Here is a 72,089-nt window from a genome sequence, read left to right as displayed (position 1 = left end):
CTTGGTATTAACTGTTAAAGTCTCCATATTTTTACTCAAGTCTAATAATCCACGAAACTGGTGGAATCAATATAATCACAGAAGTGGTTTTATAGTGACTGTTTTATCTTGATGACAGTTCATGTTTTTAATGACCTTTATATCAACTTGTTAAGATGAACAGAAAAATTTTATACCATCACAGTACATTTGAGTTTGTGAATCCTCAAAGATTATCTTTTAGAATGCCCTCATTTTACAGAAACGAGAAAACATGGCTGCAAGTGGTTTAGTAACTTAAAAGGTATGACAACTAATGCCATGGGTCACCACCCCTGTTGTTGGTGCTCAGGGGTCACCACCAACAATAATCATATGTGATGACTGTTCTTAATCTGATGACATCTAACAATCTTAGGGGCTTCCCTGGTAGCTTACCTGATACAGAATGTGCCTGCAATATAGGAGGCCCCAGTTTGATTACTGGGTCAGGAAGTTCCCCTGGAGAAGGGATAGGCTACCCACTTCAGTATACTTGGGCTTCCCTGATGGCTCAGTTGGTAAAGAATTTGCCTGTGATGCAGGAGACCTGGTTTTGATACCTGGGCTGAGAAGATTCCCTGGAGGAGGGCATGGCAGCCCACTCCAATATTCTTGCCTGGAGAATCCCCATGAACAGAGGAGCTTAGCAGGCTACAGTCCATGGGGTCACAAAGAGTCGGACATGACTGAGCTACTAAGCACAGAACTAATACCATGTTAACACTAGTGCCAAAGAGATCCTGATTTTCAGCCATTCAACTATTCCACTATCATTATTCAACTAATATTATTGGCTTCCCAGGTGGCTCAGTGGTAAAGAATCCACCTGCCAATGCAGGAGACTCAGAAGATGTGGGTTCAATCCCTGCATCAGGAAGATGCCCTGGAGAAGGAAAGGGCTGCCTGGAAAATTCTGTGGACAGAGAGCTTGGTGGGCTGCAGTCCATGGGGTCACATAGAGTCAGACATGACTGAACACTACTAACAACTATTATTTATTATTATTTCTGAGTTATGTTAAAAACAAAAAAATCTTAGAATTAGTTAATAATGTAGTAAAAATGTAGCAAATATGAAAAATTTTTTTCACTTCAAATACTGATACTTTTACCTTTGTCTTTCCAAGATTGATTATCTGAATTGTCACTAAGCTCCACTGGATCATAGACAAAGCAAGGGAATTTCAGAAAAAAAAATCTACTTCTGCTTCATTAACTATGCTAAAGCTTTTGACTGTGTGAAAAGAAAGCTGAAAGTGAAAGTCACTCAGTTGTGTCCAATTCTTTGCGACCCCATGGACTATACAGTCCGTGGAATTCTCCAGGCTAGAATACTAGAGTGGGTAGCTGTTCCCTTCTCCAGGGGATCCTTCCAAGCCAGGGATCCAATCCAGGTTTCCCGTATTGCAGGTGGATTCTTTACCAGCCGAGCCACCAAGGAAGACCATGTGGATCAAAACAAACTGAAAAAGTCTTAGAGATGGGACTATCAGACCATCTTGCCTGCCTCCTGAGAAACTGTATGAAGGTCAGGAAGCAACCGTTAGAATTGGACATGCAACAATGGACAGGTTCAAACTGATAATGGAGTACAACAAGGCTGCATATTGTCACCCTGCTTATATTACTTATATCAGAGTACATCATGTGAAATGCGGGGCTGGATGAAGCACCAACTGGAATCAAGATTGTGGGGAGAAATATCAATAATCTCAGATTTGCAGGTGACACCACCCTAATGACAGAAAGGGAAGATGAACTAAAGAGCCTCTTAATGGAGGTGAGAGAGGGGGTGAAAAAGCTGGCTTAACTCAACTTTCAAAAAAATGAATATCATGGCATCTAATCCCATCACTTCATGGCACATTGATGGGGGAAAAAAATGGAAACAGTGACAGCCTTTATTTTCTTGGGCTTCAAAATCACTGCAGATGGTGACTGCAGCTATGAAATTAAAAGACTCTTGCTCCTTGGAAGAAAAGCTATGACAAACCTGGACAATGAATCAAAAAGCAGAGACATTACTTTGTCAACAAAGTTCTGTCTCGTCAAATTATGGTTTTTCCGATAGTCATGTAAGGATGTGAGAGTTGGACCATAAACAAGTCTGAGCACCAAAGAATTGTTGCTTTTGAACTGTGGTGTTGGAGAATACTCTTGAGAATCCCTTGCACTGCAAGGAGATCAAACCTGTCACCCCTAAAGGAAATCAACCCTGAATATTCATTAGAAGGGCTGATGCTGAAGCTGAAGCTCCAAGACTTTGGCCACCTGATGGGAAGAGCCAACTCATTTGAAAAGACCCTTATGCTGGGAAAGACTGAAGGCAGGAGAAGGGGAGGACAGAGGATGAGATGGTTGGATGGCATCACCGACTCAATGGACATGAGTTTGAGCAAACTCTGGGAGATACTGCAGGACAGGGAAGCTTGGTATGCTGCAGTCTGTGGGGTCACAAAGAGTCGGATAGGACTGAGGGGACTGAACAACAATTGAGCTCCTGCAAGTTCAAACTGGTTTCCTCTTATACCTCTACTGTGTAAGCATTTATAATTGGTAAACATAAATCACCACAGCTGATATTCATGTTTTTCATATAGATTTTCTTAATATAGTAAAATACATATAGAATAAAATTTTACACTTTATCTATTTTAAATGAGCAATTCAATGGCAAAATTACAATCACAATATTATGCAATCATCACTGCTATTTATGTCAAAAATCTTCATTGCACTAAGCAGAAGCTCTATATCCAATAAGCAATAACTCAACATTCCCTCTTTCTAGTCCCTCATAAACTTTAATCTACACCCTGTCTGTATTGCTCTATAGATATTTGCTATTGCTATATAGATATTGCTGTATAGATACTTCACATAAGTGTAACTGTATTACATTTATTCTTTTATGTTTGGTTTATTTAATATAACATTTTGAAGTTTATCTATATTGTGGCAGGCATTAGAACTTCATTTCTTTTATGTCTGAAAAATACACATATAGTATATTTTATTTATCCATTCATTAGTTGATGAAGACTTAATGTTTTTTAACCTCTCAGCTACTGTAAACAGTGCTGCAATAAACATTTTAACATAAGTATCTGTTTAAATCTCAATTTTCAGATTTAGCAATACATAATTTGGAGCCAAACTGCTGGATCATATGGTAATTCTATGCTTCATGTTTTGTGGAACCATCAAATTGTTGCAATAGCAGCTACACCATCTTATATTCCCACCAGCAATGCACAAACATTCTAATTTTTTTCACATTTCCATCAACATGTCTTATTTTCCATCTTTTTCAGTTATTAATATTAGAAACATCAAAGCAAATATGAGTGATTTTAATTGCCCTAATGACTAATTTTGTTGAGCATCTTTTCATGTGTTTATTGGTCCTTGTGTGTATTCTTAGAAGAAATAACTATTCATATTTTTGTCTATTTTTCAATTGACTTGTACTTTTGTCACTGAGCTGTTCTTTATATATTCTACTTATTGAATCCTTATCAGGTATAAGATTTGTAAGTATTTTCTCCAACACTATAAGTTGTGCATTTTGACTGTAATTTTAATGCTGCTTTTTTTCCTATAAATTAATCCATGTGAGATTTTCTATTTAAAAATGACATGTTGTAAAGAACTACCAAAATAACAGTAAAATTTTATTGAATAAACAAGCTAATGTAAGTTTTTGAATTATTGATCAGAGTACAGATTGTATTTGAACATTCTTCTTGGATCTCATTCTGTTAGAAAGAAACTACCCCTATTTGCCTGAGGAATACTGATATTGAGCCATTCCATTAAATATTATGGGTCATATTCATCAGCTATTATTCATGGAAATGTGGCTTAAAAGGGAGATGCTCAAAAAGTATACAAAGCATGGGAAATTCTGGCAAAAGAAGTAAATTGTAAATAAAAACTAACTTCCTTATATGATTACTAGTATATTAGAAGATTATCACAATAATATCATGGTAATTAAACATTATAATAAACAAACATTATGTAAAACATTAAAAGAATTACCTCTAAAGTAGGAGTAAGATAATGTGGCTGTCAATCACTTGATCTAGTCAACATTTAATAGAACATACTAATTAGAACAATAAGGGAAAATATAGAATAGAATAGAATAGATTGATTATATTCTTTGCAGCCAAAGATCGAGAAGCTCTATAGTCAGCAAAAACAAGACCAGGAGCTGACTGTGGCTCATATCATGAACTCCTTATTGCCAAATTCAGACTTAGATTGAAGAAAGTAGGAAAAACCACTAGACCATTCAGGTATGACCTAAATCAAATCCCTTATGATTATACAGTGGAAGTGAGAAGTAGATTTAAGGGACTAGATCTGATAGACAGAGTGCCTGATGAACTATGGACGGAGGTTTGTGACATTGTACAAGAGACAGGGATCAAGACCATACCCAAGAAAAAGAAATGCAAAAAATCAAAATGGCTGTCTGAGGAGGCCTTACAAATAGCTGTGAAAAGAAGAGAAGCACAAAGCAATGGAGAAAGGAAAGATATACTTATTTGAATGCAGAGTTCCAAACAATAGCAAGGAGAGATAAGAAAGCCTTCTTCAGTGATCAATGCAAAGAAATAGAGGAAAACAATAGAATAGGAAAGGTTAGAGATCTCTTCAAGAAAATTAGAGATACCAAGGGAACATTTCATGCAACAATGGGCTCGATAAAGGACAGAAATGGTACAGACCTAACAGAAGTAGAAGCTATTAAGAAGAGGTGGCAAGAATATACAGAAGAACTGTACAAAAAAGATCTTCATCACCCAGATAATCATGATGGCGTGATCACCCACCTAGGGCCAGGCATCCTGGAGTGTGAACTCAAGTGGGCCTTAGGAAGTATCACTACAAACAAAGCTAGTGGAGGTGATGGAATTCCAGTTGAGCTATTTCAAATTCTCAAAGATGATGCTGTAAAAGTGCTCTACTCAATATGTCAGCAAATTTGGAAAACTCAGCAGTGGCCACAGGACTGGGAAAGGTCAGTTTTCATTCCAATCTGAAAGAAAAGCAATGCAAAAAAATGCTCAAACTACCGCACAATTGCACTCATCTCACACACTAGTAAAGTAATGCTCAAAATTCTCCAAGCCAGGCTTCAACAATGCATGAACCGTGAACCTCCAGATGTTCAAGCTGGTTTTAGAAAAGGCAGAGGAACCAGAGATCAAATTGCCAACATTTTCTGGATCATCAAAAAAGCAAGAGAGTTTCAGAAAACCATCTATTTCTGCTTTATTGACTATGCCAAAGTCTTTGACTGTGTGGATCACAATAAACTGTGGAAAATTCTGAAAGAGATGGGAATACCAGACCACATGACCTGCCTCTTGAGAAACCTGTATGCAGGTCAGGAAGCAACAGTTAGAACTGGACATGGAACAACAGACTGGTTCCAAAGAGGAAAAGGAGTACGTCAAGGCTGTATATTGTCACCCTGCTTTTTTAACTTATATGCAGAGTACATCATGAGAAACGCTGGGCTGGAGGAAGCACAAGCTGGAATCAAGATTGCCGAGAGAAATATCAATAACTTCAGATATGTAGATGACACCACCGTTATGGCAGAAAGTGAAGAGGAACTAAAAAGCCTCTTGATGAAAGTGAAAGAGGAGAGTGAAAAAGTTGGCTTAAAGCTCAACATTCAGAACACTAAGATCATGGCATCCGGTCCCATCACTTCATGGCAGATAGATGGGGAAACAGTGGAAACAGTGACTGACTTTAGTTTTTGGGCTCCAAAATCACTTCGGATGGTGATTGCAGCCACAAAGTTAAAAGACGCTTACTCCTTGGAAGGAAAGTTATGACCAACCTAGACAGCATATTAAAAAGTAGAGACATTACTTTGTCAACAAAGGTCTGTCTAGTCAAGGCTATGGTTTTTTCCAGTAGTCATGTATGTATGTGATAGTTGTACTATAAAGAAAGCTGAGCACCAAACAACTGATGCTACTGAACTGTGGTGTTAGAGAAGACTCTTGAGAGTCCCTTGGGCTGCAAGGAGATCCAACCAGTCCATTCTAAAGGAAATCAGTCCTGAGTGTTCATTGGAAGGACTGATGTTGAAGCTGAAACTCCAATATTTCGACCACCTGATGTGAAGAACTGACTCATTTGAAAAGACCCTGACATTGGGAAAGATTGAAGGCAGGAGGAGAAGGGGACAACAGAGGATGAGATGGTTGGATGGCACCACTGACTCAATGGACATGAGTTTGGGTAAGCTCCAGGAGTTGGTGATGGACAGGGAGGCCTGGCGTGCTGCGGTTCATGAGGTCCCAAAGAGTCGGACACAACTGAGCAACTGAAATGAACTGAACTGAAACATTATAATAAACAAACATTATTTAAAACATTAAAAGAATTACCACTAAAGCAGGAGTAATATAATGTGGCCATCAATCACTTGATCTAGTCAACATTTAGTAGAACATACTAATTAGAACAATAAGGAAAAATATAGAATAGGATAGGATAGAACATATTATTGCCAATTATAGTAAATATATATATACATATACGTGCTTGCTCTTCAGTGGTGTCTGACTCTTTGCAACCCTATGGACTGTACCCACCAGGCTCCTTTGTCCCTGGGATTCTCCAGGCAAGAATACTGGAGTGGCTTTCTGATTCCTCCTCCAGGAGATCTTCTGATCTATTCATCTGTCTATACACACACACACACACACACACACACACACACACACACACACACACATATATATGTATATCTCCAGGTAAATAATATTATGAATAAGGAGTCCTAAATGTAAACTTTGCATAGAAAATATCTTACCTTCAAATGTTCTGATTGTCACTTACCCATTAGAATCATTGTTCTGACACAAACAAAACAATATAACACATGTCCTAATATTTCCTCAGTCTGAGTTAGGTAGTTTTTCTCTGTTTAAGTGATTAAAGAAGTTCTCAAGGTTAGAAAATGTTCTTATTTTAGTTTTAACAGTTCATTGATTTAATCTTTCCAAGAATAAAACATAATTAAATATTTGCATAATAATAAGTATTCTTTTCTTAGAATTCTGGTTATTTAAATATTTTTGCATTGACCTAAATGCTGCTTTGTAATTACACAGAGTTAATGTATTCTATCCAAAGGTGCACTCTGTGCCATGAATATGTTTGCTAATCTAGAAAAATAGAAAATATTTTCAGTAGAAATATATTTCACAATGGCTTGATTTCATGGGAACAAAGGAACTTTGAAACAATGTTTGTAGAATTTACCCAACAGCACAATGAGGAAATTAGTACCATATCTGTTTTTCAGGAGACTAAGCTGTAGTTTAGAAAGGTTAAGTAATTTGTTTAGGTAGAAATGGTACTCCCTGCTGTAGTGTTTTCTTGCCTATTGAATTCCACGGGCAGAGTAGCCTGGTGGGTTACAGTTGATGGGGTCACAAAGAGTTGGACATGACTGAGCACACACACACCAAATGGTATACAGCAGAAAAAATTCAAATGAAAACCAGTCCTAACTTTGCACAGTCAGTGCTTCTATCAATTTCACTGTTTTGCAACAGCTGAGGGTATAACACAGGTTTAGAGATATAATAATAAGATCTCATTGAAGATTTCCAGTGCCAGACTACAAATGGACAGAGATAGATAACATAGACAGAGAGATAATGTTGTACACAGGTGTTAAGCCAGTTACTGAAATTGTTATCTTAAATAGAATATTACCAGGTATTCTGGTATTTTTGAAATTGAACTTGAGTAACATATTTATGAGAGAAAGTCAAATGTGCTTAGAATTGATACATTTTACTTATACTAATCTTGTGGTATTGTTAACTTTTTCTTGATTTAATCTTACTATGTGTATTTTTCTTTGTTGCATGTATTGTCTTATTTTTTAAGCACAAGTGGCATGCATGTAAGGTATGATTAAAAAGCTCATACACATGCCTGCCAAATAATTTGCTTGTAGACATTTTTCCTCTGAACATATTTTTCCTCTGAATATATTTTCTGAATATCAAATAGAGTACAACACAGGTTCTGTTTGAAAGTACCCACATAAATTATATTCGAAACTTTTTTATTTTAATTGTAAATCCCAATTGTTTTCACATGAAGCAGAGTCTCAGGTAAAAATCAGGGTGCTGACATTGTTTGGAAAATACACATTCCAGGCTGTGAGAATTAAAATAATGATAATAGTCATAACGATAATAAAAGTAAGGGAGGAAAGATACAAAACAATTGTATTTGGTACCTCACTACAGTGACTACTACTTAATAAAGTCACTTGGTCCTTAGGACTTCTGGAAATGTAACAAAGAAAGGAAAAGGATTCACCTGCGCAGTTTCCTCTTGTTTCCTGTCAATGCTGTGAATTGATTTCCTAAATTACTTGACAGTAAAAAGAACTATCATCCAATATATGACTTCAGTTTATATACCTTTTTGCATCTAATATTATTTGAATTTTCTGATTCTGCTAATCTAAGTCAATGATAGCTTCCCTGGTAGCTCAGACAGTAAAGAATTCGCCTGCAATGCAGGAAACCTAGGTTTGATCTCTGGGTTGGGAAGATCCCCTGGAGGAGGGCATGGCAACCCACTCCAGTATTCTTGCCTGGAGAATCCCCATGGACAGAGGAGCTTGGCAGGCTACGGTCCATGTGGTTGCAAAGAGTCAGACACGACTGAGGAACTAGGCACAGCACAGCACAACTCAATGATATATCTATCTAAAGCCCTATGCTGTTATTTGAATTTAAAATTATAGCAATTTGATTTCCTCCTTTTTAATTGTTTGCAAACAACATATTGTTCCTTCAAGAAAATTTTCCTCAGTTATTGATCTGTCAAAAATTTTTAAATAATCATTTCAATGCAGGCATCAACTGAGTAATGTTGACTCAACTTCATCATACTACTTTTTTTCTATGAAAATGACTTATCCCTTCTGTAATAGCAGAATATTGTGAAGTCATATATTAGAAGGTAGGACTAACCACTTTCCTTAAAAATCCTCCTCAGACCAGCCACCAATGAATAATGGCTGTTGTTTTCAATTAAATATAATGTCTTTCTGTATGAAACATATTACTTTAGCATACAACATGATAAATTTCATCTGGAGAGTAATATTCATGGAAAAAGATGAAAAAATTTATATGAGGTGCTTTTTCTTTTTTTTTTTTTGAATTGGGGATTCAGAGAGAGGTTCTCTCAACACTTCTGTTTTTTTAATTTATCTTTTAATGGGAGGAAAATTGCTTTACAATTTTGTGTTGGTTTCTTTCATACAACAATACAAATCAGCCATGTGCTCAGTTGCTAAGTCATGTCCAACTCTTTGTGACCCCATGGACTATAGCCCACCAGGGTGATTTTGTCCATGGAATTTCCTAGGCAAGAATACTGGAGTGTGTTGCCATTTCTTTCTCCAACAAATCAGCCGTAATTACACATATATCACCTCCCAGTTGAGCCTCCCTCCCTTTCCCCATCTCATCCTTCCAGGTCATCACAGAGTGCCACATTTTTAATATAAATGTACAATAGTTTAGGCCTGAGAGTAAAGATATTCATGCAGCTATATATATACTCACTGTATAAATATTTTAAAGAAATTATTCTTAAAGATTAAAGATTATGTTTTTATATTTAAAATGATTTTCTTACTTTAAAGATGTATTTATGTATTTATCATTGACCTAAAGTGTGTTTATAAAACCATGTAATATGTCATATAAGATAATACTACAGTTGGGTACCTTTAATTTGCATGATTGAAATATTTTAATGGTAAAATTTCCAAGATAAAGCAAAAATTATGCTAGCTACATTTTATATACCTGTGAATATTCAAAATTTATTGCATCTATGAAAATTGTTATTTATTGGGGATATTATCTCACTATTTTATAAACTCTTCAGAAACTTTTTATTGGATGTAATAAACACACATGTACACTAATATGCTGTTATACATGTACCCATGAAAAGCACATTTGAAAAGTATATTTGTATGTTTGAAAAGTAAAGACTTTAAAAAATTTTGTTTTCCTATTGCAATTGTTTTCAACAGGGGAAGGAGGGTTCCCTCGGGGGATATTTGACAGTATCAGCAGATATTTTTGGTTGTCATATGATGGTCGGGGTTGCCATTGGCTCCTAGAAGGTAGAAGGGTAGGATATGCTGCTACACACATTGCAATGCCCAACAGAGGTGCCTACCAAAAAAAAATCATTGAGCCTAAAATTTCAACAAAACTAAGTTGAGAAAATCTGTTGTTGAGAAAAAAAAAGACAGGATAAAAAATATAGCTGGCAGAGTGTGTCAAATGGCACTTAACATTTTTAGAAACACGTCCAATACTCAGTTTTAAGTTTTATGTAACAAGCACTCTCTTGGCTCAATGGGTAACTCAGGAAAAATTAATTGTAGATGTAATGAATAGATGGCAACTGGTTTTATACTGAGGCAACCATCATTAGGACAATAGTCTCTAAACCCACTGGCAGAGGTGATTGTGAGATAAAACTCCAGCAATGTCAAGAAGTCTTGGAAGAGCATTAAGCTTTCCAGAGCCAATGAAACAGACATTTAATTCACACAATAATACAAAGGTCAGTGTGTTCTAAGAGAATTTACATCGATGCACCTGAAAAATGAGAGGAATCTAAGTAATGAACCACAGATCAACTGAAATAAGATGACTTCCATTGTGTCTTATTAAAATTTTGGTCAGTCTTTAGCTTCTCACATATTTTAAATATATCAAAATATGAAATATAAAAATGAAATGTATATTTGAATAGGGTAGATTTGACAATGAAGAAGCATTTACATTTTAAAGTATTAATATGGAAATTATATTTGAAAGTATATAAATAGTTTTATTGGTTTATAAATGTCTCAAAGAATGTCAGTTGTTTGTATGATTTAGATAACTTTCAATGATTTATAGCTATACTAATGCAGATCCAGAAAAATTAACTTATTTTTGAAAATAGTCGCATTTTTTTAGTAAAAGTGAACTATCACAGAGTTTTAAATTCTACAATGTTCTTATTTTTAAAATGTTCCGTTCCTATGGTGCCAAAAAAGAGTAATGAGATGGAAAAAAGATAATACAGTATAATATATATTCATACCAATAATGCAATGAACTCAGAAGTGTAGTAAAAAAAATCAATTAATTTTTATGGGCGTTTTAAGATTTCAATCTTAAATGGTTATTTCAGAGCTATGTGTAAATGTTATGATAACACACAGTAAAAGGCAGATGGTCTCTTTTAAAGCATATGATATGCATATAGACTCAGTGTAATTTTGATAATATTCACATAACAAAGCCCTTTTAACTATGAAAATCTAAATATAGTCTAACTAGAGACACATAAAATCACCTATGCCTCAATTAATTCTACAATTACATTTTTTAAAATCTAATTGCTTCATGCAACACATCACAGATACATAGTTCAACTATCACATTCATGATTCAAAATAGAATACAGGTTATTTTATTTTTTCTTCAAAATAGTAACTATCTGCAGGCACTCATTAGTAAAGGACATAAGAGAATGAAAAAATTCAATAGATCCATCCAAAAACTAAAGAAGGCATTCCATTTCTGTGAGTACAGGAAACTCATTTTTACATCCATTTAGTCAATACTGAATAAAAAATAAGATAAAATGGAACCACCATAGTGTGCTTACATTGTACCATTCTGAACACATTTCCCATGTATCTGAGAGAGCTTTCCAGGTATATTATCTAATCATCTTTTAATATTGAAATTGATAATTTTAACTATGTACAAAAGAACTCATCAAGATTACACGGATTTTCATTCACCTTTTGAGGCAATTTTCTCTTCAGTCATGAAGATTCCTTATAAAATGCAATAGCAGAATAATCTCTACTGAGACTGATATGCTTCTGATATAGACAATTCTCTGGAAGAACATGTACAGAAACATAACACATACTCAATCTTGATTCTTTTTCCCACACAGTTTTTGAGTCCGTTGTTGTATTTAACGTCTATGTGATATACGCAGTAGTGTTTGGTTAAAAAGATGGCAAATTAATATTCCGCTCTACTCTCTGCGAAGAATTGATGCTTTTGAACTGGTGCTGGAGAAAACTCTTAAGAGTCCCTTGGACTGTTAAGAGATCCAACCAGTCTATCCTAAAGAAAATCAGTCCTGAATATTCATTGGAAGGACTGATGCTGAAGCTGAAACTGCAATACTTGAGCCACCTGATGCAAAGAACTGACTGGCAAAGATCCTGATGCTGGGAAAGATTGAAGGCAAGAGGAGAAGGGGATGAGATGGTTGGATGGCATCACTGACTCGATGGATATGAGTTTGAGTAAGCTCTGGGTGTTGGTGATGGACAGGGAAGCCTGGCTTGCTGCAGTCCAGGGAGTTGCTAAGAGTTGGACATGACTGAACAACTGAACCAAACTACTCTCTGCATGATCTTGTAAAAAGCTTCTGAGCTTTAAGGCAGTCTTCTCAAACTTTAATATACACACACACCACCCAAGGACTTTAAGTGCAGATTCTGATTCAGTAGATTGGGAGTCTGGGCTGAGATTCTGTATTTTCCTGATTGATGATGACTAACCTGGTCCTTGATGCAATACTACTTTTTATGAGGAAAATTTGTGAAATTACTGTAAAGTACTTGCAGCATGTCTATGAAGGAAAAATAACAGCTACTAGCTAGCTATAATGTTTTCAAAAGAACATAAGAATATGGATACCACTTTAATTAGTTATTAAAGAATAACTACTAAATTTCTTTTCATTTTGTGTCTCTTCCCTTTTTCTCTTCTCTACTTTATCTTTTGTTATCCATTGTTACTATTTTAAATTTCAATGGAACCATTTTCTTCTTTTTCATATGTATTACTTAATCAGAAAGCCAACGTAATTTAAGGGAGAATTTATTTATTTTTCCATTCTTATAGCAGATATATTTTCCAGTGTCATAATTCTATTTCTGTATCTATTATTCAGATATATAGATTGGTCCTTTAATACCATCTCTCACATCTTCTTTCATTCCTACAGGTACCTGGATTTTTTTGTTTTCAGTATTTGTCCCCATGAAAATCAGCAGGAGCAGGAGCTGGTTAATGGGTTAAATAAGGTTAAATAAGCTTTGACATTCTCTCCATCTAATTAGGTGTCGTGAATTTTTCTTTTTATTAATAGTAAATTTTATTTTTAAGGAAGTTTTAAGTTCACTGCAAAACTGAGAGGAAAACATAGAGAAATCCCATATCTTCCCTGCCCTGACATGTGCATAACAACTCCACTATCAATGTTGAACATCATAGTGATACTTTTGCTACAATCCATGAACCTACACTGACACATCATTATCACTCAAAAGTCCATCATTCACCTTAGGTTCACTCCCAAGGTTGTTCATTTTAAAGCTGTGGACAAATGTATAATGACAAATATCAACCACTGTAGTATTATATGGAATAGTTTCACTGCCTTAAAAAGTCTCTTCTCTGTCACAATTCCAAATTCTTTAATAAGAATTCTAATAAATGCTGACAAATTTGGACTAGATATCATCTTGTGTTACTTCTGTTGCTTGTGACTTGTTATTCTTGTGTTACTTGTTACTCTCCAATTTTTTTAAGTATTTATACTTTTCCAAGCTGTATTTGAAAGCTCAATTTTCATACATATATATGTATATATATATATATATATTTCTTATATAATTTTTACAATTTGAAACACTGATGTCGGTGGTTTTCCAAACATACACATAAATGCAAAATGATATGAAAAGCACCTAATTTAGTGCCAAGTTTAAAGAATATTACCTTCCTTTCCTGTCTCCTTTGTTAGTTAAAGTGTGTAAGAACCAAGCTCCTAAAGTTGTCCTTATTAACATATTAGAATAAAATATCTCATTAAAAAATTTAATGTTACTGAAATATTTGATAACAAATTTTCTTCTAAAATACTGAACAACCAGGGAAATTTTAATCAAAGTAAACTGCACTGTGAGTGTATGAAACTCTTCCCTTTAACTGCAGAAGTATATGTGTATGTGGATACAGAGGGTTATTGAAGAAACATGTTTTTTCCCCATTCCTCCACCTCCCCTCACCAATTCTTTCGACTGAACTGAACCCCAGTACTGTCTCTGACTTTCTGTGTCATCCACTATTAGCATCTAGAAAGACTCCTGACATTCATGATTATATTATTATGGCATTCCCTCCATGTCCTGAGGCAGGATTAGGAGACGGGAAAACAGGACTCACCTTGAACTACTTGTATTTTTAAATTATCTATTCACTAATAAATATGTACAAATATCATAAAGTAAAAATAAATTAAACTCTAAAGTAATCTTCAAATAGGCACATATAATATTAATATATATAAGGTGTCCATATATTCAGGCCCTTTACCATATATCCAATACAATATGCTACAAATAAATTATGAGCTCTATCATAGTGCACATAGTGGAAAATGGTCTAATTATTATATCTGCTTGAGAATCATTCATTAGGGGGAAATTTAAAGAAACAGTTCCTAAGTCCATCACAGAAAACTAGCTCGCTGGATGTACACAGGATAGGGTTCACAGCGTCTTAACTGCAGGATTTAAAGTTGCAGGAATCATTGACCTTTTATCCAGTATAATTATAGACCTACATAAAATAATAATAATACACAGAGCCATAAGGGAACCCAACTAAAATCAGCTGAGCAAAGCCCACATCAGTAGAATCACTCCACAGAGACTAATAGAGCAACCATAAAATTATGAAAGAAATGATTGCATGTTATTTTGTGCTGATACTTTGGGAATGCCATATTACATTCCAATGTCAACCCAAAACACATGGGCATGATGTGTACCAAAAAAAATATAAAACATTATTGAGAGAAATTAAAGGAGATCTAATTACATCTCTTTAATACATAACTACGGTCAGGTATTAAAAGAGTTGTAAAGATGTGAGTGCTCCACCATTTGGTCTATAAATTCAGTACATTTTGAAACACAAACCTATCAGGATTTTGAATACCAAGTGAAAAGCTGGTTTTATCCATGGTAACACAGATTGCTAAGATGATGTCAACAAGACATTCTTAAAGGCAAACAAACAAGCGAAAAACAGAATTAGTGGACTTACTCAAATTTGATTAGTTATCAACATTTATGATAAAGTAATTAGCACACACACAGTAATTAGAACAGTGTGGTACTGGCATGAAGAAAGACAAATAGAACAGTACAGGGGAATAAATAGACTAAAATTACACCTACATGTAAACATACACTTGATTTATAGCAATGTTTACATTTGGCAAGAATCATTTTTCAATAAAAGATGGTATCAAGTGAATATTGACATGGAAGAAAGTTATTCAAGACCCAAGCACTATATGCAAAAATTATTACCCACTCCAAATACAAAAAGTTCATCAGTAAAAATTATAGATGTAAATATAAGTTAATCAGTATGGTATATTCTGTTCATTTAAGAACATAACTATTAATGTAAAATCAAAGACAAGATAAATCATTTGCAGTATATACAACTTGCAAAGCTATCATATCCAAAATATTGGAATATTACTCAGCCATAAAAAGAATAAATAATGCCATTTGCAGCAACATGAAGGAACCTAGAGATTATCATACTAAATGAAGTCAGTCACACAGAGGAAGACAAGTATCATATGACACCACATATATGGAATCCAAAAAAATGATACAAGTGCAGTTATTTATGAGACAGAAACAGACTCACAGACATAGAAAGTTATAGCCTCAGGTGGCTCAGACTGTAAAAAATTTGCCTGCAATGCAGGAGACCCAAGTTTGATCCCTGGGTTGGAAAGATCACCTGGAGAAGGGAATAGCAATACACTCTAGTATTCTTGCCTGGACCATCCCATGGGCAGAGAAGCCTGGTGGGCTACAGTCCATGGGGTCGCAAAGAGTCGGATAGGAATGAGCAACTAACACACACATACACCAAAGGGGAACGGCAGGGGATAAGTTAGGATTGGGGGATTAACAGATATTATATAAAGCAGATAAACAAAGTCCTATTTTATAGCATAGCAAAGGATATTCAATATCTTGTGATAACTTATAATGGAAAACAATCTGAAAAAATACATATATATATATGTATATATATATACATGCACATATATAACTTAATCACTTTGCTGTACACCAGAAACTAATACAACATTATAAATCAACTATACTTCAATTTTTATTTTGATTTTTTTTCTCACACAACACATAAGAATATGTGAGAATTGAGAACCATCTGAATGATAGGTAAGTTATACTCTACTTGGAGCTGCATCTGATAACTGAAGTAACTCAAGCAACATTATAAAAAGCTTCTGTTTTTTTTTTCTATTGCCTCAAATTTTACAATATAAATATCATTATGACCATAAAATATAGCAAATGGTGCTACAACCATAAAATAAGATAGGATAAAATTGCCAGGTTGCACTTTGTTTTATTCTTGGGTCTATAGCAGCATTACCATTTTATCAAATGCAAAAAGGAAGAAATAAGAGTATTCATAGTAAAATATTTTCAGTAATTTAACCAATAATACCTCCACACTCTGAAATGATGTTTTGGTACCAGTCACAATTTTTTTTTTTTTACTTCTCTACACTTTGCCCACATTCACCTTCCTCTAACTTACCTTCAGCAGCTGCTAATGTAATCCAAGTGCATCCATCTTCTGAACATGATCAGCCTTGTAGAGCTGGGTCACAGCTAACATGACATCAATGCTGATGGATTGACTGCATTTCACTGCCTCACTGATGTTGATCATGTCTTGCCATATGATGTAAAGTCTGGTTCACAGGTTACTGATGAGACTTCTCAGGAAACTGGATGGATGTCTGTGGCAAGTTCAGCTATCAGAGTCATAAAGAGGAGGGAAAACACCATTACTCTGAAGACCTGGAAGTTGATGACACATAGATGAAAATTATTTGTCCATGTATTTTTCTAAAGTTAGAGACTTTTTTTTAAACTCAAAAATGGTACTTCACCAAATTGTACTAATATGTGTTTTACCTGTTTATATATATAAATCTCAAAGTCCTAAGGTATATAAGCAGCAGATATTTGTTTTAGGTATGATATTACTATTTTGAAGGTCAGTCCATTTATAAGAAAGTTTCTTTTAACTTGTACATTTACAAGACATAGCTGAACTGAATTCTTTATCGCTGCACACTCTAATGAGAATTCCACTACTGCCTATCTCCCACTGAGTATGAAAAGAACAGTCTTTTGTTATGATAAAATGCTCTTGATTCTGTGTAGAAAAGGATGGTACAATTTTATGGCAATGCAATTTATGTTAACAACATAGATGAGCCTATAACTGCTCTCCCGTTAACATTGTTGTTTTTCTCTGCTCACCATTTTCTAAAGAGTCCACCTTTAAGGTTGGAGTATTTCATACTTGTCTCCAAACAAAATGTGTCTCTTTTTATAAAATTTCACTTATGTCAGTTGAGCTGTTATTCTGGGTAAGAAAATGGGGAGAAGAAAGTCGTTTCTATTTTCCCCTAAAGGCATTTTATTCATGAGCAAAGTCTAAATGGCAAAATTTTATTTCTTCCACAAGTTTGTTCATGAGGATAAATGTTACTCCACTTATAACAAATAGCATGTGATTGTAAAAGTGCTGGCTAATTTAGTCCAAGATAAAAAGGTCCAATTGAAGTAAAGTAGGTTTTTCTTTTTCTTATGTAAATAATTCAAAAGTTACTTATGTAAAATAAATTAACTATAAAAAGTAAAATTTTTACTTTGCCTATGATATTTATACAGTAAAACTAACCATAAAATAGATGTAGAAAAATATTTTTTAATGATTTGAAAAAATAAAGATGTGTATATATACATATATAACCATATATATAACCAATGAAGATAGAAAGAAAAAAATTAATTGCTTTTAAAGTGATAGAATTAATTTAACATATAATTAGAGGAGGTAGTCCCTGGTGGCTCAGCCGGTAAAGAATCTGCCCACAATGCAGGAGACCTGGGTTTGATCCCTGGGTTGGGAACATCCCCTGGGGAAGGGAAAGGCTACCCACTCCAGTATTTTGGCCTGGGGAATTCCATGGACTGATAGCCCATGGGGTCGCAAAATTTCGGACACGACTGAATGGCTTTTACTTTCACTTTCAGAGGAGGCAGTTGGGACAGAAGGTGATGGGGTGAATGAAATACATTTAATCACCAAGAGAGCCTTAATACTCTCCTCAGGTTGACTAAACTTTAGATCATTTTCTTCCTTACTATGGGCCCCTGAACTCCCTATTCTTAGAGCACTGGCACTAGATGACTTGCCATTGCAATTTTTTCCTCTTTGAGATGTACATAAATTACCTCTTGCAAGGTTTAGGACCCAAGAAATGTCTTTCTTAAGGACCTGGGAGCCATCCCTTTGAAAGGCAATCCTTAAGATAGATAGAGCCCTGGGTTTCCCTGGTGGCTCAGTGATGAAGAATCCACCTGCCAATGCAGGAGACATTGGTTTGATCTCTGATCCAGGAAGATTCCACAGGCCCATGGAGCAACTAAGCCCATGAGCCACAACTCATAGGCTTACAACCTATGCTCTAGGGCCCGGGAGCCACAGCTATTGAGCCCATGTGCTGCAACTACTGAAGCTCTCTCACCCTAAGACCATGCTCTGCAACAAGAGAAGCCATCACAATGAGAAGCCCACAAACCACAATGAAGAGTAGCCCCCTACTCACCAAAACTAGAGAAAAACTCTCACAGCAATGAAGAACCAGCACAGCCAAAACTAACCAACGAATAAAATTTTTTTTAAAAAGGTAGAGCCCTGATAGCCTAGTCTCTGTGGGAGGATAACCTGTCTTCCCTGAGTGCCAAACAGCAAACACGGGTGACCTAAACTCAGAGACAAACATTTGGAAACTCAGAAATAAATCAAATATCTTGTTTCACTGGAGTCGAATTGCAACAGTTGTGAGTGTCTTCCTTGTCTGTTTAACTTTGTCTGGAAAATTTTTGTCCCATTAGACATATGGGAGATTCAGAGAGAAGCAGTATTTTTTTTTTCTTTCTTTCTATGGTAATACTTAGGTGGGAGGGTTATTTGATATGAGAAATTTAATATGACCATTCAATTAAAGAGAGATTGCAACAGATTAATTGCTAAACTTACCACAATTATTTATCCCTATGCTGGTGTTCTTTTCAATGTGAATTTGTAGTTTACCCTCTGAAGAAGAAAGTCTAATCCCATATTTTCTGAGCCTTGTGACTTGCATTTGCTAAAGGGGATGTGGTAGACGTGATCTTCTGTGAGTTTTGAGCCTAGGTATTCAGAGACAACCACACTGTCTTGGAACCGTGACACTGCCATGGGAAGTAGCCAGAATAGCCTGGTGAAAGATGTGACACCATTTGAAAGAAACCCAATTTTCCCCATCTTGGCTTCCTGTACAATATAGAGCAGCCATTTCCCAAACAAATGGGAAAGACCAGCCAAGACAAACAGAGCGACCTACCTGACCCACAACTGGCCGTGAATATCTGGGTGAAACCAGATGAGACCAGAACACCTTTTTAAAATCAGCACCCAAGTATTTTTTTTTTTTTAACTTGCAATATTGATCTTGTGCTTTGTAAAGTTAAGTAAGAAATAAGTCTATTTGGCATACAGGGGAGTTTATCTTTAGTTACTGGTTCAATTCTATGAAGTGTTATTTTCAACTTAAATATACTTATGAAGTAGAAAGACGAAAGGAGCATTTGAATCACCACTGTCAAATTATTATCTAGAAGCTTTCTATATTCTCTTGGGTACACACTCTTTGTGTTGTTGTTCAGTTGCTAAGTCATGTCCAACTCTTTGTGATCCCATGCACTGCAGCACGTCAGCTTTCATGTTTATTGTTATCTACTGGAGTTTGCTAAAATTCATGTTCATTGAGTTGGTGATGTTATCTAACCATCTTATCCTCTGCCACCCTCTTCTTTTGCCTTCAATCTTTCCCAGCATCAGGGGCTTTTCCAATGAGTTAGCTCTTTGAATCAGGTGGCCAGAGTATTGGAGTTTCAGCTTCAGCATCAGTCCTTCCAGTGAATATTCAGAGTTGATTTCCTTTAGGGTTGACTGGTTTGATCTCCTTGCTGTCCAAGGGACTCTCAAGAGTCTTCTCCAGCACCACAATTCAAAAGCATCAATTCTTCGGTGCTAAGTCTTCTTTACAGATCAGAGGAGAGAAAAAAAACTGTGTGTGTGTGTGTGTGTGTGTGTACCTGCACATGTCCATATGTTTGTGAAATAAGTTGTGGGTCAACTGTGTAGAAGACTTGGAATTATGTTTGCACAAGTGGGCCTTTCCATGTACCCAGCCTTCTTAACAAGTTTTCCTTAAGAGCAGTATTGTGAAACATGAATTACTTAATTAGGCATTGTAGATGACTTAGTAACATAACATTTCCATTGTATTTTTCTGGTTTAATTAACTTCATATTTCAAAAAATGTTTTGATTTAATATGAAACTTAGAATCATTCCACCTACAAATTAATGTTCAAAGAGAACAGGAAGATGGTATTCAAGCAGAATATGAAGGGTAATAAAAACGCAATAGAGTTGGAAATATTTTATGTGTAACATTCATTGTATTAATAGAGGATTTATTGCAGGTTTTAATTACACCCAGAAAAGTATATTGTTTTTGCACCTGGCACAAGGAATGTGTAATAGCTGTTCCTATAGTGTCCTTGTATTATAATTGGTGCCATCCTGGCTGCTTTTAACTATAAAGCATTTTGTTTTAAATTTAACAACTATTTTAAATTTAATAACTATACTTAATATGAAATATCTATTACTATTAAGTAAATATTTCATTTATTATTACAAATTTTAATGAAAGTGTTTTATGCATATCTCTATGTGTGTCTATATGATATTTAAAACATGACGAAGTTATTGGGAGGGCTGAAAAGAGATAAAACTCTCGATTCATGCCTTCTTGGTATGGTACAGATTCAGAGGATGCTGTACATATGCGATAAAAAAGAATACATGATTTAATTTAATAGACTTGCTGTGTAAAAAAATAAATTATTATAACATTATAAAATCATAGACAACAATGTAGTAATTAAATATTGTTTTGTTTCTAAAATGGCTATAGATTGATAATAAACAAAAATACCTGATTTATAATGGAATCAGAATCAATTGTCTAAGTGTTTCCATACAGTATTATAAAGCATGCGTTGAGTAGACTAATAAGTACTAAGAGAAAGTGTCAAAGGTAAAAGTCACAATAAGGTTTCCCATTATTTATAAAAATGTTGGCCAATATTGTTATTTAACTATTCCTCTTTGCAGCCAAAAATGGAGAAGCTCTACACAGTCAGCAAAAACAAGACCGGGAGCAGACTGTGGCTCAGATCATGAACTGCTTATTGCCAAATTCAGACTTAAATTGAAGAAAGCAAGAAAAACCACTAGTCCATTCAGGTATGACCTAGATCAAATCCCTTATGAGTATACAGTGGAAGTGACAAATAGATTTAAGGGACTAGACCTGATACACAGAGTGCCTGATGAACTATGGAAACAGGTTTGTGACATTGTACAGGAGACAGGGATCAAGAAAATCTCCATGGAAAAGAAATGCAAAAAGCAAAATGGCTGTCTGAGGAGGCCTTACAGATTGCTGGGAAGAGAAGAGAAGCGAAAAGCAAAGGAGAAAAGGAAAGATATTCCCATCTGAATGCAGAGTTCCAAAGAATAGCAAGGAGAGATAAGAAAGCCTTCCTCAGCGATCAGTGAAAAGAAATAGAGGAAAACAACAGATTGGGAAAGACTAGAGATCTCTTCAAGAAAATTAGAGATACCAAAGGAACATTTCATGCAAAGATAGGCTCGATAAAGGACAGAAATGGTATGGACCTAACAGAAGCAGAAGATATTAAGAAGAGGTGGCAAGAATACACAGAAAAACTGTACAAAAAAGATCTTCATGACCCAGATAATCACGATAGTGTGATCACTCACCTAGAGCCAGACATCCTGGAATGTGAAGTCAACTGGGCCTTAGAAAGCATCACTATGAACAAAGCTAGTGGAGGTGATGGAATTCCAGTTGAGCTATTCTAAATCCTCAAAGGTGATTCTGTGAAAGTGCTGCACTTGGAAACAATGTCAGACTTTATTTTTTTGGGCTCCAAAATCACTGCTGATGGTGACTGCAGCCATGAAATTAAAAGACGCTTACTCCTTGGAAGGAAGATTATGGCCAACATAGATAGCATATTGAAAAGCAGAGACATTACTTTGCCAACAAAGGTCTGTCTAGTCAAGGCTATGGTTTTTCCAGTGGTCATGTATGGATGTGAAAGTCGGATGGTGAAGAAAGCTGAGCACTGAAGAATTGATGCTTTTGAACTGTGGTGTTGGAGAAGACTCTTGAGAATCCCTTGGACTGCAAGGAGATCCAACCAGTCCATCCTAAAGGAGATCAGTCCTGGGTGTTCATTGGAAGGACTGATGTTGAAGCTGAAGCTCCAATACTTTGGGCACCTCATGCGAAGTGTTGACTCATTGGAAAAGACCCTACTGCTGGGTAGGATTGGGGCGGGAGGAGAAGGGGACGACAGAGGATGAGATGGTTGGATGGCATCACTGACTTGATGGACATGGGTTTGGGTAGACTCCGGGAGTTGGTGATGGACAGAGAGGCCTGGCATGCTGCAATGCATGGGTTCGCAGAGTCGGACACGACTGAGCGATTGAACTGAACTGAACTGGGTACAGAACTTGTGTTCTTATCAGGCTGGCAAACTCCAGCACCATCAGTATGAGTAAGTACATTTCTTTTAACCCCAACATATTTGTCCAGGTATATTTCTATATAGAAAAATATGTTGAGATTCAGCTCTCAACATTGGTTTAACAAATTAGAATACTTGGTATAGAGTATCAGCAATTGAGGCATTTCTATTTTTATTTTTAAGGAAAACTGAAAATAACATTTACCAGAAGTTAGTTTCAACAACTTTATATAAGAAAAACCAACCAGTGTTACTGATATCAAAGTCTCTTAGGCTGTATACAGTAAAACATTATGTTATATATGCCATATTCTAGGCATAGGCAGTAACAATTGTTATGTTTTGCTTTCTTATGACTTCATCATTGTTTACAAGAAGTAATCTGAATTGCAAAATAAACAAAAATATGAACTGGTCTTATATTTTTTTAACTTATTACTTCAACTTAAGCAACTCTTATAATAATGTCACTCTAATAATCCATACTGTTCATTTCTTTTTTCAAAAGTTGTGCTTCTGAAGTTGGGAAGGAAAGTAAGAAGTCATTCATGTTGTTATTTTTCTTTCTTTCTTTTTAAATAAATCTGAAATTTTTTAAGGGAAGGTAACTAAATCCGCAGAGCTCCCACTTTGCAGTGCTTTCTTTCATTTTGCTCATCAATTAGAAAAATCACAAGCTATTGAATATTATGGATTATAACAGTTTGTCCTAATAAAGGGTCACAGCATAATGACTGACAAATTTTAGGCAGGTGGAAAAGGCAACAAAATCAAAAGTCTGAAAACTCAAAACTCCCGCCAAGTTGTCTTGGAGTCAAAATGCCAACTGCTAAATGCACTGAAGACAGGATAAAATAAGGAGAAATATCAATAAATTATACCTTATAATTCTTATTTTCTAAGGATAATCCATAAGAAACTTTGCAAGTTTGAACAAATATATTTCATGGCATGTAGAAGAATTAAAAAATATTATGATTATTTTAGTATAAATTACATTATTATTACTTGCAAAATACTATGATTAAATGAATGACATAGCCTAAGGATCCATGGAGTTCTGCCACATTTTTTTCACCCTGTTTTCTCTCCTGCTTAGATTGGGCATTTTTTTCAATATTTCAGGTCACTGGTTTGTAATTCAGTTCTCTCCATCTGATGTTTAGCCTACCCTTGAGCTGTTTCTCCTACAGTATTTTCCAGTTTCAGAATATCCACTTGATTCTTCATTATTACAGCTTTTATTTCTCGATTGATACTTGCAATTTCTTTGCGAAGATTTTTAAATTTACTTCATCTATGTTTATAATGTCTGAATGCAGAGTTCCAAAGAATAGCAAGGAGAGATAAGAAAGCCTTCCTAAGTGAACAATGCAAAGAAACAGAGGAAAACAATGGAATCAGAAAGACTAGAGATCTCTTCAAGAAAATTAGGTATACCAAGAGAACATTTCATGCAAAGATGGGCTCGATAGAGGACAGAAACAGTATGGACCTAACAGAAGCAGAAGACACTAAGAAGAGGTGGTAAGATAATACAGATCTATACAAAAAATATCTTAATGACCTGATAACCATGATGGTGTGATCACTCACCTAGAGCCAGATATCTTGGAGTATGAAGTCATGTGGGCCTTAGGAAGATCAATACAACAAAGCTAGTGGAGGTGATGAATTCCAGCTGAGCTACTTCAAATCCTAAAAGATGCTGCTGCTAAAGTGCTGTACTCAATATGCCAGCAAATTTGGAAACTCAGCAGTGGCCAAAGGACTGGAAAAGATAAGTTTTCTTCACCAAAGAAAGGCAGAGTTAGAGACTGTCGAAAATAATTGCACTCATTTTGCATGCTAGCAAAGTAATGATCAAACTTCTCCTAGCTAGTCTTCAACAATATGCTAACTGAGAACTCCTAGATTTTCAAGCTGGATTTACAAAACGCAGAGGAACCAGAGTTCAAATTGCCAACATCCACTGGATCACAGAAAAAGCAAGAGAATTCCAGAAAAAACACCTACTTCTGCTTCATTGACTATACTAAAGCCTCTGACTGTGTGGATCACAGCAAACTGGAAAATTTTTAAAGAAATGGGAATACCAGACAACCTTATCTGCCTCCTGAGAAACCTGTATGCAGGTCAAGAAGCAACTGTTAAAACCAGACATGGAACAACAGACTGGTTTCAAATTGGAAAAGGAGTGCGGCAAGGCTGTATATTGTCACCTTTCTTATTTAACTTATATGCAGAGTACATCATAAGAAATGCTGTGCTGGGTGGAAATAAGGTGGAATCAAGAATTCCATATGATGGAATCAAGATTGCTGTGAGAAATAACAGTAACTTCACGTATGCTTTCCTAGTGACTCAAAAGGTAAAGACTCTACCTGCAGTGTGGGAGACCTGGATTCAATCCCTTGGTGGGGAAAATCCCCTGGAGAAAGGAATGGCAACCCACTCCAGTATTCTTGCCTGGAGAATTCCAAGGACAGAGGAGCCTGATTGGCTACAGTCCATGGGGTCACAAAGAGTTGGACACAACTGAGTGACTCACACACACACACACACACACACACACACACACACACACACACACATGCAAATGACACCATCCTTACAGCAGAAAGCAAAGAGGAACTAAAGAGCCTCTTAATGAAGGTGAAAGAGGAGAGTGAAAAAGCTGACTTAAATCTCCACATTCAAAATACAAAGATCATAGCATCGGGTCCCATGACTTCATGGCAAAAAGATGGGGAAAAAGTGACAGACTTTATTTTTTTCTATTTCCAAAATAACTACAGATGGTGACTGTAGCCATGAAATTAAAAGACACTTGTTCTTTGGAAGAAAAGCTATGACAAACCTGGACAGCGTATTAAAACTCAGAGACATCACTTTGCTGACAAATATCCATATAATCAAAGCTATGCTTTTTCCAGTAGTCATGCATGGATGTGAGAGTTGGACCATAAAGAAGGCTGAGCGATAAAGAATTGATGCTTTTGAATTGTCGTGTTGGAGAGAACTCTTGAGAGTCTCTTGGACCACAAGGAGCTCAAACCCATTAATCCTAAAGGAAATTAACCCTCAATATTCAATGGAAGGACTGATGCTGAAGCTGAAGTTCAATACTTTGGCCACCTGATGCGAAGAGCTGACTCATTAGAAAAGACCCTGATGCTGGGAAAGATTGAGTGTAGGAGAATGGGACGACAGAGGATGAGATGGTTGGATGGCATCACTGATTTAATGGACATGAGTTTGAGCAAACTCCAGGAGACAGTGAAGGACAGGGAAGCCTGTCATGATGCTGTCTGTGGGGTTGCAAAGAGTTGGACACAACTGAGTAAGCGAGTAACAAAATATTTATGATTGATCATGAGATCCAATATAATACTGAAGGAAAATAATAAATTTAGAGGACTGACACTACCTGATCTACTGTAATCAAGACAGTTTAGAACTGATGAGAGAAGAGACAAATAGATCAATGGGGCTGAATAGAGATCCCAGAAATAAAACCATGCATATTGGCCAGTTAATTTATGACAAAGGAGTCAAGAATATATAATGGTGAAAGAAAAGCCCCTTCAATAAATTCTATTGGGAAAAGCCACAGGCAGAATCAATGAAACTGGACCACCATCTTGCACCATCTGCAAAAACCAACTCAAAATTAGACTTTATCATGAGACTTAAAACCATAAAATTCTGAGAAGAAAACATAGGTGACCATGATACTAGCCTTGGCAATATTTGGAGGGGGGGGGATTTGACAGCAAAAGCAAAGGGAACAAAGCAAAAATAAATACGTGAGGCTACATTAAAAACTTCTGTTCAGCAAAGAGGATCATCAAAAAAATGAAAATAGAACATATGGAATGGCAGAAATTATTTATAAACTACATATTTAATAAGGGATGAATATCCAAAATGTATAAGGAACTCATACAACTAAGTAAGAGAAAAACCAACATCCAAATTTAAAAAATGGGCAGAGAATCTGCAAAATTACATGGAATAACTGACTGGTTAAAAATTGGGAAAGAAGTACAACAAGTCTGTATATTGTTATTGTGCTTACTTAACTTCTATGCAGAGTACATCATACAGAATGCCAGGTTTGATGAGTCTTGATGGAATCAAGACTGCTGGAAGAAATATCAACAACCTCAAGATATGCAGATGATACCACTCTAATGGCAGAAACTGAAGAGGTATTAAAGAGCCTCTTGATAAGGGGAAAGAGGAGAGTGAAAAAGTTGGTTTAAAACTCAACATTCAAAAACCTAACCTCATGGCATCTGGTCCCATCACTTCACGGCAAATAGAAGAGGGAAAAGTGGAAGCTGTGACAGATTTTCTTGGACTCCAAAATAACTGTGGATGGTGACTGAAGCCATGAAATTAAAAGACACTTGCTCCTTGAAAGGAAAGCTATGACAAATCCAGACATTGTATTAAAAAGTAGAGACATCATTTTGCTGAAAAAGGTCCATATAGTCAAGGCTATGATTTTTCCAGTAGTCATCTACAGATTTGAGAGTTGGACCATAAAGAAGGTTGAGCGCCAAAGAATTGATGCTTTCAAATTGTGGTGCTGGAGAAGACTCTTGAGAGTTCCTTGGACAGCCAGGAGATTAAACCAGTGAATCCAAAAAGAAATCAATTCTAAATACTCATTAGAACGACTGATGCTGAATCTCCGATACTTTGGCCACCTGATTCGAAGAGCTGATTCATTGGAAAAGACCCTGATGCCAGGACAGACTGAAAGCAAAAGGAGAAGGGGGAGGCAAAGGAGGAGATGGTTAGATAGCATCACCAACTCAATGGACATGAAACTGATCAAACTCGGAGAGAGTGAGGAGAGGGGAGACTGGCAAGCTGCAGTCCATGAGTCTCAAAGAGTTGGATGCAACTTAGTGATTGAACAATAACAACAACAAAACTGCAAAATTGATTATTTTCACTGTAGGAGTTGGTTAAAAAAGGATATCAGAGAGAATAAATAAGATAATGTCAATAGAATTTGCCCTGGACCAGAAGACCACATTTCACGGACAATGAATAAAGGAAGAAATCAGGGAACAGGAGACAGAGGAACATGTCATGGACTGAAAAATTTGAATGAGTTAAAAGAGAACAAAGAAGAACTGAGATGGTAATGATTTAAAATCTGTGGTTTTAAAACTTGTAGGCTAATACTTTTATACATAATTTATGAATGCTGCATTGAATAATCTTTAAATATGTTTTATATTATAAGTCAGTACTAATCAGTTAATTAGCTTTACCTGGCTAATTTGCCAAGTGAAGTTGCTAATAATCTGATCTTTCTGTCTCTATTGGATATTATTGCAGCAATTAGTTTTGTTTACTTTAGTTCTCCCTACTAGGTATTTTAGGTTTGATTTACATTCTGAGGAATTTTAAAATATTATATTTTGCTGGGTTGTTTTATTATAGAAATTAATATTTATCTACCCTCCCCAGTATTTTCTGCTTTTTTGTAATTAATGTGTATATATATATACATATATATTCTTAATGTTAATTATTAGTATGTATATTCATGTTTCTAACATTATTTACTACTCTGATATTATCACTCCAGGTTTTATACAAATGATTTGTCATAGCACATTGCTTTATTTCTCCATTACAATTGCTCTGAGACTCCTACTTTAATTAATATTCACTTGTAGACCTCATATTTGTTTGCTTTTGAATATACGCAGTTTAAAAGTTTTTGTTTGCAGGGATAAAGGGAATATAAATTGCAAATGCTTAAAAGCTTCATTTCAAGAAAACATTACAAGAAAAATTGAGAAAACAAAGCATTTCTTACTGAGAAGAGACTTCAAGGAGTAGCTGAGTATTGGGAAAAATGAGGATATTTGACAACTTAGCAAACTCTAATCATGTTCTTGTTCATGTATTTATATTGTATTAAGTGAGTTTCCAGAGCTTCAACACATTCACATTCCAATAAAAATTCAAACATTCTCTGTGGAGAATACAAATTGATTTTTGTTATTCATATGTGCTTCCTACATTAGTGCACATAATTGAGAAATAAATTTCATATTATGGAATTAATTAATGTTGCAAGTCATATTTTATAACACTATATAGTTTTCAGAGGAAACTGAATACATTGTTGAATTCAGTCGATTTACCCTATGAGTTGCGTGTAGAGATATAGATAGATACACAAATTCAAAAACAGGAAATAATTTTGTCACATAATTTCAATAAAAATCAGAATCTGAGATAAAACAAATCTAAAAGACATTTACTTAGGAAGCCAAAGGAATTTACAACAAGAATTTCATTTTGTAACTTTTTTTTATACAAGTTTGGCTCTTCGTGAATATTTTAATTAGAATTTTGCTTGCAATGACCCTAAAACACATGATTGAGATAGATTTGAATTTAAAATTAAGTTGTATTTGCCTTGCCTGTTTTCCTTGGTAAGGCTGGAAACAGAGAGATAAAGAATTTTCTGACTTATGATGTGTCAGTACTCATCAAACGATACGCTTTTTGCCATTCACTAAATAACACTGAAAGCAGGACTTCAGTACTGTGTCTTGAGAAAAATAAATTAACTTTCTATTAATCTTGAAAATACATTTGTCTTATTTGTACTTAAAATGACAGATACTTGTGGGAATTTCACATTATCTGCACAGGAAAATTTCACTGAGATATTTCAGTCTACTAGGATACAGACAAAGGGATACATTTTGTAAAGGTACTATCATAATCTCATAATTACATAATTCAATATAATGCTTAGGGTTTAAAATCCCATGTGAATTTTTATTTGATTATAACATAAACTAGCACAAAATGGTACCCAGAGTAACTTTAAATTAACAAATATTAAATCTGATAATTGATTTCTACCTTCATTAATGCAGCTAAATTAGATGTTTATTTCATTTATTTGATAAGTCAAGCTATAAGAGGACCAAGTTTTTAATAGTTACATTACCCTAAGACTAGGAATATTTTGATGTAGACAAAATTACCACTTCATCTAATTGCTAATATTTTTAATCTGAGTGTCTAGGTATAGAGAAAAGAAGTTTGCTACTTAACAATTTAAATAAATAATTCCATGAAATAAGTTTTCTGAAACAAAATATTTTGAAGAGAATTATATAATTTAAATTTTCTTCCAAAGTTTGAAAATGAAAGTGTTAGTTGCTCAGTTGTGTCTGACTCTTTGCGACCCCATGGACAGTAGCCAACCTGGCTCCTTTATCCTTGGAATTCTCCAGGCAAGAATACTGGAGTGGGTAGCCATTCCCTTTTCCAGGGGATCTTCCTGATCCAGGGATCAAACCCAGGTGTCCTGCATTGCAGGCAGATTCTTTACCATTTGAGCCAGCAGGGGAGTTTGCTGCTGCTGCTAAGTCGCTTCAGTCGTGTCCGACTCTGCGACCTCATAGACAGCAGCCCACCAGGCTCCCCCGTCCCTGGGATTCTCCAGGCAAGAACACTGGAGTGGGTTGCCATTTCCTTCTCCAAGGCATGAAAGTGATAAGTGAAAGTGAAGTTGCTCAGTCGTGTCCGACTCTTAGCAACCCCATGGACTGCAGCCTACCAGGCTCCTCTGTCCATGGGATTTTCCAGGCAAGAGTACTGGAGTGGGGTGCCATTGCCTTCTCCGGCAGGGGAGTTTACTGGTAGGCAATTTGGATTCTAATGTCATTTTAATATAACTAACCATTGAAAAATATATAAAAATCTTAAAAGGAAATTAACATTTTAAAATTATTCCAGGGATTTCATTAATAGATTAGCCTTACTATTATTTTCTTTAATTTAAAGCCAACAGCAGAATCAAATGCAAGATGCTCTCTGAGTAACGATTTTCCTCCAATCCATATGTCAAATATTTACATTATGTGTATTTATTTATATGTGTGACGTGTGTGTATAAACACTACATGTTTATTTACCCTTTTCAATTTCAACTTCAAAATCATATCTGATCCAGAGTGTTTTGATCTGGTGTATGTGCGTATACATACATACATACATACATGTATATATTGTGATTGTAACTGAGTTGGAATATACCAGTAGGTATACATGGGCATGGGACTTCCCAGGTGGTTCAGTGGTAAAGAATCCGCCTGACAATGCAGGAGATACTGGAGACATGGGTTCGAAACCTGGGTTGGGAAGATCCCTTGGAGGAGGATGTGGCAATCCACTCTAATATTCTTGCTTGACAAATCCCATGGACAGAGGAGCATGGTGGGCCATAGTCCATGGAGTCACAAAGAGTTGGGCATGCCTTAGCTTGCATGCAGTGAGTGATACATGTGCAAACAGATGCATACATTTGCATATATTAATATGATTGCATGTACATATGAACAGATATTTATGATCCAATCTATCAATCTATTTCTCTGTATGTACACACAGATGATATATGAATATATATGATTCTCTCACATGATGTTTAACAATATACAATATACAATCCTATGATATAACACAATCTTAAATATTATCTGGTATATTAAATATTATCTGGTAGCTCAGTCATGCCCCACTCATCCGTTATTTTCTGGTAAATATAGTTTAAATGACTTTTAATTACAATGAAAAGAAGCAAAGTACAGCAGTTATTTCTCTCCTAGAAGTAAAAGAAGTACCAAATTGAAAAATTCAGTCTGCACAATTATTAAAAATACTGCTCAGTTATTAAGAATACCATGATGAAAACAATAGTGGTCTTTGGACATTGTAATTTTTTCAAGTAAAAAATCAGATTATAACCTATTTATAAAAATAACCATTTGAAAAAAAAATAACCATTTGAAGAAAATATTGCCTAATTTTATGTTTTTATTTGCAAATAATTTTTCCAAAATGGCTTGCTTTTGAAAAATGAGCAACATATATCATTATCATTAACAAACAAGTAAAAATGTAATACTGTAGTCCATATGCAGGAAAAACTCTCTATAGCCAAAGGAGATTTTCCATTTAAAGCTTATAGGATTGTATTTAGAAACAGAGCAATTTAATGTAAAATATTCCATGAATATGTAATTTTCACCAGGTTAGCCCCTTCTTTTTTATCCTCTGTGCAGTGCCCAAATGAGTTCTTTGCTTTCTATTTTGCATCAAAGACAAATTCCTTCCTGTACTTAGAACTATAAGAATATAGTGAAACTCAATGTCATTTAACTAGGCATCTGATTATAAAGATGGGTCACTCCAACCAGCTTTAAAAAACTTTTGGAGCAGATAAATAGCACCTGTTTTGTTCCTTTCTTGACTTTACATAGTACCAGAGGTGATTAAGTTACAAGAAAGTGTCAATCAGGTAATTCTTATGAACACCTAGGGAACTATTTCTCAAATTCTTTTTGTATGCTGTCCATTCATATGGTTCAAAAATACACTAATCTTATTAAGTGATAGTACATTTGAGTTTCATAAATTAGCATATTAAAATTACACACTAGAGATCACTAACGTTTTAAATTTAGGAATTTAGCAAAGTTTCTCCTTTTCATATAACACTGCAGGACTCCTATGTATTGCATTTATTCTAAAAACAGACGTTCCTGTGTATTACGTGTGCACAATCAGGTCCAACTCTTTGTGACCCTATGGACTGTAGTCCACCAGGCTCCTCTGTCCATGGGGTTCTCCAGGCAAGAATACTGGAGTGGGTTGCCATTTCCTCCCCCAGGGGATCTTCCTGACCCAGGAATCCAATCCTGGGCTCTTGAGTTTCCTGCGTTGGCAGACAGGTTCCTTACCACTAGCGCCACATGTGACAGTGAAAGGGAAGTCGCTTCAGTCGTGTCGGACTCTTCACGACCCCGTGGACTGTAGCCCGCCAGGTTCCTTCATCCACGGGATTATCCAGGCAAGAATGCTGGAGTGGGTTGCCATTTCCTTCGCCAGAGGATCTTCCCGACCCAGGGATCGAACCCTGATCTCCTGCACAGCAGGCAGACTCTTTACCGTCTGAGCCACCAGGGAAGCGCCCCCTGGGATAGAAGTCCGCAAAAAATTTTCTAGGGTACTAAAGTTATTATTAAACTCGTCTTGTACAAGTGTAGGTAGTGTGCTACACGAGGCGCAAGTTTTTTGCTAACACCACAAGGGTCTCTGGCCCAATGAGTGGAGTTGGATAGTAATACTTGCTACAAAAGTACGATTTTAAGGAATGAGAGCTTATTTAAGGAGAGATGAAAACATTAAAAAAAATAGCATTTTTTTTTCCCTCTCTTCAATATTCCTAACTCTTCAGGCAGTACTTGACTTTTCTGTTTTCTCAGTTGATGTATTCTGCTCTGAGATCCTAAAAGGGGAGCGCATTCTGTGGGTCTGATGTGGTGGATGCTCGCCCGGGAAGTTCTGCGCATGCGTGGGACCATCTCCGGAGAACACCCATGGGAGGTCATGCCGGATCTCTACTTCTACCGAGATCCTGAAGAGATTGAAAAGGAGGAGCAGGCAGCAGCTGAGAAAGCTGTGACCAAGGAGGAATTTCAGGGCGAATGGACCGCTCCTGCTCCTGCTTCAGTCGTGTCCGACTCTGCGACCTCATAGACAGCAGCCCACCAGGCTCCCCCGTCCCTGGGATTCTCCAGGCAAGAACACTGGAGTGGGTTGCCATTTCCTTCTCCAAGGCATGAAAGTGAAAAGTGAAAGTGAAGTTGCTCAGTCGTGTCCGACTCGTAGCAACCCCATGGACTGCAGCCTACCAGGCTCCTCCGTCCATGGGATTTTCCAGGCAAGAGTACTGGAGTGGGGTGCCATTGCCTTCACTGCCGCTCAGCCTGAGGTGGCGGACTGGTCCGAAGGGTTACAGGTGCCCTCCGTGCCGATTCAGCAATTCCCCACGGAAGACTGGAGTGCTCAGTCTTCCACTGAAAGACTAGTCTGCAGCTCCCACCGCTCAGGCCACTGAATGGGTAGGAACCACTACTGAGTGGTCGTAAGCTGTTCTTCCACAAACTTCCACCACAATGGAAGTTGGGTTGATGGAAAATAAACTGTTTCTAAGAAAAATAAATAAATAAATAAACTCGTCTTGTGTTCTCCATGTTTTTATATTGCTGTTACTATTGCTTTTTGGTGTTTTGTTTTTTTTTTTCTTAAATAAATATTGACTTAGATTCATTGTTTTTATATCTTTGTCAGATTTTCAGCATGTAGATGTCAGTTTCTTAATTATTTTGGCCTCTAGTTTCCTAGACATTTATGTATTAATGAATAGTCTTTTGATATAAAGATGTCATATCCTTACGTTACACAGATACACCACATTTCTAGCCTAATTTTTTTAGCACAACAGTCTATTAGTTATCCTCTGCTTGTCACTTTGTGGACAATTTTTTAAATACATTGCCTGATGTAATTCAAAAGAACTTCTTTTCTTATTAATGGTCTAGGGGTAATTTCTGTTCCTAGGTAACTACTACCCATTACACTTAAGCTGATGTTCCCAGTTGGACCTTCATGTCTTTGTGCAACTTTCACTCTGATAACTCCCCAACTCATGCTTGAATAAAGCGAGGTAGATACTCATTTTCCATTGGTCAAGGGATTCTTTCCTAATAAACTTTTGACTAAAAATAATTTCCACTGCTTAGAGCATTTCATCTATTTTATTCACTGTGCCATACAAAATAGATTTTGTACATGATCTTCAGCCCTTTAATTCATTTGACCATTTTTTGTACAATATTGCAAAAAAATTACTATGGAATTAGTAGTTTGTTCTTTTTATATTTTTCACACATCTATTATAAACTACTATAAATGCCTGTTTTTTAATGTTATTTCCTTCTTTTCTTCTTTAGCCTTAGGAGCATATTTTCTTTTTAAAGATATGTTTATTTTAAACATATGTGCTCATTTGTGCTACGTTTCATGAACTAAATGGATTGACTTTCACTAAAATTAAGGTATTGTCTCACAATAATACCAAGATGAGTAATATATATAATGAATTGAGTACTTTCTATGAAACAAGTACTGTGTTCTCTTTATTATATGTGTCAACTAATGAAATCTTTATTATGAAGGAAAAATATCAATGATGCAAACTTTAAATTGACAACCTGGAAAGAACCATATTACTGAATCATATTACTGAACTACATGACAAAGTTTGTTTTATTTATTTAACATTTATATAGAATCATTTACATTTTAGACACCATTTGCCTACCGATACTAATTTTTTAATTCCATATGACAACTGGATTAAATGATTGTTATTACTGTACATTTTTTTACAGATAAGAAAAATGAAGAATTGAGAAGTCTAAGTTGTCCATGATCACAAAACTGATATGTAGTTAACCTGGATCCAAACCTGGACAGGCTTACTACAGAGTACAGAGTATGGTTAATGAACTCACCCAGGACACTGTGCTCGCTCTCTTGCCTTGTCCTTATAGAGCATTTGCAAACCATAACTGGCACTAGCTGGCACGTTTCAAAACAAACAATGGCACCAGAAGAGACTCAGAAACCGTATTTGAACACTACAGTTATGCAAATATCTCAAAGAATAAGAGGTCAAAACCATATTTATATGTCCTGTTACAAATAATGATGACTTATTCCTAAAGAGAATAGTCTGTGTTAGATGGCACAATTTAAAATTACTGTGCCATCATTTAAGAGATTAGAATGATAAAGCCTTAACAAGGATTCAAGCACATCATATGAGAAATAAAAGAAACTAAATTTCCCCTGAAATAAGCCGGCCCTCTCATTTGCCTCTAAACTAGAGAGGGCATGATCAGATAAATTTATGAGCACAAGCATTGAATGAAAAGAAAAGCAGCAGCAGCAGGAGGATTCACAGGAGATAATGAAAGGGAAGTGAAGCTGAACTTGAAATCCCACAACTTGGATGCTAAGTATCATTCACACAGAACTCTTAGAGCACATGAAGAGAACCTCTGCTCACTAGAAAGTGTTCCCTATTAGACTTTTATTTATGTACTTCTTTTTATCTTTCTATAGAATTTTGTTGAGTGTTGCCCTATAGTTTTCAAATGTTTATTTTTCCTCCTCCCTACTGTGTATTTAAACTTCAAGACTCATTCTGAATTCTACCTTAACTCCTCCTATACTATCACAGTCTAATTATATGCACTTTTCCTGCCTGTTCCTATAGGAAACGATATGTTTGAATAGTCTTTAAACAAAATTAATAATTATGTATAAATAAAGTTGTATTTTCTTAAAGGATGAATTGTCTAGAATAACTGCTTAAATATTTTAATTTGTCTTAAGCTACTTATATCCTTATATAAATGCTAAATGTATATTTATTTATTTATTTGACAATGTGACTATACGTGCTACAGACATTTTAAAAGGAATAATAATGTCTACACTTCAGGGTTTAGACAAAATCATTTATCATAACAAAGCAATCTTTTTGCCAATAATTTCCCAAAATGTAGGTACTCTTTTGGTAGGCAGAATGTTGCTGTTGTTCAGTCACTAAGTTCTGTCCAAGTCTTTGCCACCCCATGGACTGCAGCACACCAGGCTTTCCTGTCTTTTTCTGTCTCCCAGAGTTTGTTCAAACTCATGTCCATTGAGTCAGTAATGCCATCCATCTGCTCATCCTCTGTCACCCCCTTCTCTTTTAGCTCTAGATCTTTCCCAGCATCAGGGTCTTTTGCATCAGGGGCCAAATATTGGAGCTTCAGCTTCAGCATCTGTTAGCATCAGTAGGCAGAATATTAGCCCCCTAAGATATCAATTCTAATCTCAAAACTCGTCAATATATCAACATATATTGTCTATGATTCTGACTGATACTTCTGTGATTCTGACAGCAATTTCAATGTGTGAGTTTTCCCTAGAAATCAAGCTATTCTCTGAAGCCAACTGGGTATTCTACAATTCAATTCAAATCTGACATTGTCTAATAGGAAATGATACCACAAGTTTAGGGTTCAGTTCCACCAGACTGATCCCCTTCTACTTCAGATACCAATATCAAACTGTGGTTATACCTGTTCTTCTCACTTGTAGGCTATACGACAGATGTTCCAACAAACCCCTCCTTGATAAAATTAATTTACTAGAGCAGCTCACAGAACTGAGAAATTTTATTTACTAGACTATCAGTTTATTATAAAAAGATAGAACTCAGCAACAGCTAGACAGAGAGATGCATAGGGCTAAGTCTTTGGGAAGGGTCTCAGAGCTCTCAGAAACTTATCTTTTGGGAATTTTATGCAGCCTGCATTACAGAAGTAGGACTGAATTCAATCAGGTATAATACAGAGGTAGGTGAATTCAATCTCCATCCATTCTCCCTCCCTTCCTTGGAGGTCCAGAAGTGGGACTGAGTTCCCACCCTCTAATCACAAGGTGGGTTTCCTTGGCAAGCAACCAGCCCCTATCCTTAGGTTTTGTGTGTGTGTGTGTGTGTGTGTGTGTGTGTGTTAGTTGCTCAGTAGTGTCCCACTTTTTGCAACCCCATGAACTGTAGCCTGCCAGGCTCCTCTGTCCATGGAATTTTCCAGGCAAGAATATTGGAGTGGGTTGCCATTCCCCTCTCCAGGGGATTTCCCTGACCCAGAGATTGAATTCAGGTCTCCTGTATTGCAGGAGGATTCTTTACCACCTGAACTACCAGGGAAGCACTTATGTTACTAGGGAATTTCCAAAAGTCACCTTATGTTTACATAACAAAAGATACCTCCCCTACCCTATCATTTAGGAAATTTAATCAAGAGTTTTAGAAGTTTTGTGCCAGAAACAGGAAACAGGGCCCATAATATAGATTATTATTTACATATTTCTTATAAAACAAAAATATCACAATATCAAAAAACAATTTTTCAAGGTTGATTAAATTAAGGGCCTTGAGATACAGATTTAACCCTGAATTTTTTAGATAGGCTTAACCCAGTCACATATATTTCTAAAAAATCATAAACTTTCCTGACTGTGGTCAGAAAGAAGCAATCATCAGAGAGATGTAACATTGCTGAAACTCTCATTTGTTACCATTTATGCCATTTCCTACTATTGATCTCTTTTATTTACATTTATACCTTCTCTCTTTGTAAGTTTTACTTTTCTGAAATAAGTGACTCTAATGTAATTTCTTATTTTCCCCGGTGGAGTTGCAGTCAAATATGACTAAACCAGGCACACAAAGATAACTATATTCTTGTTAATAATCAAGTTTTCTCATGAACCTTTTACAAACATCAACTCTGACTAAGCAAAACTGACTAGTTTTTTAAATCCATGTTGTTTCTGGGTTTTGGTCTCCTTTGTGTGTTTCCTTTCTCTTTTGAAAGTCCTACAATTTCCCCACCCCTTGTCACATTTATTTATCATCTATATCAATCTATCGGACTTATATAATGTTATTCTTATTTAAAACTACATTAGAATAAGCCTAGATAGAAAATTACAAAAGTAAAATACATTATTTTTAAGTTTTTAAAAGAATGTTTAAAGATATCTTTGATTTTTCTATTAATATTCACTTATTCAAGCAAAAAGATAAACTTGACATTGTTTCTCTGAACTATTTTACACAATATACTCATAGTTAAGTGTATTCATAGACACACAAGAGAAAAATTAAATGCCAAATATACACTTTAAATAAATATTGAAGAATATTCTTTAAATTTTTTTTTAAATGTTAAAATTATAATATGTCATATATGATGTATAAATACAAGCTCACATATATACAGTCACTAAATTAGTTTCTGAGAAATGTTTGTTTAGAGCTTGTTCATTAATGATTAGAAGAACAGACTCTAGATTCAGGCTGTTAGCCTAAAATCTTTGTTGTAACCCTGACTTGTTCTTTGATCTAGAAGAAGTTCCTATATGTTCTCTCCATGACTTGATTCTTTATTGAGTTATTTGGAGAATTAAGTGACAACACGCATTGTCTTCAGAACAGTATAAACACATAATAAATGAAAGCTGTCATAACTATTTTGTAACAAAGAGTAAAATAGCAGTTGAAACAGATATTAAATGTAGACAGTGATAAACTGATAAATGAAGAGACAAGAAGGATTTAAAAATCATGTTTTCTTCACTAAAGTGGCATATGAAACTAATATGATGTGGCATAATACATTAATCTGCCTTAGGATCAAAATAAGTATTACTGTGCTATTTACCATCAATAAAGAAATAGCACAAATTCCCTAGAAATAATGAAAATTCAAAACCTATCCAGATAAAACTGCTTTTATATTGATGTCATCTCTAAGGATATGTTTGGAATTGAAATTCTTGTTTTTGATTACTCTGATATTATTGCTTATAGGAATGAACATGAGAAATTGCTCATCAAAGACATATAAAAATTTTTAAAGATTTGATTTTAAAACCCATCCCTGGAGCTTATCTTAATATTGAAGCAATTTCATTGCCAGGGTTTGATTTTAAAGCCACATGGCTTTTAAATTAGAATTGTTTCATACTGGTTTTACAATAAAGCTGGAGAACTGAATATAGTTCTACACTGATGCTGAGACTGTGAAATTCAGATTTTTCAATGGGAATACAAATTAATATGTTATATATGTACTCCCATATTTTCCTGATGAATCTTATTTTTATTTTAATATTTATGTGTATAACAACAATGAATAAAGGAATTAAGGATATATACGTTAGTTTTATAAAATACTGGATTTAAAAAATTTATATATCCAATGTCTCCAATAACATTTTTATTTCAAATTTCGAAGGGCTATGCAAGACATCTAAGAGAGATATATTAAATCTAAGCTGACTTTTCTAAATCCAGCTTGCACATCTGGAAGTTCGTGGTTCACATACTGTTGAAGCCTGGCTTGGAGAATTTTGAGCATTACTTTGCTAGCATGTGAGGGAGTGCAATTATGTGGTAGTTTGAGAATTATTTGCATTGCCTTTCTTTGAGACTGGAATGAAAACTGACCTATTCCAGTCCGGTGGCCACTGCTGAGTTTTCCAAAATTGCTGGCATGTTGGATGCAGCACTTTCACAACATCATCTTTTAGGATTTGAAATGCTCAACTGGAATTCCGTTGCCTATAATAGCTTTGTTCATAGTGATGCTTGACTTTGCATTCCAAGATGTCTGGCTCTAGGCCAGATCATGATTATCTGGGTCATGAAGATATTTTTTGTATAGCTCTTCTGTGTATACTTGCCAACTTTTCTTAATATCGTCTGTTAGATCAATACCACTTCTCTCCTTTATTGTGCCCATCTTTGCATGAAATATTCCATTGTATCTCAAATTTTCTTAAGATCACTAATCTTTCCCAGTCTATTGTTTTCCTTTATTTCTTTGCATTGATCACTGAGGAAGGCTTCTCATCTCTCCTTGCTATTCTTTGGAAACTTGCATTCAAATAGGTATATCTTTCCTTTGCTCCTTTGCCTTTCACTTCTCTTCTTTTCATAGCTATTTGTAAGGCCTCCTCAGACAACCATTTTGCCATTTTGCAGTTCTTTTTCTTGGGATGGTCTTGATCACTGTCTCCTATACAATGTCACGAACCTCCGTCAATAGTTCTTTAGGCACTCTGTCTATCAGATCTCATCCCTTGAATCTATTTCTCACTTCCACTGTATTTGATTTGATTTAGGTCATACCTCAATGGTCTAGTGGTTTCCCTACTTTCATCAATTTAAGTCTGAATTTGGCAATAAGGAGTTCAGGATCTGAGCCACAGTCAGCTCCTGGTCTTGTTGTTGCTGACTGTATAGAGCTTCTCCATCTTTGGCTGCAAAGAATATAATCAATCTGAATATGGTGTTGACCATCTGGTGATGTCCATGTGTAGAGTCTTCTCTTGTGTTGTTGGAAGAGGGTGTTTGCTGTGACCAGTGTGTTCTCTTGGCAAAACTCTGTTAGCCTTTGCCTTGTTCATTCTATACTCCAAGGCCAAATTTGCCCATTACTCCAGGTATTTCTTGACTTCCAAGTTTTGCATTCCAGTCCCCTATAATGAAAAGGACATCTTTTTGGGGTATTAGTTCTAGAAGGTCTTGTAGGTCTTCATAGAACCGATTAACTTCAGCTTCTTCAGCATTGTTGGTCAGGGCATAGACTTGGATTACTGTGATATTGAATGGTTTGCCTTGGAAACGAACGGAGATCATTCTGTCATTTTTAAGATTGCATCCAAGTACTGCATTTCGGACTCTTTGGTTGACTATGATGGCTACTCAATTTTTTCTAAGGGATTCTTGCACACAGTAGTACATATAATGATCATTTGAGTTAAATTCACCCATTCCAATCCATTTTAGTTTGCTGATTCCTAAAATGTTGGTGTTCACTCTTGCTATCTCCTGTTTGACCACTTCCAATTTGCCTTGATTCATGGACCTAACATTCCAGGTTCCTATGCAATATTGCTCTCTACGGCATCAGACTTTACTTCCACCACCAGTCACATCCACAACTGGGTGCTGTTTTTGCTTTGGCTCCGTCTCTTCATTTTTTCTGGAGTTATTTCTCCACTGATCTCCAGTAGTATACTGGGCACCTACCGACCTGGGGAGTTCATCTTTAAGTGTCCTATCTTTTTGCTTTTTCTTACTGTTGCCTTGAGAACAGTATGAAAAGATAAAAAGCAGGTGATACAGTTGCACTCATATTATGCATGGAAGCCATGATGTCTTAAGTAAAGTACATTATTTTGTTTAATTTATATTTTAAGAACATTTCTGTAACGTATCTATGAGCATAGTCTGTGAGAATTTGGGGAGTAAGAGAAGCCATTGAAGAAGCTACTGAGATGACCAGAAAAAGAGAAGTAAAATCATGAAAAATAAAATTTGTTTTTGTGAAATTAGAGCTCAGCTGACAGCCTATTTGAGATGACATAACCTTGTAAAAGGAGGAGTAAGAGTTGAGGCATCAACACTCAATATTCTGTCAAAAAAGGTGTATTTCTACAATACTGAGAAATACCCTTCTTTTGTCTTGTTTCTGATTTTTCTTCTGAATTCTTTCAAACTGAATTCTGACTAAAGTGGCCACAATTTACTGACACTTCCAGTACAGACAAAAGAACATTTAGAGTAGTACAAGACTGGATACACAGGAAGGCAACACTTCTTAAATTTATTAAAATTAACCTTGCTATTTGGCAATTGTTTTACATTGGGGTTTCCATCACTTGGGCAAATCAATCTCCTTCACCTTCTGCTTCATTACCTATGATGCTGAGATATAAGGAGCAATATTTCAGAGGGTTTTTTTGAGGATTAAACTAAATAATAATGACATAACACAATGTAGGGACATAGGAAGGACAATAAATATCAGTAAAGCTATTACTTTTATATCACTATGGGGCTTCCCCAGTGGCTCAGTGTGGAAAGAATCTACCTGCAAGGCAGGAGACTTGAAGGAGATGCAGGTTTGGTCCCTGGGTCTAGAAGATCCCCTGGAGGAGGAAATGGCAAACCATTCCAGTATTTTTGCTTGGGAAATCCCATGGACAGAGGAGCCTGGTGGGCTACAGTTTGTGAGGTTGCATAAGAGTTGGAGACAAGTTAGTGACTAAACAACAAAAACAACAGCACTTATACTCTTCTTCTGCCTTATACTTTAACGTATTCACAGTTTCTGGAAATTAGGATGTAGATAACCTTTGGGGAGCCATTACAGTAAATGATAGCTATCAATATAATTTTTCATGATTTTGATAATAATCCCTACATATGAATAGAGATGCCTTTTAAAAAATCATTTCAATTTGAATTTTTCTTTTGTTTTTGAAAGATTGTGAAACATGTCTTTGTAATCCACAATATAGGTTGTAAACTGTTATGAAATAATAGCTGACACTAAGGGCTGGTGGCAAAAAGCTGAAATGGCAGGGCTTAAACTTAAACCCAGGGCTTCGTAGTACATATTTATCATGCTAAAACTAATGTGATGTATTCATTTTTCTTAGGCATTACTGACAATATATATAAATTATCTATTAATATTCCCTTTTAGTGGAAAAATTGTGAAATGTAATTAAACATGCAATTATTTTTGACCAAAGATAACTAACATAAAAAAGAAGAAAGTTTCAATTTCCAGGAAGCACATGCAAAATCTTCTCTGATCACAGTTCAAATTCTTGCTTAAAATTCCCTACTCTGGATTTAACATTATTTTACCATTTTAGCACATTTAAAACACAAAAGTTTACCCTATTTTTCACACATACTAAACTATGTTCAAATACTGTTCACATTTTGGGCTTCTCAAACAGGTACATACAGATCCCAGTTAGGAGTCAATGGTTTGATGAGTGGGAGTGGGCAAAAGAAAAAGGCAAAGAAGTTTATTTTTCTGCAAAGTTAATTTTAGACAAAATTTTGGCAAAGTATCACTTTAATGTTAAAATTGAAGAGATATTTCATGAAATACAATGTAATACTTATGAGTTTTCTTGAGAGTGTCTCTTAATAAACACATGCTTGTAATGTATCCAAATTATGTTGTAATTTTGAGAATTATGCCTAGGCGTATGTTTATTCTTCCCTATGGTATAGAAAAGGCTAAGAAACAAAAACAAAACCCAAATAAACAAAAAGCAGATAAAATGCAAAACACCAAAATAAATTGCTTACAGGTATCAGAGAGGGCTAACTCAAGATTGATGAAAAGGGCTATGATTCTGAAGGATAAGATTACAGTGACGAGTTAATCATGTGTACCCTGAGAGTCCCCAGTGGCTTCTCCAATTCTAAGTGGCCCTAAGAGGCTGAGAGATTATGCTTTGTAGAAGCAGAGAAGTACTCCTGCAGAGAAAAATAAAGGACATTTTTGAAGTCTTGCAGTTAAAATGCTTTCTTTCCAAAACATTTTTAAATTCTGTGCAGCAAAGAGGTCTAAAATCTAAGCTGACTGGAACTTTGGCAGGCTTGCAGCCCTGAAAAGGCAAACACTAAACATCAGAGCATCCCCAGGGGAATGACCCAGGTGCATACACTACGATCTCAGCTGGAACTCTGAGACCTACCTAACTGTAGCTCATTTATGTCACTAATTAACTTAAGGAAATGAGCTCCCAAATCTCTCTATTTAGTAAAGGAAATAAAGAAACACCTCTGTAGGAAGATCACTTCATCTAGGACCAGAAGATTTACCCAAAGTGACTGACACAAAATAAAAAAATTATTCAAACTGTTAGCAGGGTCATATGACCCATTTTGTACATCACACTCTCTAATTACACAAATATGTACATCCAAGATTTTTAAATACAGCTAATATAGTAAAGAAAACAGAGGACATGCCACTGTTTTAAAACTAGTTAAAAATATGGAGAAAATTGAGTATAGGAATGCATTAAAAGTATAAATGGAAGTTCTAGATTTGAAAAATACATATTTAAAATCAAAATTCAAAAAAGAGGGTTAACCAAAGATTATGGGAAAGAATGGAATTACTGACACTAAAGATAGATAAATAAAAAATAATCCAAATTGAAAGAAAGCTCAAAAAAAAGAATACAAATGTAAGAAAGGAATACAAGGTGGGAGATGGTATAAGTCACATGCAGAGGGACTGTTCTTAATATGTCAGGAAAAACAGTATAGCTTTCAGAGGAAGAAACTGGAAAGTGTCTTCATTGCTTTGGGCAAGGTAAATATTATTCAGTGTGAGAAAAAAGTAAACGATTTCAATGCAGAATTTTATAACATCATTCTTAACATTGCTCTACTATAACTGTAAATATGAAATGACAACTATATAATTCATTTTGAATATAACCTCTTTTGATAAAATCTAAAGAGATTCTTTCATTTTATGTTTCAAATATCACAATGTTTTGGTTTTGAATCTGTTAAAAGGACCCTCAAAAATTTCTGGTACATAATTGTATGCAACAGATACAAATGTAGACTGATACATCTTTATTTTATTCATGATTCAAATTTGCCCTAAGTATAATTATTATTAATGGCATGATTTTTCCAAAATACTGAGAATTTCCAGTAAATATTTTTCTTATTTTGAATATTAGGTACAATTCTGGAAATATCATTGAATATTAAATCTATTTAAAATATGTTTGGATCTACGAATAGAGTTACTTTAGGCTCTGAAAATTTGTTCAAGACACAGGACAATTATGTGGGACTGGCTGAAAGCCAGGACATCTAACATATCAAAGATAAATGTCCACAGGAATAAATATTAGTTGGGTCCCTTCAACCATAAAGACAACAAAACGCAAACTCAAACTTCAAATGATCCGTAGGACATCGAAACTCTGTTCCTCTCCCACCCTACACATATGCTGAGAATCACTGTCTTTAGCAATGCCTTCATGCTTGCTAAGTCGCTTCATTCATGTCTGCGTCTTTGTGACCCCATGGATTGTAGGCTGCCAGGCTCCTCTGTCCATGGGATTCTACAAGCAAGAGTACTAGAGTGGGTTTTCATTCCCTTCTCCAGAGGATCTTCCTGACCCAGGGTTCAACCCTTGTCTCCTGCGGCTCCTAATTGCAGGCAGATTCTTTACTGCTGAGACACCTGGGGAAGCCTGTCTGTAGGGATATTTTAGGGCAATTTTCAAGAAGCTAGAGTCAGTTCAGTTCAGTTCAGTCACTCAGTCATCTTTGACTCTATGTGACCCTATGGACTGCAGCATGCCAGGCTTTCCTGTTCTTCACCAACCCCCAGAGATTACTCAAACTCATGTCCATGGAGTTGGTGATGTCATCCAACCATCTCATCCTCTGTCATCCCCTTCCCTTCCCACCTTCAATTTTTCCCAACATCAGGGCCTTTTCCAATGAATCAGTTCTTCGCTTCAGGTGGCCAAAGTATTGGAGCTTCAGCTTCAGCATCAGTTCTTTCCAATAAATATTCAGGACTGATTTCCTTTAGGATGGACTTGTTGGATCCCTTTGCAGTCCAAGGGACTCTCAAGAGTCTCCTTCAACACCACAGTTCAAAAGCATCAATTTTTTGGCTCTCAGCTTTCTTTATAGTCCAACTCTCACATCATTACATGACTACTGGAAAAAATATAGCTTGGACTAAATGCACTAATGCCTCTGGTTTTTAATATGCTGTCTATGTTGGTCATAGCTTTTCTTCCAAGGAGCAAGTGTTTTTTAATTTAATGGCTGCAGTCATCATCTGCAGTGATTTTGGAGCCCAAGAAAATAAAGTCTCTCACTGTTTCCATGGTTGCCCCATCTATTTGCCATGAAGTGATGGGACTGGATGCCATGATCTTAGTTTTCTGAATGTTGAGTTTTAAGCCAACTTTTTCACTCTCCTCATTCACTTTCATCAAGAGGCTATTTAGTTCTTCTTCACCTTCTGCCATAAGGGTGGTGTCATCTGCATATCTGAGGTTATTGTTATTTCTCTGGGCAATCTTGATTCCAACTTGTGCTTCATTCAGCTTGGTATTTCACCTGATGTACTCTGCCTATAAGTTAAATAAGCAGGGTGACAATATACAGCCTTGATGTGCTTCTTTTCCTATTCAAAACCAGTCTGTTGTTCCATGTCCCATGTCCTTCTCCTTCTAGCAAAACTAGAAGTACATGAAGCTAAAGAAGACGTAATTACCCAACCATCATCTTCTCTCTTTAAATTCATCTTCAATCATTTAAAAGCTTATTTTAGATGTATACTGAAAATGTGGCCTCATTCTAAACAAATTTTAAATATTACCAACAAAATAAGATTGTGCACTTAGGCTACCAAAATACTACTGATTCCCTGTTTCTGTTTTTACTTGTTTCCCATTGAATCTCCTAATTCATTTTCCATAAAACAAGAGAAAATTAAAAAAAAAAATACAGTTTGTCACTTCCCTACTTTTATATTTGAAAGTCTTTTCTTCTACTTGGCATGAAATTGTGAACTCATTAAAAAAAAAAAAAAAACTTTGAGTATAGTTGATTTACATTGTTGTCTTAGTTTTGGGTGTAGAGTAGTGAATCAGTTATATACATATATACACACATATATCCACTTTTTTTAGATTCTTTTCCTATATAGGATAAATTCTTTACTTGAAATGGAATTTGCAACAAGACCTAACTGCTGTAAAGTTCTAACATATATCCCCCACTTTCCATCATTAGCCACAAGTAGTTTGGTCATCAAACTCTCCACACAAGCATGAGGCTCAAGAATCTTAGGATGCCCCCCACTCATTCCCCCTAGCTCCCTGAAATGTGCTTTCCTAAGGTACACAACATGGCTGGATCTTGTTTGATTCTGATCCGGTCAAATACCATCTCTTCAGTTTAAATCAGCAGTCAGTCCACTCAATGTGCATGAATTTCACTCACAGAACTTATAACTGATACTGTTTTGTGTGTCTGTTTATTCATCTGTTAATATTTTCTCTAATAGATGCACTCTCCAGAAAGCAGGAAAATTTTCTGATTTTAATCTATTGCATCTCTGGTACCTAAAATACTCCCAATAAATATTATGCAATCAATGTGTTGAATCTATGAACAAACAATCTAATAGACTCCTTTCTCTAAACTTTTGGAAAAAATAGTCAAATTCAGTGAATACTCAGTGTTATAGGATGTTTTCTTTGAAATGGTTTCCAATCTTCCTATTAAGAGAAAAGCTCTTTCTTGTTCTTTTCACATTTGGCTGCACAATATATCATTTTATGAGATCATAAAGTAATATATATTTTTGGTCTCAAGAAGAATTTATCCCACCCTGAAACCCTTGGTCCGACAGCTATTGTTTTAATATTTGCTAAAGCAAATCTTCTAAGCTTCTACTATTGGAATTCTTTTAATGCTTTATTTGTATTCTTCTTTAAATGAGCAAAGGGAATAATCTATCCACAAAGGACTTATAGTAACTTGGATGCCAATGGGAAAACAAATAATTTAATAAAATATTGAGGTATGTTACTTTACATTTTGTGTTTGTGATCTGTAATATAAATATGGTTGCTTGGATATTGAGAAAAGAGAATACCTTAAAAATATCCTTAGGGTCATATACAGGTAATGCAAGTCAATAAAATTGCTTTACTAACAATTTTGAGACTTCCTAAAAGGTTCTGGCACAGGGAGTTTTAAGTTTTCCATAAAATGAGAGAATTTATCCAATGCAAGGAAACTGAATCTATGAATCAGAAGCCTGTGATATCAAAAACTGTGCAGTATTCTAATCTTTACTTCATCATTTCACTTGGTGGAATTGTCACAGAGCTACAATTATTTAATCATCCAACCATTGAACAGTTTTGCCTATGAATAAAAAGTTCTACTTTTCTACAGAGATAAACTTATAAATTAAAGAACAAAAATCTTTAGAAAATAGAGAAACAGTATGAATGATACAGTCTGTCAGTCTATTGTCTTTGAGTAGAGAAGCTTGTAATTCAACACTTTTTTATCAATGAACATATTTGGTATTGTGTTATTACTATTACTAAAGACCTGAAAATACATATTTGCATGTGCATTTACACTGAGAGAACTACTTTGAAACAGAAAATCCACTGATACAATATTTATTATAGTATAAATGTTTATTTCCTTTTCTGATTTCTACATAGCTTCCCGAAGATAGCAACTGTCTTTATGGAAACTGAATAACTTCATCACCACAAAGAAAAATAAGAGAGAGGTAATTTCACATTTTCATTCTTTGTTTTATTGTTGGTTTACAGCTTAGAATTAGTATGTCCATGCTTTATGCCAAAAACTGTTTGCTTATATGTTTGTATTTTTGTTACTAGAAAGCTGAAATTTCAGAAATTCATATGTACTATAACCTTCTTTAAAATATGTGTCCAAACTTAACAATTAGACTATTTTTTTCTCAGGAAATAAAGACCTACAGTAGGTACACATACTTTAGTTCATAGTGTGTGTGTGTGTGTGTGTGTGTGTGTGTGTGTTTGCATCAGTGCAAGGTTTTAGTCATTGTTTTCTTTTTATGTGGATGTGGACTGCAAGGAGATTCAATCAATCCATCCTAAAAGAGATCAATCCTGGGTGTTCATTGGAAGGTCTGATGTTGAAGCTGAAGCTCCAATACTTTGGCCACCTCATGCGAAGGGTTGACTCATTGGAAAAGACCCTAATGCTGGGTAGGATTGGGGGCGGGAGGAGAAGGGGACAACAGAGGATGAGATTGTTGGATGGCATCACCGACTCGATGAACATGGGTTTGGGTAGACTCCGGGAGTTGGTGATGGACAGAGAGGCCTGGCGTGCTGCAATTCATGGGGTCGCAGAGAGTCGGACACGACTGAGCGACTGAACTGAACCGAAGGCAGTACTGTTAAGAAAGGGGAATAACTGTGGTAATTGAAGAAGAAATTATTTATTCCTTTGAAAAATTTATTGAATATTCTAGCGCAAAATAAGGTTTGATTTTCCCCTCAATTCTGAAAAATTGAGAAGTGATTTTCTTAAAGTATAATTATAAACAACAAAATATATAAGAGATGTGTAGTTGAAAAGCCCTAAGACTCTTAATTATAGTGGTACAAATGTGATATGATAAAACTTGAATTATAGCCTAATTTTTACTGCTTTATCTTAGGCAATCGCTGACAAATCCTTTATGGTTTTACCTTTATAAAGAAGAATAAAATTTAGAAACAAGAAAGACATTTTGGCTCAAAAATATTGACAAAACCTATCTAGTGGGCTCTGAAATATGAAATTAAAAATAATTAAGTACAGCATAGAATTGTACTTGAAGCATATATGTGGATCATAGTAAGAAATAGCACATTTTCATTCATTAAATAGGATATTTGCAAATTCTGATTTTGCTCTCTACTGGATCTTCTTCTTTTGAACATCTGTACCTTGGGGTATGTGGATGTGTGTCTGTACATGTAAATTATATTTATATAATTTCTAATATATAATACATATATAATAATATATAATGCTTATATTATCTATATATCAAGTGTGTCTATTAGAAATGGGATATCAGATATACTCAGTAGTATATATCAAAGTGGATTATACACATAGAAATTCTTACACAATGTAATTTTTCACTATTAACATGTGTGTGCATGCACACATATATAGCACAGATTTGATGGATTTTGGCAAATACTTTACCATTTATCAAGAAAATATACAAGTGTTTCATCACCCTAGAAAGTTCTTTTAACAAAAACACTGCAGATGTATGCTGTGTGATTTTAGGTATTTGATTTATGATTCTACATGATATAAATTTTTCTGCACTGAAGTAGTAGATTTCTGCATTTGTATAGCTAGTGTGGTTCCTTACTATTTGGTCATATTTGGATTGTCTTCCACTGTTAATTTCCAGTAAAACACTGATTTTAAACTTCTTTTGTAGAAGCTAAAAATCAGTGAATGTGAACTTGTGATCTAGGCCCAAATGGCTTCAGTACCAGAGTTGAATCAGGAACTACAGTGACAAAAATGTGAAGATTCCATGTTAATAGCTGCAGTAAAAGCAGTACCATCCATTTTGCAGAGATAGCACGGTAGCCACTAGGACTTAAGTGCTGGCAGTGTTGGTAGGCAATCAAGATGACTTTTACTCAGAATGTTAGGTCCTATGATTTTGCCTTAGTTCTGACTTTGCAGCTTCCCTTTGTTTCTATTTCCCAACAGATCTCTCGATTCTTCTGGATGATTCTCTAAGCAAAATATGAAGTCCGTAAAATAATTTTGGCTCAGATTAGTCAGTCATTTTTGTTGCTTGCTTTTAAGGACACCAAGTCATATAAATAGATTATGTACTTCTCTGTGATGGGGGAACAAGTCCACACATGTGCCAAGAGATAGTGAGAAAGTATCTGTTCTGTTAAAATTAAACTACATCAAAACAAACAACAACAACAAAAAGATTCTTTATATGCAAGTAGCATGAAGACATAGGCAAAAGTTAGGGACCTAGATAGGGATAGAAAGAGAGAAATAATAATTGATCCTTTAGCACAACTGAACATTCAATGTAGATTGGTCTCCTTGGGGAGAAATAATATTAAGGACCAACGTACTAGCTTCAGGACTAGCTGGAATCATGTGTGCAAGAAAAAGCCAACTAAAGAGACACAATGAATTTCTTCAGTCCAAATTTGGGGGGGAAAGTGCTCCTGGCTAGTCACATATTATGAACAGATGTAAGGCATCTGTTGCTTACACCTGAGAAAGGTAATTAGCTAATTAAATTCTTAGGAGGAGCAGGAAAACAAGCCCGAGGTACAAAATTCACCCCAACTGAGTTGTATGCTGTGTACTTTAGAATGAATGTGAATTTAGACTGCTGCTGCTGCTGCTAAGTCGCTTCAGTCGTCTCCGACTCTGTGCAACCCCATAGACAGCAGCCCACCAGGCTCTGCCACCCTTGGGATTCTCCAGGCAAGAATACTGGAGCGGGTTGCCATTTCCTTCTCCAGTACATGAAAGGGAAAAGTGAAAGTGAAGTTGCTCAGTCGTGTATGACTCTTAGCGACCCCATGGACTGTAGCCTACCAGGCTCTTCCGTCCATGGGATTTTCCAGGCAAGAGTACTGGAGTGGGGTGCCATTGCCTTCTCCGGAATTTGGACTAGGAGTAATGAAAACAAGTGAAGACTTTATTTCAAGTCAGAAGAATTACAGAAGTAAACAAATGAAAAAAGATACTGTATTAGCAACAAGGAGAAGGATACATACCTCCAAAGTTTTCTATTAATTGATTTATCATCTTAAATAAACATATCTAGTTGTTAGGGGAAGCACACTGACTGAAACCACCCACCCTGGCCAGGTTACCATAGTAACCATTTGTGTGAGTTATTTTATGACAGGAGGTCCCGGTAAGGATTAGAGAACTAACAAGCCAGCACCAAATGGAAGAGTTTGGAAATGGTCAAAAGGAGACACCATGTGTCCTTCCATCTCCCAGAATCCTTCTCACTGGCATCCATCTTGGCTGAGCAATGCGTGCACCACCAGGAAGGACCCTGAGTCAGAATGATTGGCCAAAGACAACCCAGAAACTACTCTCATCACCATAAAACCCAAGACTGCAAGCCATGTAGCAGAGCAGTTCTCCTGGATTCTCTTACCTTACTGCTCCCCGCCCCAGTGCCCCTTTCCAGTAAAGACTCTTGCTTTGTCAATCAGTGCGTCTCCTCAGAAAATTCTTCTCCAAGTGTTAACAAGAGCTCACTCTTGGGCCCTGGACGGTGCTCCCCTTCCTGCAACATATTCATGGCAATATTGCTTTATAAAATTAGATTTTATTATATATTAGATCATATTATATATAAAATATTATATATTAAACAACTTTAATACGTAAAATGAGAGATGGGAATACCAGACCATGTGACCTGTCTCTTGAGAAACCTGTATGCAGATCAGGAAGCAACAGTTCAAACTGGACATGGAACAACAGACTGGTTCAAAATAGGAAAAGGAGTACGTCAAAGCTGTATATTGTCACCCTGCTTATTTAACTTATATGCAGAGTACATCATGAGAAATGCTGGGCTGGAAGAAACATAAGCTGGAATCAAGATTGCCGGGAGAAATATCAATAACCTCAGATATGCGGATGACACCACCCTTATGGCAGAAAGTGAAGAAGAACTAAAGAGCCTCTTGATGAAAGTGAAAGAGGAGAGTGAAAACGTTGGCTTAAAGTTCAACGTTCAGAAAACTAAGATCATGGCATCTGGTCCCATCACTTCATGGGAAATAGATGGGAAAACAGTGAAAACAATGTCAGACTTTATTTTTTTGGGCTCCAAAATCACTGCTGATGGTGATTGCAGCCATGAAATTAAAAGACGCTTACTCCTTGGAAGGAAGGTTATGGCCAACCTAGCTAGCATATTTAAAAGCAGAGACATTACTTTGCCAACAAAAGTCCATCTAGTCAAGGCTATGGTTTTTCCAGTGGTCATGTATGGATGTGAGAGTTGGACGGTGAAGAAAGCTGAGCGCCACAGAATTGATGCTTTTGAACTGTGGTGTTGGAGAAAACTCTTGAGAGTCCCTTGGACTGCAAGGAGATCCAATCAATCCATCCTAAAAGAGATCAATCCTGGGTGTTCATTGGAAGGACTGATGTTGAAGCTGAAACTCAGATACTTTGGCCACCTCATGCGAAGGGTTGACTCATTGGAAAAGACCCTAATGCTGGGAAGGATTGGGGGCAGGAGGAGAAGGGGACGACAGAGGATGAGATGGTTGGATGGCATCACCAACTCGATGGACATGGGTTTGGGTAAACTCCGGGAGTTGGTGATGGGGAGAGAGGCCTGGCGTGCTGCAATTCATGGGGTTGCAAAGAGTCAGACACGACTGAGCGACTGAACTGAACTGAATTACACTAATATGCAAAAATAAAATTTCCCTGGATTGCCTGATACTCATTAGAGCATAGGATCAGTTAATTTGGGCCAACAGGGTTAGTATCTCTATGTGGTCATGATTAGATTTTGTCTGGTGGTTCTACAGAAGGCATATTTATACGAACCATATTTTTTAATCACATAATTAGGGCAAACACAGAATACCAAAATTTACTGAGTTACAGGGTAATTTGAATTTTATTTTACATTAAAGTTCTTGACTGGATGCCTTGCTAACATAATTTTCTTTTATAAGATAGATATAAAAACATTTTTGTGTATACCATGTGCTGCTACTGCTGCTGCTAAGTCTCTTCAGTCGTGTCCGACTCTGTGCGGCCCCATAGATGGCAGCCCACCAGGCTCTGCCATCCCTGGTATTCTCCAGGCGAGAATACTGGAGTGGGTTGCCATTTCCTTCTCCAGTGCGTGAAGGTGAAAAGTGAAAGTGAAGTTGCTCAGTCGTGTCCGACTCTTAGCGACCCTATGGACTGTAGCCTATCAGGCTCCTCTGTCCATGGGATTTTCCAAGCAAGAGTACTGAAGTGGGTATACCATGTAGACAGCATTTATCCTATGCAGAAGGCACTGACCTGAGGAATGCTGAGCTGCAATTTGAATTACATAAGTTTTGAAATATAGACAATGTGTAGTTAATTTTGTGTTAGTTTTCACATGATTCCCAGATTGGTTAGGATTCTTAGCAAAAAAAAAAAACCTGAGTGTATCTATGAGGATGTTTCAGGAAGAGATTAGCATTTGAATACACAGACTGAGTAAAGGAGAAGGCCCTCAAGGTGGGTGAGCATCATCTAATCCACTGAGGGTCTCAATAAAATAAAAAAAAAAGTGAAGGAAGGGAGAATTCACTCTCTCTGCCTGACTGCCAAGCTGGGATATCAGTCTTCTCCTGTCCTCAAGCAAGACTTATACCATCAGTTCTACTGGATCTCAGGCCCTCAGACTCAGACTGGAACTACATCATGGGCTTTCTTGGGTTTCCAGCCTGCAGATGGCATATTGTGAAACTTTTTAGCCTCCATAATCATGTGAGTCAATTCCTCATAATCTCATGAAAACATCTACCTATTTTGGTCTATCAATCTATCATCTACATATGTTGGTTGTTTCTCTGGAGAACCTTAAACACACTTGTAATTTTGTTTAAAAATGTAATCTAACATTTAGCAGTGCAAGTACTTGGTGAAAGTATTTGCTTTCACCAAGTGAAGCTATAAAAAGAGACATGTTAATACTTCTATGTTTTGATCACAATAGAATTGTTGGAACTAACATAAGCTACGTCTCCAAGATAAAATTAGGGAATGATATTTTACATTGGGTTACATTAACTCATTATTATTTGTGAGAGAGTAACAAATTAATTGGCACATGAAAAAGGGATTAAAGACAATCTACTTTATGGGAAAAGAAATGTAAAATTGCATTATAAATATAACTTTAAGTTTTGTTTCTTTGGTTGTTTACTACCATATTTAAAGTTTTTTAACTTATTGTTTGTTTCTGGAAAGAGAAAATACTTAATTTTTTGCTTATAATAAATTGCTTCTTCCTTCTAACTATGATCATGAAATTTTCAAGAATCTTGACATAAAAGAAACAGAATACTATTAAAGGAGGATAACTGCTGGTCATTAAAATGATATATTCTTGTAAAATGTTTTGTAAAATGACCAAGCATGCCCTTTAAAATGCTTCAGCCCAAAACAGTAAACAATGATGTATCACATTTGCAAGGTCAATAAAACTGGTATAGAAAGAGATACCTGGTTTTTAGTAACCTCTTAAACATCACATAGCCATTACATAGAAACACAATAGTAAACAGCAATAATTCTCTGCAATTCTTAATTTTCTATACAACCCATATACTTAAAGACCTATCTTTTAAAGTAGATCAGAAATTTTTTCTAATCTCTCTCAGTTCAGTTCAGTTGCTCAGTCGTGTCCGACTCTTTGCGACCCCATGAATTGCAGCACGCCAGGCCTCTCTGTCCATCACCAACTCCCGGAGTCTACCCAAACCCATGTCCATCGAGTTGGTGATGCCATCCAACCATCTCATCCTCTGTCGTCCCCTTCTCCTCCTGCCCCCAATCCTTCCCAGCATTAGGGTCTTTTCCAATGAGTCAACCCTTCGCATGAGGTGGCCAAAGTATCTGAGTTTCAGCTTCAACATCAGTCCTTCCAATGAACACCCAGGATTGATCTCTTTTAGGATGGACTGGTTGGATCTCCTTGCAGTCCAAGGGACTCTCAAGAGTTTTCTCCAACACCACAGTTCAAAAGCATCAATTCTGTGGCGCTCAGCTTTCTTCACTGTCCAACTCTCACATCCATACATGACCACTAGAAAAACCATAGCCTTGACTAGATGGACTTTTGTTGGCAAAGTAATGTCTCTGCTTTTAAATATGCTAGCTAGGTTGGCCATAACCTTCCTTCCAAGGAGTAAGCATCTTTTAATTTCATGGCTGCAATCACCATCAGCAGTGATTTTGGAGTCCAAAAAAATAAAGTCTGACACTGTTTCCACTGTTTCCTCATCTAATCTCTCTAGCAGGCATCAAACAATGATGTGGATATACTTCAAACTTCAAGTATGTTATAATAATGAATATTGAAAATATTTAATGGAACTTTTAATTTCAAAAGTTTATCTTTAATATTGTAAAAATACTATATTTGTGATTATTTTAGCTAATCTAAATATCTACATAAAATCTAAGCTTTAAAACATAAATAGTACAAATTACATTGACAGGGAATTCAAAAGTTGAAATATAAATTACAAAATAGTATAATTTGCACAGATACAGAAATGATTTTATCCTGGCAAATGAAAGTAGATTCGTCTTCCATGAAATCAGCTAATGGAAGCTTGGATGTCAATAATGGTTAGTAGTTACCTGTATTAGAGCCTGTATAAGCAATCAAATAGATGTCACTAGGGTAGGACTGAGATTTGTAAAAACAGAGGAGGTCTTCATTTTTCTAATGAGTTCATGGCACAAATGGAAATGAGAAATTACTGTCTATTTTTTATGTCTTAAAGCCTTGCCTAGCTACCTCATTGTTGTACATAAATCTACATAATAGTCAATGCATTGATTGCCTAGATGCCAAGACACAGTTTGTTTTTCTGCTAATTTTAAAAATCATAACCTTTTGAAAAAACCCAAATATATAATTATATTGAATTATTTTAAAATAAATCTTTATTCTATACATGAAATATGGATTCAGCTGTGTTTTCAAGTGATAATGACCTTGGCAAGCCATTAAATTTCCAGGGCTCAATTTTCCTGTTCCCAAGATGTGATAACAATACCTGCCTCTGTTTACTTTGAAGAGAGTGAAAATAATAGAGATAAGGCAGATTCTCCCAGGGCCTAAAAGAGCTACTGATAGGAAATGAAATACTTTATAGAAACTGAATTAACTTTTCCCAGCCACCAAGTAAACTTTGACTAAGTTACTGTATCAAAATCTTTATAGAAACTCAAAGGACAGAAATACAAAAACAAGTATAATGAAAATTAAATTCAGCACTAAATTGACTTGGAAATACCAAAGACCAAATTCTGTAATATGAACATAAATCCAGGAAAAAAAGGCTGGAAGACAGGAATTTGTACTAATGAAAATATATTAAGTAATATTACTCATAGAGTGCTTTATCGTTTATACTATGACATATTTTATTTAAATTAAATCTGGCTCCAATCAGCAATAAGTATTTAGTTACTTGCTCATTTTCCCCTGTATTTATTCAATCTTCTGACACATCAGCACAAAGTTTAGATCTGACCATTCTTCAAAATCTCTACTCTAGCACACCTTTCAAAATCATGACCCAGGCAAGCCAAGGACATGCTATTTGCAAGGTGCCCCTCTGCCAGTGAATGAGCATGATGGTAGTTATTGAGAACACTCTCTTCTCAGGATGGCCCCAGCCAATGACTAAGTAGAAAAGAGATATTATGACCTTCTGATTTCTACACTAACTGGCACACCTCAAATGGGGAATTTATACTTCAGACCTCCCCACTCAGCTCCATCATACACTCCAGGCATGAGATTAACTCTGTCTTGTCCTCCTGGTCCACTTTTCTTTTCACAGGTGTTACTACCAATACTATTCTGTATGCCTAAATCCATATCTCTCTCCCCTTTCCAGAGAGCCCAAATGATGACAAGGGAGTGGGTAAACCTATCACTACTTCCACGGAATGTAAATAAATTACATATTATTGTGGAAGCCAAGAATTACAAGCCAAGAATCAGCAGAGAGTGAATGCCTCTCTAATTTCTAATTATTTCACAGAAAAATTGTTTATAGATAGGGGAAAATGATATGTTATAGCAATAGTTTTCTAGTAAGATCTCTCTGAAGCACCTTAAATCTCTAGAGGGAGAGGGGATAGGGAACAAAGTCGCTAAAAATAAATAGAGCATGTTTACCTAAATAAAGAGGGATAAATAAACTTATAAGCCTCTTCAGATTTCTCCTCTCCAATACAGGTGCAAAATCTACACTGGCCTCCATCAATGATAGAATATATATTATGCCTATCTCCCAATAAACTATAAAACTGGGTGAAATATCTGAAGCAACTACTTTAAGATAGTGATGAAAGACCATACAAGACTGTAATCCCTGAGAAGAGAGAAATAAAAAGGTAAGCTCCATGATCAAGCCAGATCTATGCATGGGAAAAATTTCCCAATGGCCACACAGAGAACTGAATTTCATATATAGCACAGTGGCCCCACTAAACTGAGGAGGCAAGATCAGAGTCTAGGGAAGCAGACTGGTTGTCATCTGCAGGAGCACACCAAAGTAGGGAGCTGCTTAGAAATGTTATGCAAGGAGTTAATGAGATCCCCTGAAAGTCACCTGGGGAGAGCTAGGGTTTATATACACAGATGGACAGCAGCAAATGTTTCACATGTAGCAGCTACTATGGAACTGAGAGTGGAACACAAGTGTATACATTGGTCAGAAGTCAAGGATGTGTACACTTAAGAGTTTTAATGAGTATAAATTATTCCTCACTAAGTTAATTTAAAATTGCATCATTATTATTGATTTATAATTGAGACATGCTAGGGTTAAAGGAATTATGTGACTTTTTTCTGAAATCATGTAATGAGAATGACTCACTGAAAGTTAAATTCACCAATTCTTACTCCAAAGATAAAATAAATCTCTCCTGCAATCTCTTGCTATATCCATCTGTCTATAGCATTATTACAATACTAATATATATAATATATTCTTATCATGTATAAAATGTTTATATAATCCATTTGGGAAACAATGTGAAAGAACTTTTGTCTGTGAGCTCACTGAGAGTTTAGTGTTGTGATCATTTCCTGTGATTAAACCTCAACCACAGGAAGATCTTAGTTTAAATAACAAAAGTGACTCATCAGATAAAAGGGAGAAAATGGTTAAAAGTCCAAAAACTATTAGTCTTGCAGTAGCTCTGATGGCTAAAATGTCAGAAAACATCAACAAAATTTTATACGTACAGTCTGAAATATTTATTGTACAAATATCAGGTCTGTGCATCAAAGGTAAAGATGTGAAATAATAGTAATCAGCAATTAAGTACACTATGTCTGAACTGAAACTTCATTTTCAGCCAAAGTGCTCACACATTTAGCTGATGAATGCTGTCCTTATATAATCTTATATATATATTTGTTGATAGGTATCTCAACACACACACACACAAACACACACTTGAAACCACACATGCAGTTGATTCTCATTAACTATAGTATTCATATTCTGTTAAGTAAAAAGGAACATCAGGCCATGGTGGAGAATTCTGACAAAATGTGGTCCACTGGAGAAGGGAATGGCAAACCATTTCAGTATTCTTGCCTTGAGAACCCCATGAGCAGTATGAAAAGGCAAAAAGATAGAACACTGAAAGATGAACTCCCCAGGTCGGTAGGTGCCCAAAATGCTACTGGAGATCAGTCGAGAAATAACTCCAGAAAGAATGAAGAGATGGAGCCAAAGCAAAAACAACACCCAGTTGTAGATGTGGCTGGTGATGGAAGCAAGGACTAATGCTGTAAAGAACAATACTGTGTAGAACCTTGAATGTTAGGTTCATGAATCAAGGCAAATTGAAAGTGGTCAACTAGGAGATGGTAAGACTGAACAATGACATTTTAGGAATCAGCGAAGTAAAATGGACTGGAATGGGTGAATTTAAGTCAGATGACCATTATATCTACTACTGGGGGCAAGAATCCCTTAGGAGAAACAGAGTAGCCATCATAGTCAACAAGAGTCCAAAATGCAGTACTTGGATGCAGTCTCAAAAACGACAGAATGATCTCTGTTTGTTTCCAAGGCAAACCATTCAATATCACAGTAATCCAAGTCTTTGCCCCGACAACAATTTTCAAGAAGCTGAAGTTGATCAGTTCTATTAACACTTACAAGACCTTCTAGAACTAACACTCAAAAAAGATGTCCTTTTCATTTTAGGGGACTAAAATGTAAAACTTGAAAGTCAAGAAATACCTGGAGTAATGGGCAAATTTGGCCTTGAAATACAGAATGATCAGGGCAAAGGCTAACAGAGTTTTGCCAAGAGAACGCACTGGTCATAGCAAACACCCTCTTCCAACAACACAAGAGAAGACTCTACACATGGACATCACCAGATGGTCAATACTGAAATCAGATTGATCACATTCTTTGCACCCAAAGATGGAGAAGCTCTATACAGTCAGCAAAAACAAGACCAGGAGCAGACTGTGGCTCAGATCCTGAACTCCTTATTGCCAAATTCAGACTTACATTGATGAAAGTAGGGAAAACCACTAGATCATTCAGGTATGACCTAAATCAAATCCCTTATGACTATACCATGGAAGTGACAAATAGATTCAAGAGATGAGATCTGATAGACCGAGTGCCTGAAGAACTATGGACAGAGGTTCGTGACATTGTACAGGACACAGGGATCAAGGCCATCCCAAGAAAAAGGACTGCAAAAAGTAAAATGGTTGTCTGAGGAGGCCTTACAAATAGCTGAGAGAAGAAGAGAAGTGAAAGGCAAAGGAGCAAAGGAAAGATATACCCATTTGAATGCAGAATTCCAAAGAATAACAAGGAGAGATGAGAAAGGTTTCCTCAGTGTTCAATGCAAAGTAATAGAGGAAAACAATAGAATGGGAAAGACTAGAGATATCTTCAAGAAAATTGAAGATACCAATGGAATTTTCATGAAAAGATGGGCACAATAAAGGAGAGAAATGGTATGGACCTAAAAGAAGCAGAAGATATTAAAAAGAGGTGGCAAGAATGCACAGAAGAACTATACAAAAAAGACCTTCATGACCCATGTAATCACGATGGTGTGATCACTTACCTAGAGCCAGACATCCTGGAATGCAAAATCAAGTAGGCCTGAGGAAGCATCACTATGAACAAATCTAGTGGAGGTGATGGAATTCCAGCTGAGCTATTTTAATCCTAAAACATGATGCTGGTAAAGTGCTACATTCAATATGCAAGCAAATTTGGAAAACTCAGCAGTGGCCACAGGACTGGAAAAGGTCAGTTTTCGTTCCAATCCCAAAGAAACGGAACACCATAGAATTCTCAAACTACCACACAATTGCACTCATCTCACATGCTAGCAAAGTAATGTTCAAATTTCTCCAAGTCAGGCTTCAACAGTACATGAACTATGAACTGCCAGATGTTCAAGCACGATTTAGAAAAAGCAGAGGAACCACAGATCAAATTGCCAACATCCGTTGGATCTTTGAAAAGCAAGAGAGTTCCAAAAAAACACCTACTTCTGCTGTATTGACTATGCCAAGCCTTTGACTGTGTGGATCAAAACAAACGGTGGAAAATTCTTAAAGTGATGCAAATACCAGACCACCTCACCTGTCTCCTGAGAAATCTGTATGCAGGTCAAAATGCAACAGTTAGAGAGAAGATTAAAAGATGATGTTTTGGGAATTACATCTACTTTAGCTTCTTCCACTTCTACTTTAGCTAGAAGTAAGACATGGGACATGGAACAACAGACTGGTTCCAAATCAGGAAAGGAGTACATCAAGGCTGTATATGGTCACCTTGCTTATTTAACTTATATGCAGAGTACATCATGAGAAATGCTGGACTGGAGGAAGCACAAGCTGGAATCAAGATTGCTGGGAGAAACATCAATAAACTCAGATATGCAGATGACACCACTGTTATGGCAGAAAGCAAAGAAGAACTAAATAGCCTCTTGTTGAAAGTGAAAAAGAGTGAAGAAGTTGGCTTAAAACTCAACATTCAAAAACTAAGATCATGGCATACGGTCCCATCACTTCATGGCAAATAGATGGGGATACACTGAAAACAGTGACAGAGTTTATTTTGGGCGGGCTCCAAAATCACTGCAGATAGTGACTGCAGCCATGAATTTAAAAGACACTTGCTCTTTGGAAGAAAAGTTATGACCCACCTAGACAGCATATTAAAAAGCAGAGACATTACTTTGCCCACAAAGGTCCATCAAGTCAAAACTATGTTTTTTCCAGTAGTCATGTATGGATGTGAGAGTTGGACTATAAAGAAAGCTGAGCACTGAAGAATCGATGGTTTTGAACTGTGGTGTTGGAGAAGACTCTTGAGAGTCCCTTGGACAGCAAGGAGATCCACCAGTCCATCCTAAGGGAAATCAGTCCTGAATATTCATTGGAAGGACTGATGATGAAGCTGAAACTCCAATACTTTGGCCACCTGATGAGAAGAACTGACTCATTTGGAAAGACCTTGATGCTGGGAAAGATTGAGGGCAGGAGGAGAAGGGGACGACAGAGTATGAGATGGTTGGATGGCACCACTGACACAATGGACATGAGTCTGAGTAAACTCTTAGAGTTGGTGATGAACAGGGAGGCCTGGTGTGCTGCAGTCTATGGGGTCACAAAGAGTCAGACACGACTGAGCAATTGAACTGAAGTTAACTGAACCAGGAACTCTCAATCAACAAAGATTTAAACCTTACTACCAAGTGAAATACAGAGTTAGGTCCTTGTAAGACTCCAGTCTCAACATTTCATCAGCTGATTAACACATAATCTTCTTTCATGTGCATTTTAGACACATTATTTAATACATATTATCCAACAGTACTACAACTCATGCCTGAATAAAGTTTATCTAACACTTGTATTTTTTTAGACATACCACAACCTTGTGCTAAGGAACTCTGAACAGAAATTTAGCCTACACTTTGGGGACATTTTAAACAGTGAAATCATCAGCAAAAGGCACATCAATCCAAAAAATATGATATTAAACATATCATGGAAAGGATATTTTATAGTATAAGAGCTGAAACAATAAATCACGGCCACCGTTTTTGGCCTTAGATTGAAATGCAAAGGTGATTCAGATTTTTCCATCTCTCTGTGCCTGTCTGCAAATGACCACAAAAGAGCCAAGGAACATTGATTGGGGGATCACATATAAATTTTAGTAAGTAGAAAAATTTGCAAATACGGAATCCATGAATAATGATGATTGACTTTGTATATTTACATGCATCAGTGTGTGCTTTTTTACTGAATAATTGCAGTTTCTTCATCAATTTCTCTTTATGGGAACAAATACCTTGCGTTCTGAGGATCCCTTACTGATAAGGCCTCTATCTCTTCCTGAGAACCTGCTTGCCATCTCTCCTTCAGGGTTTGATAGAAGAATATACATCTTGAATGTTTTCTATTTTATGTTTAGTAAGGTTCAGGAGACCTATCATTTCCTTCTATTCTTTCTGATCAGTCAATATCTGGGAATATCATGGAATCAAACATTTTTATCTCTCTTTACATAAAGCTCTTGGACTACTCTAAACACTAGACTTCATAATTCATTGAACAGTCTGAACTTGCTGTTTGACTTCCAATACATAATCAAAGAAAAAACTGAAGTTCAATATTCTGATGTATAAGGTCATGATTTAAGAACTGTTAGTTAATTTTATGCGTCAATATGACTATGCCATTGTACAAAGATGTCTGTTCAAACACCAGTTCAGATGTTGCTGTGAGGGAATAATTTAAAGAAGATTAATGTTTATATCAATAGACTTTGAGTAAACCAGATTACTCTTCATAATGTGGGTGAGCCTCATCCAACAACTTGAAGACCAAAATAGAGAAAAACTGAGAATTTTGCCTACAGATTGCCTTTTGTCTTGAGCTACAATATCAGTTCTTCCCTGGGTCTCCAGCCTGCCAGCCTGTCCTGCAGATTTCAGACATGGCAACCTCTGCAATCATGTGACCAAATTCCTTAAAATAATTTTTTTTCTATATATTCATATATCCTAGGGTTTCCCAGGTAACTCACTGGTAAAGAGTGTCTGCCAATGCAGGAGACACAGGTTTGATCCCTGGGTTGAGAAGATCCCCTAGAGAAGGAAATGACAACTCACTCCAGTATTCCTGGGTGAGAAATCCCATGAACAGAAGAGCCTGGCAGGCTATAATCCATGAGATCCCAAAAGAGTTACACATGACTTAGCCACTAAATAACAACAACACACATATCCTATTGATTATTTTTCTCTGGGGAACTACTACCAATATTGTAAATTCTTACATGGTACAGACATAAAAACAAGTTTGTGCAAATGGGATTATGTGAGTATCTGTGATGTGTACACAGGCTTACAAAATACATGTTCAGAGACACACATGTACATTCACATACCTAATCACTCTGGATTGAAAAAAAAAAGGAGAATTTCTATATATATCATCTTTAATCATTAATTTCAAGTATCACCTCCTTATCTATATTACTATTGCTTAAAGAGTTATTTGGGAACGACTATAATTTATAAAATGAGAAACTCAATTTTTTAGGAACCTACTTTTTATATTTGTTTGCTACTCCTACCTCTTTATGTCTATAATTTTTCATCTACCTATAAAAAATCTGAAATGAGAAAATTGGTCATCTTTTAGTCACTTTTCTTTCCCAATCAGACATATATCAATCAAACACTCTTTGAAATATGAATCTAAACATTGTAAATACTTGACCAAAAATGTATTTTTTAAGTATCACAGACAGTTTCATAAAACCAAGTCATTCAACTATTAAATAATTTTTTCAAAGTTAATGGTAAACACATATCAAATTACATTCTATTGAAACCCACTGGGAAGCCATGTGTTTTTTGTATATAGTCACATTTTTCTGCTTCTATTCAAATTATTCAAGAATATGTTTTCCTCTAATTTAAACACTTTGGATAATATAAATGTGAATACCTATAACAGTGGACATTATACAATTTACAAGGTTCTTACAAGTTTTATTTGTAATAAAACATGTAAATTGCTTATCTCACATTCTTTCAGGCAATAAATATTACAATGCATTAGTTCTGTTTCTGGCATAAGTTATTTTGAACTAAGAATGCTAGTAAAAAAAAAAACTCTGAAATCTCAAGAGTGTTAAAAATATGCTTGATGACTCTAGAAAGCTGTCGATCAATGCAGACTTGTAGGGTCAAAATGAAAGAAATAGGGGAAGCCAAGAAATGTCAGTCCAATTATTTGGCATTGCTAGTTCCTTAAGACATTACTTGATTAAAAAGTGTAGCTGAAAGTCTGATAAACGGAGCCCAAATCTGTTAAGATGCTACAAAACTATACAGGGTTTTCAGGGGCATCACTAAGTAGAGGAAAAGTGGAAAAGTAGTGTCTTTCAAAGAGAAGAGACTATTACAAGGAAGCTTTAGAGTGGGAAATATGGAGAAAGTCACTCTGGGATAAAGGTACACAAGACTGAGACAATACTTCACAAACTTAAAAAAAAATCTTTATTTTAATTTTTATCTTTTGGGTATGCTGGGTCTTTTTGCTTTATGTGCTTTCCTCTAGTTGCAGTGAGTGGGGGCTACTATCTAGCTGTGGTGCTCAGGCTTCTTTTTCGCTAAGCACAGGCTCTAGGGTGTGTGGGCTCAGTAGTTGTGGTTCCTGGTCTCTAAAGCACAGGCTCAATAGCTGTGGCTCAGGGGCTTAGTTGCTTCATGGCATGTAGGATCTTCCCAGACCAGGGATTGAACCCTTGTCTCCTGTACTGGCAGGCAGATTCTTTACCATTAAGCCACTTCACAAACTCTTAAAGATTTAAAACTAGTTCAGTGCCTAAATAGATCCAGGTAACATATCCCTACTAAACAATCTAAGATTAAATTACCCTAACCATCTCCATGTAAGATAGCATCCCAAACCTCAAATTATAATTTCATTTTCGTGCAAAACTCTGATAATCCAAATGATAAGTTTTGTATATATGAACTGACACTCAGTTCAGTTCAGTTCAGTCACTCAGTCGTGTCCAGCTCTTTGCGACCCCATGAATCACAGCACGCCAGGCCTCCCTGTCCATCACCAACTCCCGGAGTTTACCCAAACCCATGTCCATCGAGTTGGTGATGCCATCCAACCATCTCATCCTCTGTCGTCCCCTTCTCCTCCTGCCCCTAATCCTTCCCAGCATTAGGGTCTTTTCAAGTGAGTCAGCTCTTCGCATCAGGTGGCCAAAGTATTGGAGTTTCAGCTTCAACATCAGTCCTTCCAATGAACACCCAGGGCTGATCTTCCTTAGTATGGACTGGTTGGATGTCCTTGCAGTCCAAGGGACTCTCAAGAGTCTTCTCCAACACCACAGTTCAAAAGCTTCAATTCTTCAGTGCTCAGCTTTCTTTATAGTCCAACTCTCACATCCATACATGACTATTGGAAAAACCATAGCCTTGACTAGATGGATCTTTGTTGACAAAGTAATGTCTCTGCTTTTTAATATGCTGTCTAGGTTGGTCATAACTTTCTTTCCAAAGAGTAAGCGTCTTTTAATTTCATGGCTGCAATCACCATCAAATATTTATTTACCAGATACACACTTTAAAATAATTTTTATTAGTATGATTCAGATGATAAATGGCAAAGTAAAATTTTTCAGAAGAGTAAGGAATTGTAAAACAATAGTTAACCAGAAATTCCTAAACTAGAGATAAAATAATTAAAACTCAAAATTCAATAAGTAGGTTTTACAACACATTTTAAAAAGCTGAAAAATGAATTAGTTGACTTGAAGATATACCAGAAGAAAATACACAGTCTGAAGATCAGAGAGACAATTATAAGGTTAAAAAAAAAGAGCACATGTGATATTAATATATGGGATATAATGAGTGCAACATAAATGATATTGTGGTCTCAACGGAAAAGAAAGAGACATGAGGCAAGAGCATTAGTTGAAGAAAAAGTGATGGACAATATTCAAAATATACGACAAATTATATTGAGATTGTTAAGCCACTTACAAAATAATATATTTTTATTGTTCCCATTGCATACATTTCCAAAGTCAGCCAAACTAATCTATAATTTTACATGTCAGAATTGTGCTTATTTCTCAGAAGGAGGACTGAAGTGATGAATGGGGATGGGAGTGAGAAGGTTTTTAGTTTGATAGTAATGTCTTACTTGGTAAGTCTTTTCACTTTAATTTAATAAGATGTACACACACAGATGATGAACTTCTTTATGTGTGTATGGTAGTATCATTAAGCCCAAAGCAATTTTAATATTATATGTTTCTATGTATAAATATATAATATTTAGATCATTAGCATCTTAGCAAGTAAGAATACAGTGAAAGAAATTCCTGCTAAATTTGTAATAAATTGTTGCCTAGGAAGATGGCCAATAATTTATGGACAATGGATAAATGGAAAAATTGTTTTCATCATTTATATTTTCTTAACCAAATTTCCCTAAGATAAGATTTTGATAAAATACTATTTAATGGGAACCCATTGAAATTTGAATTTCACATTTTTTAGACAGAAAACATCTAATAAACTGAAAATACAGAGAATCTTGTATGTATTGAGAGATGAAGCCCCTCCCAAATCCTTACCATCCTTTCTCTCCCACGTCCCACCCCTCCTCTCACCTTCTTCCATTTCACCTACATGTGGCATGAAAATTCACATGGATAGTCTCTTCTCTCTTTGGAATACTCACAATTATACACAAGTGCTATAAAGAACAAGTGCTGAAAAGTACATGCACTGGTGTCAAGAAGTTAAATTTTAGGGAAAATAATGCAATTTCTTTCAGATTTCAGGAAATAATTAGGTTTAGAAATGGCATAAACTAACTGGATAATCTCAAACATAAAAACAGAAATTTAACAGTTTTCATTAAAGCTTTAAAATCAAATCTTGACCCTAGATAGTAAAAAGTCGGAGATTGGGTACATTAAAATTTACTGGTATGCTATAGAACAAGTCAGAACAAGGGTAACATTTATAATATCTTCACATTCTAACTCACTTTGCATTATTTTAAAACTGTGATTTTTCCATGTACTTGTATATATTAATGTAAAAATTTTGAATGAGTGTAAAAGGGACGTTAGACATTGTGAGGCATTTTTTGGTTGTTGTTCTTCATATTCAGGAAGATGGGATATTTAAATGACAAATTCAGCTTTCCAGATGAAGTCAGCTTGGAAATTCAAAGAATATGTTTTATGATTCATTCAGAGTCATGAATTAACCACTTGAGATTGAAATAAAAGGTATTTAAGATTTCTCATTTCTCATTTATAGATAATTGCTTTCATAACTCAGTCTGATTTGTCTTTAGTAAATCATCTTTCTAAATTAGTTGGCTATGGAAGGTTCTCAGGTATACACAATGTCAAATTTAGTATTAATTGAAGTGCATTCTCTATTAGAAAAACAGATTCTATCTATACTTATATTCAGTGCCTGGCTACTGAAATATATTTGATCTCAATATCTGAATTAGTTATATACTGAAAAAAATTTACAAGACCATAAGTTACAAATTCTCTCCTTTTACCATTCAAAGAATATCTAAACCTCCAATAAATAGTCAACATTTAGAACATTCAAATATGCCTTTATAATGAAATATATAACAGATACAGTAATATATTCAAACAATGACTGATGCCATTTAAATTACATTATGCATTCATTTTGCTACTACCCATAGAGACTTAGATACTGAAAACTTTAAAACATTGATGAAGGAAACTAAAGATGATTCAACAAAATGGAAAATTATCCATGCTCTTGGATTGGAAGAATTAATATCATTAAATTGGCCATAAAATCCACAGCATCTACAGATTAATGTGAACCCTATCAAGTTACCCATGAGATTTTCAACAAATAATCCTAAAATTACCATGGGACCATAAAAGATCCAGAATTGCCAAAACAATCCTGAGGAAAAAGAAGAAAGCAGGAAGTAGAATCCTCCCAGACTTCAGATAACCCAACAAAGCTATAATAATCAAAACAGTGTTGTATTGTCACACACACAAAAAAAGACAAATGGATCGAGGGAACAGAATAGAGAGCCCAGAAATAAACCCACACACCTATAGTCAATTAACCTTCAACAAAGGAGGCATGCTTATATAATGAGAGAAAGATAGTCTCCTCAGCAACTGGTGCTGGGAAATTTGGACACCACATGTAAGTCAATGAAGTTAGAACACACCCTCACACTATTCACAAAAATGAACTCAAAATGGATTAGAGACTTATAAGACATGACACCATAAAACTCCTATAAGTGAACACAGGCAAAACATTTTCTGACATAAAGTGTACTGATGTTTTTTCTTGGGTCAGTCTCCCAAGGCAACAGAAATAAAAGCAAAAATAAGCAAATAGGACCTAATCAAAAAAGCTTTTGCACAGCAAAGGGAACCATGAATAAAACAAAAAGACAGCCTATGAACTGGGAGAAAATATTTAAAGTGCTGCAATTGACAAGGGCTTAATTTCTAAAATACACAAACAGCTCATACAACCTAATAAAAAAATTAAAACCAAACAGCCCAATCAAAAGATGGACAGAAGACCTAAATAGACATTTCTTCAAAGAAGACATACAGATGGCCAATAGGTACATGAAAATAATGCTCAAAATTTCTAATTATTAGAGAAATTCAAATCAAAGCTACAATAAGATGACACCCCACACCAGTCAGATTGGCCATCATTAAGAAGTCTATAAATAACAAGTGCTGAAGAAGATGCTAAGAAAAGGGAACCTTCCTAATTGTTGGTGGGAATGTAGATCGGTGCAGCCACTATGGAAAACAGTGTGCAGATTCCTTAAAAAACTAAAAATAGGGTTGCCATAAGATCCCCAAAATCTACTCCTGGGCATGCATCCAGAAAAACCTCTAATTTGAAAAGATACATGCACTCCAATGTTCAGAGCAGAAGGGTTTGCAATATCCAAAACAGGAACGCAACCTAAAAGTCCATCAACAGATGTATGGATAAAGAAGATGTGGTATATATATATATATATATGTATATCTTCTCTGGTGGCTCAGACAGTAAAAGAATCTGCCCGCAATGTGAGAGATCCAGGTTCAATCCCTGGGTTGGGAAGATCCCCTGGAGAAGGAAATGCAACCCACTCTAGTATTCTTGCCTGGAGAATTCCATGGACAGAAGGGCTTGGAGGGCTAAAGTCCATGACTTGCAAAGAGTCAGACATGACTGAGTGACTGACTAACTGACTAACTCATTCACACTCATTTATATATATATATATAAATGAGTGTGAATGAGTTAGTATATATATATATATATATACACACATATATATGTATGCACAATGGAATATCATTCAGTTACGGAAAATAATGAAACAAGTCCATTTGAAACAACACAGATGGACCTAGAGATGATCATACTAAGTGAAGTAAGTCAGAAAGAGAAAGGCAAATATCATGTGATATCACTTATATGTGGAATTTAAACTATGACACAAATAAATTTATGAAACAGAAACGGACTCATAGACATAGAAAATAAATTTATGGTTACCAAAGGGAAAAGAGGGGGAGAACTAGATCAAAATCATGAATTCCACTTCATAAAACATTTGATTTGATTTGAAATATGTTGCAACATGAAACCTACAATTGTTGTAGTGGTGAATTCTCCTCAAATCTCCTCCAATTTGTGACTGCTACCTCAGTATAGTCAGAATTCAATAGTTGAGTAAAATTTGATATATAGAGTTGACAGCTTCAGAATGGTTTTACAGAAACTCAGTTTTAGTGTCCACATTGAACTTAAATGATTTAAGTTCATAGCTGTAGTTTAAGTCCAGAAAACGCAGGTTGATGTCTGCACCAATCCTTTTAATCATGGTGTTCTTGGTTTCCCTGCCTTTGATTCTGTATATCAAAATTTATTGTCTTTATAATTTTATTTTAATAACTGATAATAATATTAATAGAATCTGCTTCCACAGTGTTTGACACTTTACTGCCATATTTGCTATAGTAAGATTAAATAATTTTACATTAATATAAAAATGCACCTTTCTTCATGTAAGTAGATACTCAGTTCAGTTCAGTTCAGCCACACAGTCATGTCCGACTCTTTGTGACCCTGTGGACTGCAGCACACCAGGCTTCCCTGTCCATCGCCAACTCCTGGAGCCTACTCAAACTCACGTCCATCGCGTCAGTGATGCCATCCCACCATCTCATCCTCTGTCGTCCCCTTCTCCTCCTGCCTTCAATCTCTCCCAGCATCAGGGTCTTTTCCAGTGGTCGGTTCTTCCCATCAGGTGGCCAAAGTATTGGAGTTTCAGCTTCAGCATCAGTCCTTCCAAAGAATATTCATGACGGATTTCCTTTACATTTGACTGGTTTGATTTCCTTGCAGTCCAAGGGACTCTCAAGAGTCTTCTCCAACACCACAGTTCAAAAGCATCAATTCTTTTGCACTCAGCTTTCTTTATAGTCCAACTCTCACATACATACATGGCCACTGGAAGACCATAGCTTTGGACATTTGTTGGAATACCAGACCACCTGACCAGCCTCCTGAGAAATCTGTATGCAGGTCAAGTAGATAATAGTTATATCTTCAAATGTGAAGCACATAGCTAGACAATTTACTGTTGTAAATTTTATAATCTTTTCAACTAATAGTACATAAAAGTTACCTGTTATAGTTAGCAAACACATTGATTTATGGAAGTGGACAGTCCATATAATCTTATGCACCAATTTAACTATTAAAGCACATTAAGCATCTAATGAATAGTTATGTTTTACACATTTTATTAGTTTTTATTATTCCTGTAAAATACGCAGAATGTTAATCTGGAAAAAGTGGCACTTTCCCAGATATAATTTATTTGATTTATAGATGATTGGTCACTATAGAGAATAAAAACAGCTTAGTTTCTATTTCTCTTCAGATCATAATGCTATTTGTTTTAGTTATCATTCAATATACTCTGCTTTGGGCACTATGCTTTAAGTGGCATTTAACTAAAAAAATAGGAGTTACTGAATTCTAACACCTTATTTAAAAAGAATATTAAAACTTAAATTCTATGATTCTATTTTGGAAAAAGATGTATCCAAAATAATTTCATATTTTCTTAGAATATACATTAATCATGCACCTAAGTAAAAGGGTAACAAAATGGGTATTCTGAATCTTCCTTTTGCATGCAGAAACAGACTGATGACATTTGGGGATAATGTCAATCAACTAAAATGATTAATCTTCAGCTTTGCTAAAATACCAGAATGACTAGAAGAGACATGGAACAAGAATAAGAT

General features: G+C 35.8%; 1 non-coding gene across 1 annotated transcript; it reads left to right on the top strand.

Annotated features, from left to right (window-relative positions):
* Positions 1–33,013: 33,013 nt before the first annotated feature.
* LOC145528054 (small nucleolar RNA SNORA62/SNORA6 family) lies at positions 33,014–33,165 on the top strand. Its single transcript, XR_014070128.1, has one exon. It is a non-coding gene; the product is annotated as a small nucleolar RNA SNORA62/SNORA6 family (small nucleolar RNA).
* The last annotated feature ends 38,924 nt before the right edge of the window (positions 33,166–72,089 follow it).

Source organism: Giraffa tippelskirchi, chromosome 11, assembly GCF_054371585.1.
Source record: "Giraffa tippelskirchi isolate mGirTip1 chromosome 11, T2T-mGirTip1v1.2.pri, whole genome shotgun sequence".
In the NCBI taxonomy this organism is placed as follows: domain Eukaryota; kingdom Metazoa; phylum Chordata; class Mammalia; order Artiodactyla; family Giraffidae; genus Giraffa; species Giraffa tippelskirchi.
The sequence above is the reverse complement of the archived record's forward strand: the minus strand, read 5'-3'. Positions and strand labels throughout refer to the sequence as shown.